At 40.4% G+C, this 72,089-nt stretch overlaps 1 long non-coding RNA gene across 1 annotated transcript; it reads right to left on the bottom strand.

Moving 5' to 3' along the window:
- Positions 1 to 23,751: 23,751 nt before the first annotated feature.
- Positions 23,752 to 65,872, bottom strand: LOC133127651 (uncharacterized). The gene is made up of 3 exons (XR_009708643.1): positions 65,744 to 65,872; positions 35,864 to 36,045; positions 23,752 to 26,413 (listed from the first exon to the last, which is right to left on the bottom strand). It is a non-coding gene; the product is annotated as an uncharacterized LOC133127651 (long non-coding RNA).
- Between the last annotated feature and the right edge of the window lie 6,217 nt (positions 65,873 to 72,089).

Raw genomic sequence — 72,089 nt, 5'->3', positions numbered from 1 at the left:
TACTTTTTAAGAAGATTTACTCGTTAGGCTTCAATGAGTCAGGTGAGTATAATTCCAGGGCTGAACTTTTTATTCTGAAGTAACTCTGTCTAGTGTTAACAACCACAGTTGTGATGTGCAAGCTGAAATCTGCAAGATGCAACAGATTGCTCTTGCACTTTTTGGAGCGTTTCACATAGAAATCGCAATTGCAAGCCTGAAACGCATGTCACATGCACATATGTAGGCAATCAGTAAATTTCCTACTGTTCTCACCTGCCTGCTACCTTTTGGTTTTCCATGGAACTTTTGCATTTGTGCACGAGCAGTGTTCGTCAGCAAAATGGGCTGGCCATGGGTGTTAGACGCCGATATTTCAAAGGGTGGAAATTAATCTTCCAGTGAAATGAGAAAAAAAAAAAACTAAGCTATGTTGCGAAATGTTATTTTAATAGTTTGTTTTATTCAAACTATTATGTCTACACCTAATGTCATAGCCATCACTTTATAGTAACGTTAAGTGTTTTGTTATTGTGATTAGTTGAAGTGGTGACCCAAATCACAGTTGCTTTAAATGTAACTGTTGTGTGTGCTCCCAGTGTATTTAAACACAGCATCTAATAGCATACTCTGTGGCATCACATAGGCTACGACTTTCTACACACAAAGATGTGTATGTTCTCAGCTTGTGCAATGATGGGAATTTGTCAACTACACAAGGGACTTTAGGGAGACCAAGTCGCACAAAATTTTACGTGACTACTGTGTTGGGCTCTGATAATTTAATTAAGTTTTTACATGGTGGCGCATGCAACTGGAGAGAAGGTGCTTACTCCATTGCCTGAAAACTCTCAGAGCTGTAAACCCTTACAATGAAGAAGTTTAGAAAATGATGCATGAAGTATTTTTTTCTGAATGAAATCCCAGAGAGTAGAGGCTATTTAAAATGCACTTTCTTTGTACTTTCCTGAAGTAAATGCTTTTAAAATAATTAAGTATAACCCACCACTTTAGGATGCAGATCTTTTAATAAATTCTTTCTGTAGTGTGTCCCTGCAGAGAAAATGGGTTTTGTGAGAGGTATGTAGTCATTGCCGGTGTATTTGCGATTTGCAAGTGGCACAATTTCCCCAGCTTACATATGGAAATTCCGGGTTTTACCTCTCTAGACAACGAGAGGGCGTGTCGGCCATGTTCATGATAAATTACTTTCTGCATGTGGAATATGGGTGTAATGATTGCTGATCGTGGTCAGCTGCATGGAGAGTTATTTAAGTCTCTTCCTGGCAGTGCTTTGGGGTTTCATTCTGAGATGTACACTGAGCTGGTAAAGATGTAGTTGGAGGACTGAATTGCTTTTAGTCTTGAAAGCCATTCAGGATTTAGAATTAATTAGAAGCATAGGGACTGGTAGTTCTGCTTTTCTTTGGTTGGGTGGTTCCCCGGGACCGACCTTATTTATGGTTTTTTAAGCCCTCTTCGCCTTAGAGGAGTGGGAGGCAGTGTTTGCCTCTGGGGTTTTATTCCAAGTTTCCGGAAGAACCCTGAGATGGCCTTATCGAGACTCTTCTGCTGAGGAATCTCGTTTTTCCTTGACCAACGTTATTTCTCTGGTCGGTTTTCTGTTGGAGAAAACCCGGGGAGTTTTGGTTTCCTTTTGGTTATTTTTTTTTAAACGAGAATCGCCCGTTTCTTTGGGAATTCCGTACTCTGCAGATTCCCTGTTCTACCGATTTTTGCGGTTTTGTTTCAGTTGGCATTTTGCCAGGGAGTTTCTTTCCCATTTTCTGTTTCTCCCCTCTCCTCTAGTGGCCCTGCACATTCGTGAGGGGTTCCTAGATTACATCAGTGGTTACCCAATTTATCGTGGGTAACTTTGATCCTGTCCTGGTCGCTCTTAGTCTCCTGCCCCCGCTCCCGTTTTGATAAGATTGCGATTTATGAGTGAAAATCCTCACACTATACTTATAGCAATTGCAGCATAGTTACTGGTCAGAGAAGCTCACACATGAACTCACAGCATTCAATAGCGGCAATATAAAATGTAGACAATCATATGTTAAAAGTGCTTTCGTAGAAGTATGAATACATTCCATCCACATTACAAAATAAGGTACTGCTATCGCTAAAACAATGGCATCTTAAAATTAGTTACAAAGACAGAACTGTGAGTTTAACACTTTCGAATGGTGTATTCAATAGTGATTGGAAATCGAGCTGTGGAAAAAGGAATGAATGTAAAAAAATAAATTAAAAAAAAAACCCCACACTGGCCCAGGCCTGGGGTTAAGGATGTGATGGTAAGATAATGACTTAAAAGTCCAAATGAATATGAATATGAAAATAAATACATGTTACACTTTAAGTTTGCAAAACAGGGTTCTGTCAGAGACAGGCTTCATTTTCATAAATGCAAAAGTATTTTTGTTCTGCCTTCTTGAAACGCATGAGCTCCAGGGGACCCTAGACTTTGATTGTGCATTTTGATAATTTGTGAGAATTATGTAGATTATATTTTCTCTCCCAACTTTCAGTGATTGTAGTTTATTCAACATTTTGAGGCAATATAAAAGGAAACCAGATGTAACCCAGTTGATATTTGGGCTTGAACCATAAAATTAACTGCTTCAGTAAAAAAGAAAAGTCTTGCAGTCATAGTCTAAGCACATGGTCTAATGTGCTGCATGCAAGTCCACTTAAGGTGCATTTGTTCATGTTCAGAGGTACTTTTGTTAGTTTCATGGCAGATGGTTCAAGCATAAAGTAAGGCGCAAGGTTCAAAAGGGCCACATTTACTATTTTTAGCGATGATTTTCACATATGACATTCTGCCCAGGAAACATGCTCTGTATGTATCAAACTGGCGCATGGGGCTGGAACTGCAGTATGCGTGTGATTTAGTCGAGCGCAAGTAAAGGGCGGAGAGATATTCTAAGTGTGGCTGATTGAATTTACTCAAGTTCACACACTTCGACTGACAATTTGTGTGTTGATTGTGCAAATTTATTCGCCTCTAAAGAGCAGGCGTGAATTGAGCTGTAAGCAAAACAGAGAGACAGGCTTTGAATCTTCAAATAACTTTTCACTGTGATTTTTGTTGCAAATATTATTTCAACTGCAAGAAATCATCGAAAAGATCATTACAAAGAAATATTAATTATTGCAGCCAAGCAATATTTAAGGCTGGGTAGTTGTCACAGAGAAAATATTTTGAAAATAATTAATTAAATTAACCAATATCTCATGCGAAGCAGGAGGAAATGACTTAAATAATGTGCTCAACTGTAGTGACAGTAAGAAGTGTAAAAAAAATAAAATAGTGTAGGCATTGATATGCTGCTTTTGTCCATTGCGGAAATACATGCGTTTTGCCTTTTAAGAGAACATTGTTCGAAACAGAGCATGCTCAACTGGCATTGCTAAAATGAATAAAATCAGGGTTGTGTGTTTTTTGATTAGTTATCCTTCTAAACAACCATGTAAAAGGAATGGGGAACGACTTCTGTGACAAACAACCAGCCATACAAATAATTGCACTTCTGGGAGAAATAAAATATGTCATGGAACCGACAATAGCTGCTACTGCTGGAATATGTAGACATTTTGTCCCTTGGCAGATTGCTAATATGATAAATTACCTGTAATGCTGTAGGTTAACACTAGAAAGGCTTGGCATATTTATACTTCCTAGAAGTTTTATTACCTAGAAGCCTGATGCCCATTTCATACATAATGTAACGTACCTGTTCTTTGTCTGTTTGTTTATTTTTATTCTTGATATTTATGATTATTTCATATCTGGTTTATTGTCATCCATTACAGTCAACCCCTGTTATGTCTGTGTCTGCATATTTCCGAGCCAGAGTCACTCCCCTGTCTGCGTGCTGCACTATTCGGGTGGTTTCGGTAATTTCCGTGTTTCGACGATTCCTTCCCAGTCTCGCATTTTCTTACTTCCTGTCTATTTGCTAGTTCATGTTGTATAGCACTAATCTTACTAATAACATAGATATTGTACAGTACTAATTATATTTACACACTAACTGTCAGTCTAACTAACAGTGACTTAGATTTAAGCACGTGTTCGCACCTGCTACTCGCTATCGCTACGTCTCCTAACTCCATGCAAATGTCCACTCCCTAATCCAGTGCATGTCTATGTGCATCCAGTCCGTTTTCGTTTCCACTTGTTATTATATCATTACCCTATTATGTTCTTCACCTGATGTCTATTTGTTAGCCCACCTCAGTCCTAGGCCCCGTCCAGTTTGTCACCTTCCCTCATGTATTTAAACCCCAGTCTCTGCCTTTGTCAGAACGTTGAGCGTTATTCAGAGCCAAGTTACCAGTATGCCTGTTTGAGATTCCTTATGACAAAACTTTACCTGTTTTTTCGAGTTTGTCTAGCCCCTTTGATTTGTTTGCACTTCTGTTTATTTGGTTTTGGATTTGATTCTTCTGCTTTCATCAACTTTGCCTAGCCCTTCTCTACCTCTGCCTTCTGATTTTCTGGATTGACCCCAGCTTGACTACTTTTGCACCTAATTTTGGCATTGTTGTCTTGCGATCTCTTGGCTTTGGACTTGGACTGTAATAAATACATTTTGGATAATCCTTGGTCTGCATTTGGGTCTTCGGAACCATACATGACAGATTATGAAAGTGAATGGTGAAAAATGATTTACTTTAAATAGTCTAAAGGACACAACTGAATCGATTTCAAAATTCATATTTCTAAATTGTACTGGTTTTGTTATCTATGCTAAGGAAAAATATGTCAAGGCATATTAGGCTGCAATTAAAAGCACAAAGATATGCAAAATAATTTGTTGCGATGAATTAATTTTGATTATGATTATATATGCAAAATCAGATAAAATTCCGCTTGATCAAGAAATTCTCATTAATAAAGCAGTCAATTCTATTGGTGAATTGCATATTGTTGGAGGAGAGGGTCACAGGATATAACATTTGAAAGCATTAAAAGTCATGGTTCGACAATATGTGTATAAACTTTTGCAATGCTATTGCTTTAGCGACAATGGTTATTTTTTAATGTGTGGTGGTAAAATAAGCTGGGGGGTCCTCACCTCAAGACCTTAAAATTATAAAGTTCTAACTGACATTTCTGACAAAAATACATTGTTTATAGGGCGCAAAATATGTGTGTAGTTTTACACAGGAATACTGTTTAACCCTCAATGAACATATTTATAGAAACCTTAGAATCTTGACTTCACAATGCACCTATTGGCACATAATATTATTAGTTTTAAAATGTTTTAAATTAGATGAATAAGACCACTGCAATTTCTTAATCTTTACTCATTAATATGAGTTTTGCCTTGCGCGAATTCCAGCCCATCTCATTCCAATTGAAACAAGTTTAATTATTCTCTGGCAGTGAATGCCATGCACGAGAACACCAACTGTAAAGCACGATACAATGACATACAGAAACATAGAACACGTTTCACTATGAAAAATGGCACAGAAGTCTGAATGTCATGAGTAAGTGCATTTATTTTGTTCTGAATTTATGAACGATTCTATTTGACATTGGGGGGGGGGAAAGAACACTCTGTGGAAGTGCAAAGAGTGTGATGCCCCTTGCATTTGCAGCTAAATATGAACTGTTTTTAAAAATGCCATGCAAAGCATTGAGGTGTTTGTGAATGGCATCTTCATTGTATATAGTTTGTGTGATTTCAATAAATTACTGAATCAAAAAATGTGAGAATTTCAGTCTTACCTGGGTTGAGCTTTAGATGCAGGTTGCCCATGGATGTCACTCAGGCAAGCAGAGATGCGGTGTGTCAGATGGTGGGAATGAGATGAAGAGCTTGGTATCATCAGCATAGCATAGCGAGAGGGTGGTTTCCGTCGAGTGGCCAGGTCTGATGCCAGACTGATGGGAGTCTAGCAGGTTGTTCTTGGAAAAGAAAGAAGAAAGTTGATTAGAAGCAACTTGTTTGATTGCTTTAGATAGAAAAGGAAGAAGAGATCATGCAGGCAGTAGTTCTGGATGATAGAGGGGTCCAGGGTAGGCTTTATTGGCAGCGGGGTGATGTGGGCCCTCTTGGAGGATGATGGAAAACAGCCAGAAGACAGGTAGGAGTTCACGAGGAAGGTGACAAATGGGAGGATGTCAGTTGTGATTGTCTGGAGGAGAGAAGAGGGGATCTGGTGAAGGGTTGTAGGGCGGTGGGAGAGCAGGAGTTGAGAAACATCAGTGTAAGGGGAGAGAAAGTGGAAAAGGAAGGGATGGGCCTAGGGGATGGAGGGGCACAGAGAGGGGGGCGGTGGTTGCAAAGGATCTGCGGATGTCTGTGACCTTCTCATTGAAAAAATCAGCAATGTCATCAGCAGCGAAGGAGGACTGAGGTGGAGGAGGAGGTGTGCTGAGGAGAGAGGAAATAATAGAGAACAGTTTCCGGGGGTTAGAAGTGGAGTTGTGAATTTGTATCAGCAATTGGATCATTATCTGTTTTTTCATTAGTTGCAGTAGCTGTATATCACTAACAAATATGTAATATAAACGTGATGGGCTAGTAATATTAAGTAGCCAACTTTACTGTTGAAATTAGACAGTGGCATGGTGCTGATCCGAATAAGGCGATGGTTCCCATACAACATTGCGCTTCAAAAAAATCAACAAAACCGAAACATCCTGAATACATTGCACAGTGAACAAACAAGTGTTGATTTTACTAATTAGTCACAGTGTGTCCCTTCAACTCATTTGAGCATACAAGGGGTGCGGGAGACTAATCTGATTTCTGCCATTTGGCTCGCAGATTGAAGTTGCAGTCACTCCCTTTTTGCCCTTTCCCTTGTGCATTGGTAAAAAGAAAACACTTCAGCTCCTTATCTCTTTTATTGAACCCAGGGATGAATGTTTTCTGTCTCAATGCAGTTTTCCTTAATATTTATCCTGTAGAAGCCATCTCTGAGATCACTGTACATTTTTAATAAAAAAACAAAAATCGTCTCACTCCACCCAGCACAAATCACCAGTACGTGTTTGTTTAATCGTGCGGGCAGTACGTGTTTGTTTAATCGTGCGGGCAGTACGTGTTTGTTTAATCGTGTTTAACAGGTCTATTGGACCTGCTGTTTTGACTAAGTTCTGCATTGAAGTTTTATTTTATTTGTGGGCGTTAGTCAGGTATGTTTCGGCATAGTGCATTGTGTCTATAGTTCATAACGCGTTTGAAACAACTCTGTCACATTTGCCATTTAGCTAGCTGCCAATAATGAATTTTAACCTATATTCATTTTACAATGTAACCTTATAATATTCAATGAGAGTGAATTACAGGAATACACCACATTTTGGGAAATATACCTTTTTTCTGACTTAGACGAGGTGTTCGATTTGATTTTCATTTTTGTGCATTCACTAATTCGGTTTCCATGTTAGCATAATGTGTTAGCTTAGCATAAAGACTTAAAGCCTATAGGAGTCAGTAGCCTTCTTCTTTCAAAGTTTAGAAATACACCTTGCAGCAACTCCAAAGCCGTGTTATTTGCACAAGGTATTGTGTATTTGAAATACACATGCAGAAAAAGAATTGTAAAAACGAGAGACGCTGTTTTCGGAGAAGTTAGACGGTTGGAACTATAACCACTGAACACATTTATCCTTCCATCTTCCGCTGTTTGAGCACAGTGATCCGCTCACCTTCTGAGGGTAGAGCTAGATCCGCATTGCGTTAAATCCGTACAGTGACAGATGGGTTCAGTGTGGGTAAACAAATCTTTAACCTATACTATTCCCTTCATATTGTGAACATGCAAAATTGATCACATAGGGTGTTTGTTAAGCAAGTTCTCCTACCTGAATTATGTATTGTGACCATAATTCACAATGACTGGAGCTGAGAATATATTCATATCCAGATGGAATATTCAAAGATGCAGACAGAACATGCATTTTTCACATGATCTTTGGCTTATGTATTGCTTGTAGAGCATACTATTATATCATTATATTTTCATTTTTCTCTTTGCTTTGGACAACCTTTCCAAAGCACTGCTATGCTTAAACAGTGACATGACTCCATGGTACAGTGGAAAACATGTTGTTCATTGCTGGCGGCCAAAGTTGGGAAGCTGAAATGACAATGCACTTCCTGTTAACCCCCTGCCGTGGGTGTCTGATCATAAAAGTTCAATTTCAATTTATCTATTTTTTGCATGCAACCACTCCCAAAATTACAGCCAACTTATTAAACTGACAAGCAATGAGGCTGTACCTCTCAATGAGAAAAACAGGAAATATGCACTCATTCTTTTATGAAAATTGTATTTCCACAGTTTCCACAGATGTTTGTTGACCCAGACCTGACCCTAAAGATCACAGATGGAGAACTGGAAAATTGCCTTAAGTTAGATCTCTATCCCACCATTCCTGGATAATAATGAAATAATAATTAGGATAAACAATTTTTTTTTTTAAGTGTTTGTAAATTATTTCCTGAATAAAAATATTTTTTCTGTATTCTATTCATTTATCTAGGATGGTGAAGAATGTTTTAATAATTGGGGGGATAGTATTTACTATACCAGATGTATTTTTTTATTGAAGGACACGTTTTCATCAGACGTAATGATTAGAATCACAGTGGGCCATATTCAGACTTACTGGAATTCCATTTGTACTGTTCATAGAATTTCTGACTGCTCTAAATACAGATTATTCTTCAATTATGAAAAGCTATTGGGACCAATGAAATATGAAACTTAGGCAGTTTATGTACTCATGCTGCAGAAATAAATATTCTTATAAGTTTCCATCATAAAGTTAAATTCTTTTTTTTTATCCCCAGTGACATTGGTGATTGGAACAGATGGGGAAAAAATGGGGGAGAATCAGCAACAGAAATGTATAAAACTGATGCAAAGCAATGAATGGCATATTACTTCCTCCAAAACGACACAAAAAAAACTTGTCTGTCTGTCTGTCTCAGAATATTTGCAAGCCAATAGGTGTGCATTCGAAAAGACAATCATGAAGGCAGGGCTGACAGCAGGAGACCGAAACACAGAGGTCTCAGCGTCCCCATCTGACGGTGAAGGTGCTTCCTTCTGGGCCCCCATTTTTTAAACCAGCGATTGCTCAGGCGGTAGCATGGCAGCACAGACCGAGGAAAGCGAGAGTAGGTATAAACCAACGTTTGATGATGAAAGGATCATCTTTCTACATAATGTCACAAACCTACAGTACACCCCTCAGACACTACCACCACGACCAATGCCCATAGAGATAGATATCATCTATTGAAGTACAGAAAGAGATACAGAAAGACTGCACACACACACACACACACACACAAACACACAGAAAAGGCGGATAAAGAAAATTGATGCTACGCTTCCTGCTTCCTTTTGCCATTGTGTTTTATTAAAATAAGAGGCTGTACTGCTGATGGCATAAGATCCTGTGGGCCCTGCTGTAATGGGAATCCCTGATGGCACCAGTGGGTTTCTGCCAGCCAGGGACAAGTTTTATAGCAACACACACCAAAAAAAGAACCTGTCCTGACATTTAACTTTGGCTGCTCTGTTTTTGATCGGACCCAGACCATCCCGGACTGCTCCTCGGGGAGCCCGAGACAGACTGAACTGCTTGTAAAAGCTTGTGTCAGCCTGGTACTTTTAATTAAAAAGGCTGCAGTGCTAAAGTGTTTATTAAGAGGAACCCACCAAGGGTTCTTTTTATTCCTGACACCACCCCCCCCACGCGCCCCCCACGCCCCACTCCCCCCACATTACCACCATCTACGAGTCCCTGGGCTATGTGCATTGCAGTTTCTCAAATACAATAAAATAACAGGCCATTAACGGATTCAAGTCTCAACACCCAGTGCTTTGCCACCACGACCCAAGTTGTTTTTCTCCGTAAGGCAGAAGAAGAGTTGCAAAGCAACATCCAGACAAGTTAACATCCACACAGCATTTGTGTGACAGCTTAATGCCAGCTGAATTTTCATCCTTGCATTGAAACTACTGCCTAAGAAAAGTAAGTTTGCCAGTCGGCTGTTTACAGGAAAGATGCCCTGCAGTGCGGAGGCTTTGTGGAGGTATTGCATTCATCCTGCAAGCATTTTCAGAACAACAATCTTAGAGACAGTGTCATTAGTTTGTTATTGCCACGCCATAAATATCAACATTTTCAACTGAATCTAGGGACAAGTGTATTTTAAAGATAAAGTTGTGGAATGCGTGAATGCAGGGATATATGTAAATGTGTGTGTCAAGATTTCAGGAAAGATGTGAGGAAAAATATAGAAAACCATGGTTTAGGCTGAGAAGGGAAAAAACTGGCACAGGAAGGAAGCAACTGCCGAGGTCTGGGCAACCCAGGCTGTGTCTGAAACTATTAGTTTCAGACACCCTATTTACTAATCCCCCACCATCTAAAGCTCAACCCAGGTAAGACTGAAATGATATTCATCCCTGCTAATACCTCTCCCCATCTGGATCTCTCCTTTTCCCATTACCACACTCACGCCATCACCCAGTGTAAGGAACCTCGGCGTGGTGATGGACAGCAGACTCTCCCTTTCCGAGAACATTGCGGCGGTGACCCGGTCATGCAGGTTCTTCCTATACAACATACGGAGAATCCGCCCCTTTCTCACCCCCTACTCGACCCAGCTCCTGGTCCAAGCGATGGTTCTGTCCCACCTGGACTACTGCAATTCGCTCTTGGCTGGCCTCCCAGCGTCCGCCATCAGACCCCTCCAACTTATCCAGAATGCAGCAGCTCGTCTGGTCTTCAGCCTTCCCAAATACTCACACGTCACCCCCCTGCTTACTTCCCTCCACTGGCTGCCTGTCATGGCTTGCATCAAATTCAAAACATTGGTGCTAGCCTTCCAAGCAGTTAAGGGGTCTTCCCCAGCTTACCTACAAAAAATCATCAGACCCTACACCCCTGCCAGACCTCTTCGTTCAGCCTCCACAGGCCGCTTGGCACCTCCCCCTCTCCGAACCTCCACCTCACGCTCACGACTACTGTCTGTTCTGGCTCCAGAATCTCTCCCCACCTTCAAGCGCAAACTGAAGACGCACCTCTTCAGGCAGCACCTCTCCCCATCCCTCCCTACTTCCCTGTGAACCTTAATTGTTTTCTTTGTGATTTGCTTTGTGTTTCGGTATTTTTAGTTGGCTAGGTAAGCAGTATTTGGATAGTTAAGTTTGGTCACTTTCGCGTAAAAAAAAATAAAATAAAAAAAATAGGCCCTGGTCCTTATCTTTGTTGTACGGGTAGCAATTGAAATTGTACTTCCCTCTAGGGTCTTTCAGCGCACTTATCCCTGGTTATGGGTATGCACTTTGTTGTACGTCGCTCTGGATAAGAGCGTCTGCCAAATGCCAATAATGTAATGTAATGGACTAAATAGTATACTACCAGCCACCTTGGTCTAATGTCAGAACTCCCATAATATCTAGTGAACAACCGCGGTCACTAAAATGCAGAAACGACCCAAAATGCTTTGCGAGCAGCTTTTTCTAACTTTATTATACACATTTCTTTTATTTTTATTTTAAGCTGTGAGAGATGATGGTGCTTACCAGGAGCTGTTCAAATCAAATAACTGTTCTTCTGGGTTTGCCACAGTGATCTCAATTAATTTCCCTTGAGCATTATCTTACTAAAGTGCAGCTAATGAGTTGAAGTTGGCATTATTTGTTTTTGGTTAATAGCATCAATAGCAATATTCTTATTAACCCATCTTCTGTAAAATTTTTGGACACAAATGTGTAGGTGTACTCAGAGAAAATGTGTTCTTTTACATGTTCCTCGCATAAAATAAGCCACGGCCATGGAGTTCCAGGTTAAAAAAATAATGTATTTTATCATTGTTGGGGAAGTGAGGATAAAGTAAAATATATTCACTCTGAAACCAGCTGTTTTAGCAGATCAATAGCCCTGTATATAATGTTCAGCACTCTGAACGCTGAACACAATGGTTATTGGGTGTTAAAAAAATCAGTGTCCACCCAAAGGCCAAACTGGAATCCCGTTATTATTTCAGTGATGAATTAAGCTAATAATTGGATTCAACAAGCTGAAAACTTTGGAACCAGGGTGTTATCCTTATATTGTGTTGTGCTCAGGCCCTATCGGATGTAGGAAAACACAAGTTACAAATTTACTTTCTGGATGAAATAGTTCAGAGGCAGTCTAAACCACTGGATATATTCCACCTCACACCTTGCACATGTACCAACAAAGTTACGTGTCGTGGGGTGACCTTGGCTACGTAACGTGCCCTACAAATGCCCAGGATGCCCTGCCTTCTGCTCCAATCTTCTCGGCCAAGATTCCGAGTGACAGAGAAATCTGGCGGTCATCCAGATAGTTACATCCGTAATTTGCATTCTCTTTCTTCCAGACTGCCAGAGGCAGTCAAGAGATAAGGCCCATGATGTGGATATAGTGATCCTTCTCAACCAAGATCCGCATAGCCGTTGGGCCCTTGAGCAAGGCCCTTAACCCTGCATTGCTCCAGGGGAGAATTGTCTCCTGCTTAGTCTAATCAATTGTACGTCGCTCTGGATAAGAGTGTCTGCCAAATGGCAATAATGTAATGTAATGTAATAACTGCAGCTGTATGTGGCTGGGGTGTGGGTACCACACTTGTAATGGAGCTGCCACGGCATTTCATTGAGGAGCCTGTGAAGCGGTTGAAACCTCGGTCTCCCCGGCCAGCTCGAAGCCACTAGGAGTCTGTGGGTGCTCTGGCAAATACGGTTAGTGTTGCTACTATTAATGGGGTTGGTGGGAATGCATAGAGGGTTTCTGGCAACATGTGTGCCAGTGTGCCCTGCTCTTTACCTGCTAAGAAGGAGGGATGGCCTTCATCCTGTAGGGATTCAGATGGATTCCAGTAATATTACTTTGATTGGGTGGGAGTGAATTACTGTCGTCGTGGCCCCTGTGGGGGCGCAGACTAGCCCATCATCCAAATATAGGAGAACTTCTTCTTTACCTTGTGATTATGAGGACAGGGCTGTTCCCATGCACCTTGTTTGTTTGCCGTAATTGTAGCCATGTGCCAACGGGCGGCCTGTAGCGCAGTGATTTAGGTAAATGACTGGGACACGCAAGGTCGGTGGTTCTAATCCCGGTATAGCCAAAATACGATCCGGACAGCCGTTGGGCCCTTGGTCAAGGCCCTTAACCCTGCATTGCTCCAGGGGAGGATTGTCTCCTGCTTAGTCTAATCAACTGTACGTCGCTCTGGATAAGAGCGTCTGCCAAATGCCAATAATGTAATAATGTAATGCACCTGGTGGACACCCAGGGGGCAAGGGAGAGCCTGAATGGCAGCACTGTGAACCAAGAGGTGAGGCCCTGAGGGGAGAATGTAGGAACAGCCGGTGCACTGGGATGTGAAAATCTGCATTCATTATGTGCATGGACATAGATCATTCCCCTTCTGAAACAGCCGGGAGAAAGCTTGATGTATTCAATGTGAGAAAAGTGAGAATTTTAAGGAAAAGGTTCAGCCATCTTAGATTCAGAACTGGGCAAAATAGCCATATTTCCTGGGTGAGGACCAAGGCTTCCACAGGGTCTTTGACTGACCCCTCGTAGGTGGGAACTGTGTAAGCCTGGTCTGCCGGCAAGTCGTTATGAGTGTGGACATGAGCTTACCATGCTCTCTGACATAAGGCGAAGGCCTGTCGTGAGGTATCACTAAGGCTCTGAGTCTCTGAGTCCACTGCACTAGAAGATGCAGCATCTGAGACAGAGCTAGCATCAAGAGGGAGATACAATTCCAATGGGGCCCATGCACGCAGCGGTGTCATTGGCACAGGAGATGAATACATCTGTATTCGCCACTGGCCTCGAAGAAGGCAGTTAGTTTCATGGTTTCCTCTGGTGAAAGCACCAGGGAGGCACTAGAAATTTTGATTGCAGGTATGCAGTTAACCTTTCTCTGCTATTTTCTGCTGTCAGTAGTGTGGTGGGTGATGGTTTTGGGTCTCCTGTAATATAGTCTCCTATACACTGAGGGAGACAGGTGTGCTTTATTTGTGTCTGCCACAAATTATCAAGGCCAAGTCCAGAGGAGCATTGATCATGCCATCATCAGTCATAATTGTAGCCATGTGCCAACTGCACACATGTATGATTAGCACCTTGTGAAATAACATTTAAGAGGCCGTAGGAGGACCGAACACTCTGACCGCAAAACTGGCACTAGAGCCAGCTAGGTCGCTGTCATATTCATACTGGGGTGGTGAGGGATGCCTGCCCTGCAGTTGGATTCATCAGAGTGCAGGAGTTCGTAGCCAGAGATGCAGCAGAAAGATTCTCTGGAACTGGAGGGGGAAAACCGGTGATGGGCTCACAGCTAATGGCGATAGAGCTAATGGTGATTAGCAATGAGTACACTACAAACTTGGGCCAAGAGAGCGCCAGCACTACTGGGCTTTAAATGGTTATAGCAAGGGACGCTGATAGCAGCTGAACACGTAATGGCAGGGCGCAAGTGGTACAATACAGATGCGGTCTGGCAGGGCGAAAGCCTCTTTCACTGTTGAAAGTTAGGCAGAACAAAAATAGGGAATACAAATACAAATACAAATATACATAAAATAAATAAAACCGTCAACTGCCCGACATCATTTTAAAATTCAAAATTGAAAACAGACTTTAACACGAACACTGCACAAGAGTTATGGTTGAACTTTGGGCATAGCAAGATAAAATTAGGTTTAATATCAAAAGTTGGACTTCGTCATGTTTTAATCATGTAAGAACTGGCTATATGGTATGTTAATGATCTTGTAGCTAAATTAACCACATTATATGCACATTCACTAGATAGGGATTAGGAATGAGTGAATAGTGAGCCATTTCAGACACAGCCCCAGTCTTTTAAATGCATGGCCCACATGACTCAAATCCCATAAATAGGGATGTACCAACTGGGTCTGGTGGGAAGAAGACAAAAAGACAGAAAAAGAGGGCAGACAGACACACAGTTGGGTTTCCAGTTATAGATGTTACATTTCCAAACTAATCAAACTGACAAGGAGAAACTAGCTAACTATGCTTTTGACAGTTACTTTTTGCTACTGTAATATGCTGCGTGCAATGTGCAATTTATATTTGAAAAAAAGTCCTGTTCATTTTCATTAGAACTCAAATCAACTGCTGCACAGCTTATGCACATCTGACACTGAAACCAATGCTTACAATGTCCTTTGGGGGTAAGCTTCACTATTAGGGCTTGGCAGTAGTCCACTCCTTCTATAAAGTAGTAATTGCTCAGAGTGCTGATGGATAGATGGGAGGCAATTTGCCAAAAGGGCACCTTTTTTTCATTGATCCCTCATTTTAAAACCAAAAAAGTAAAAAGGTGACATTCTCTTGCTCCTCTGGGATGCACAAGTACCTGGGAGATGTATTGACACATTTATAATATGGATAATTGAATTTTCTTGGCTGAAATACAAAATGTAAATGTGGGGTATTCTAAAATTGCCCCTCAATCCCCCCCCCCCCCCCCCCAATTCATTAATGTTAAAAGTGAGATGTGAATTACTTGTGTAATATTTATGATTATTATAGTACTAGTTGGGAACCTATAGGACTAGGTTGGAGTACCAAGACATTGGGATGTGAAACGACCTGATTTGGTGTTCAAGAAATATGCCTAAAACTTCTATCAGTTTTATTTTTTTTATTTTTTATTTGACCTTTATTTATACAGGGAAGTCCCTTGAGAGCAAGCTCTCATTTTCAAGGGTGCCCTGTTTACGAAAAACGTATATAAAAGATACAGGTTGCAACAGACAAGATAAGAGCAGACAAAAAATAAGTTATAAACAAACAGATAATAAGTGATAAGACACAAAAAATCTGGTAAAACACGAGCAGTTCTCAATCATGGTACCCACGAGGAGCACTCTAAAAGAGTCTAGAGAAACAAAACGATCCAATTTTAGAGTGTCCTGGAGCCTATTCCACTTATCCGGAGCATAGTGAGAAAAAGCAGACTTTCCATATTCTGTCCTCACGCGCGGAATGAGCAATCTGATGTGTGACTGCGAGCGTGTTCGGCAACTCATAGAGTTGTGAATGAGGAGCGAGGATAAATATGATGGGAGTTTACCAATTAGAGCTTTATAGATGAATAGAAGCGAATGTAGCTCTCTTCGTGCAGTTAGGGACGACCAACCCAATTTTTCGTACAAAACACATCGGTGAGTAAGAAAACCATCACCCGTTACAAAGCGCAGAGCACTATGATAAACAGCATCAAGCAGCTTCAAAATGGCTGGAGAAGCATGCATATACACAATATCACCATAATCAAAAACAGACATAATTTGGGACTGAACAATGGATTTCCTGGTTTGAAGAGAAAAACAGGATTTATTCCTGTAAAGAAAGCCAATTTTAACCCTCAGCTTCTTTATAAGATGTTCAATATGTGTGCGGAAAGAGAGCTTGGTGTCCAGCCAAATACCCAGATATTTAAATGAGTCGACACAATCAATTAGTTCTCCCTGCAGAGAGTGGAGAGAAAGGCTATTGTTAACAATTGACGATCGAGAGAAAAACATCCATTTAGTTTTGTTTGAGTTTAAGACTAATTTGAGATCATGCAGAGATCGTTGGAATGTGTCGAAGGCTGACTGCAGGCTTGCAGCTGCTTGAGCTGGGGTGGGACCAAAGCAATAAATTATTGTATCGTCCGCATAATAATGGACATTAGTGTGTACAGAAGGGAAAAGAATATTATTTATATAAAGAGTGAATAAAATTGGACCAGTAATGGACCCTTGTGGGACACCCTTAACAACAGATAAAGAGCTGGATCTAAGATTGCCAGCAACAACTGACTGCTTTCTCCCAGACAAGTAGTTAGAGAACCAACTAAGAGAAAGGTCATCCAGGCCAATGGAAGCTAACATACTTAACAAAATACCATGATCAACAGTGTCGAAGGCCTTAGACCGGTCGACAAAGAGGGCAGCACAATGTTGGCGATTATCAAGACCATTCACAATATCATTAATGACGAGGGAAGTGGCAGTAACAGTGCTATGACCGGGTCTGAATCCTGATTGGTGTGAGTGTAGGATATTGTATGCGTCTAAAAAAGCCCGCAGCTGTTCAATTGCCAGGGTTTCTAAAACCTTAGCTAGGCAGCACAGTCTAGAGATGGGACGATAATTGTTTAGGTCACTGGTGTCACCCCCTTTAAGCAGAGGCACGACCTGCGCGGACTTCCAGACCATTGGGATTTCACCAGAGATAAAAGTTAGATTAAAAATGTGAGCAAGCAGGGAGGCGACCAGGTGAGCACTGAGACGCAAAAGATAAGGGGCTATGTCATCCTCACCCTTAGACTTTTTAATATTCAGATGGGAGAGTGCCATGAAAACTTCATAGTCACTAACCGGTCTAAAAGAGAATCTATTAGCAGGAGGGGGGGGGGCTGAGAGGTTTTCGGCCAATGACGGGTCATGGACGTGTCCCGGCGAGACCGTATTGGCTGATAGCCTATCGAATAGAAGGCCAGAAGCTACAAAATGTTGGTTAAATGCGACATTATTGATTTGTCTGAAATTACATCATTCTCATAGCTAATTTGAGGTGGGAGAGTAGAGGTGGATCTAGATTTAAGTGATTTTACAGTTTTCCAAAAACTGGCTGAGTTTCCTTGGGCATTTGCAAATGAAGATAAATAGAAATCAGATTTGGCTTTCCTGACTATACTAGTACTTTTATTCCGCATTTTCCTGAAATGTAACCAGTCTGTCGGATTACCAGTAGATCTGGCAGTAGTCCAGGCGGAGTCTCTGAGTTGAAGGGTTTCGATGACTTCCTCAGAGATCCAGGGACTAGAGCGATTTTTTACTCTGAGATTTTTATAAGGAGCATGCTTATTAGTGATGGAATTAAAAATATGGGAGAAGTGGTCAGAAGCTAACTCGGGATCAGGGATTAAGCATAATTTATCTAAATCAGAGTGGGATAAATCATGTAGGAAGCCTTGTTCTATAAAATCTTTAAAATTACGTTTTGTGATGAGGTGACCATTGGATTTATTAGCTTTGACTAATCTAACACAAGCTATAGGGCAGTGGTCGCTAATGCCTGGTGCAAACACCCCGCACTGAGGATATTTAAATGGCCTATTAGTTAAAATAATATCAATTAGGGTGGATCTAGATGGAGATTTGGCATTTGGTCTTGTGGGGTGTAAAATAAGTTGAGATAGATCTAAATCTAAGCAGAGCTGTTTAAGACTAGTAGAGCTATCAGAGAGCCAGTCCATGTTTAAATCGCCCAGCACCACCAATTCGGAAGAGGCATACATAGATAACACCTTCCCCAACTCATCTAATGCTGATGTTGGCGCAGAGGGTGGGCGATAAACACCAGCAACCACAATATGGACGTCACCACCCAAACAAACATCTAAAACTAAACACTCAAAACATTTCGGAACGGTGGAGGACACAAGGACCCGTACGGCTAGGTGTTCCCTGACAAATATAGCCACTCCGCCTCCTTTAGCTCTCCTATCAGATCTAAACAAATTAAAACCGGCAATAGAAACATCCGAGTTGGAAATTTTCCCAGACAACCAAGATTCGGTAATAACAAGTATGTCGGGGGCGGCATCGACAATCATACAGTTAATGAAATCCAACTTGGGCAGCAAACTCCTCGAATTTAGATGCAGAAGCTTCAAACCATTTATGGCCCGCAGATCCTGCAGTGACCCCAAATCATTAGATCCCAAAGTAGCAGAAGGAGCAGAGCCGGGCAACGCAATACCAGTAGAAACAACCACCAGGTTTCCCTGCACAGCCCTGCTTGGCCTGGAAGCACGACGAGGAAGACGAACTGGCAGTTGATTACTGGTGAGTACATTTGCCTTTTTTCCATCTGAAAATTCTGTAAATATTGTTGCACATTAGTTATTTGACATGAACTTTGATAGTACACTTAGGCCTGCAGTACAGAGAAGCTTGATGCTAAATATTTGGTAGGCGAGGAGTTTGCCATCAATGCTGTTCATTCATATTTTTTGCCTAATTTATTTTCATTATCAAATGCATCTCATCCACAGTCTGTGTGCTGATAGATGTATTGCCACTATACTGTCTACTGATATCAATCATCAGTCGTATGTGTGCTACCTGAATAACCCTTTCAAATGAGACACTCATTAGAGCGGCAGTTTGAATTTTCATGAAATCCTTCAACAGTGACATGACAAGTCTTTTCAATTTGAGACGTTATGATGAGCTCCCTTCATGTTTTATGGATTCAGCAATTAAGATTCCATCATCTGAGTGAGAAATCAATACTGCTAAACATACATTATGCATGCTATTGAAGAGTTGAAATGTTACATAATGGCATTCTTGTTCTGACATTACATTTCAGAGCAAAGCGACAACACTTTCAGACCGAGGGTGATTTAGACTTTTCTTTTTTTTCTTTTTTTTTACAGATTAAACAGGTCTATCGAAAAGATAACCCCTCATGCAACACTTCAAGACTGGCCCCAATCAGTAAATGGCAAGAGTAGTCCTGGATATGATATAGTTTAGTTGATGAGCCCCATTATACAGTTGGGCACCCCTGGTTTAAATGTCTGTTACAATGAATCTGTATGTGATCGAAAGCAAACCAGAACTCTAAATGGTACAGCGTTAAACATGATACATTTCTCTTAATTCTTTATCTTAATTTTTTATTGTTTAGAAATTATAAAAAAAGGAAAAGAGCCCTGTGCAAAAGATTGGGAAGCCTTTTGGATTAGTCTTTGTTACTTTTAAAAAAGATTATTACTAAGGCCCAAACCCAACTGATTTACTCGTTAGGGCTTCAATGAGTCAGGTGAGTATAATTCCGGGGGGGGGGGGGGGGTTCTTGCAGTATCTACTGCGTATCTGGCAGTAGATAATTTACATTCACAAATAGACACATCCAAACATTAGCCAACATGCATCACAGCTGGAGAGCCTGAATGAAATATTAGCAAGCCATGATCTAGGTGTTGGCTGGGAATGGTGGTATAATCAATAGAGTTTCAGAGTTACAGAGATTAATCTACACGTGGGATAGTAGTACAATAATTTAAGGGTTGATAATTAAACGTTTGACAAACAAATGCTACAGAGACTCATCATCCAACTTTTTTTAGATAGAAATTCTCTCCTCTGGTACTATAGTTTTATTTACCAGACATTACTACCATAAATAATTCAGCTTTGTTTATGAGTAGCTGCATTGCGCTTTGCTATTACTCACTTTTTTTCCCCTTCCCCGGGTCTGTGTGATTTCTGGAAGTTGCCAGCTTCATAAATCTTCTCCTGCTTATTCACAACAGAGTCCCCTGACCTTTCTGTGGGCTAAAATAAGAAGGAAGCAAAGTTATGAGGAAAACCCTGGCACAAATCCCCTCGGTGTTAGTCAGAATCAGGCTTTTAAATTATATACGCCGTGGTACAGAAGTCACAGTTGTTCTTTCGGGGGTGGGCGTTCTGCTGTTTCCCTTGAAAAGTTAGGGCTTGTAATGGATTCCTCCTCCTACAAGGTCAAGCCAGACAAGTGCCTCTGAATATTTCAACAAGTCTAAATGGGTCATGATGTTCCAAGTTTGGGTTGAGGTGGGAGGGAATTGGGTAAGTGCCATGCTTTTTTTCTGTATATTCGCGTTGCTTGTTTTGGTTTGAACCCATGCCCTTCATTCGTCTGCCAGTATCCTCCTCAACCGCTGAGATGGTCCTGCCTGAGTCTCTGCCGATTTCAGTGAAATGTCCCTTCATTGACTCCGGCTTTCACGCCTCACACCGCTACCTCTTCTCCTCAGTCTCTGCCTCTTACAGACTCATCCCCAGACTCTCTCTTACAGTACAAATCCATCCCAATTCTCTCTCAATATCTCTCCCTCTCACACACTGCCTTAAACTCTTCATTTTTCACTCACTGTCTCCTCTTCTTTCCCATGTTGCTTCCAGTTTCACCCTTGCTATCTCTCACTTTACCCTTCCTCCACTCTCATTCTTCTCTCCATTCCACTGAGTTTCCACTAATTTTCCTGAATATGACTGTATGTACACACTCTGGCAATTTCTAGAGTAGGAGGAAGCTGTCCTGTCCTAATAGATTCCTTCCAAATATCAGTCAAGGGGGATCTATCACATTGGAATGTTATTTTAAGAAATTCAACTGGAAAAAGCCAGTCCAGAAGTAGCTTATTAGCAGCTTGTTTAATGTCATTGTCTTATTTCAGCCTTTACCTTTCCTGCCATTTCCTCTGAGTCCCCTTTTTTGTAATAGTGGTAATGAGTTCTATCTATATCAGCTTCTGCTTTAATTCTGACTAGACTGCTGTATTCCATTCTCTTCAATGTCAAGATATGACTTCACAGTTTCTTTTGTTTGTTTTGTTTTTTGATCTTTTAATAGCATGTTATTTGTCAAGTGTATACATTTATTTCTCGAATGAGTTCAGTAGCATTTTACTTTGCTTCTGTTTGTGTGCAAAAAATCAAATCTGTCCTTAGGTACACTTTCAAATAATTCCATGTACATTACTGACAAATCCTCATCAACCAAGAGGTATAGCTTTAATCTCAGTTTATATGATTTCTTAGTGTTACAATAATCTTTTCAAGCCATTTTAAGAGGACTAAGATCAGAGAGGCAAGCTGCCAAATATTTACAGTGAAACATTTATACAAAATAGTCTTGGAACCACCATCAAATCAGTCCTGGAACCATGAACTGTAGAGGTAAAATACATCCCTCTCTGTAGGATATAATGTCCTCCATGCATCATCTATCCCCAGTTCCTGCACTCAAGTCAGTGCCGTGGATGATAAGTTGAATGTAGTCTTTGTTAATTTGTCACTCAAGAGGTCTAGCACAAAGTTATCACCACCCTGTAATACAGTGAGCTAGATGTAGCAACATGTCTTTCATAAATTGTAATGACTTGAACCACATGCAGTATGCTAATCAAAGTAATTGGCTTGCTATTTACATATGCTACAGTTAACTTTATGCAAACTCCTCAGATTGTCTTTCTCCAGTGTGTAACCATTCAATAAAATTAAATGACAAAGGAGCCCCCCGTGTCTTGTGTTCCATGTTAATTAGATGTTTCTGGTAAAAACGCTATATCACATTGTTGATTCTTGGTTATTTTTTCTGTTTAATGGGCTTATTTATGCCTTTTTCACTTAGGCTGTTACTGTAGAGGTCTGTATCCTGAACCAAACTCCACAGGGCCCATAGGGATCAGATTGTTGATCCTAGGGGTACACTACAAAAATGATAAGTTAGTTTGGGCTATTGCTGTCTACTCTTTCGCGCATACCGTCAAAAACATATATAATCCAGAACTGGCCCATACAGGTTTGATCACAAATACGTATGTGATTAGAATGTGTCATTAAAACGCTCACTTGATAATGTCGTAACAATGGGTTTCTGCCATCTATCACGGCTTCTGAACAACGTCACAGTGGTGTGCACTAAACCCTGTCAGCATGATGATGCTTATGGGTTGACTGGTGTACTGAAATTTTGTTACAATACAGAAAAGTTCGTTGTCTATTTTCATTTGCACTAACATCGCTAGGTTACGCAGTCATATAAACACAACTGGATGGGTAAACATTTGCATAGCACCATGAGTCCAAGTAGCATACATATTTGCAAATGTAGTGTTTACATTTTCCAAAAAACATTGTACCAAATAAACTCTTTACAACGCAACTTCTGAATTGTATATTTTTGTTCTTATATTGGAACATGATTTTTTGACCTAGAAAAATGGTATCAAGGATTGTTAGAATATGCCTTTAATTGTCTGAGTCTGTGATGAGGTCAGGGTTGTAAAGTGTGGCATGGTGGAGCCTGCTGTTTTATTGCCCTGCATTGCAAGTAGGAGGCTGATAAGGATGTAAACTGCTGTTCTCACTAGCGGAGAGTCTTTTTAACAATCTGAGACATCGATGACTCAACCACAACAGGCAAACCTGTTATGGTTGTGTGCCACATTCTTCAATTATAAAAATCTGGTAAACGCATTCTCCCAGGTAGGGAAAATCCGATGGTTTTAAAAGTGAAGATACCAGCAAATGGGCAAACATGTTCGCCAAACAGATGAGTTACAGTAAATGGCAGGTACACTTACCTGCAGTATGTCTTCCACTGCACTGTGAAACAGAGGCTACTGTACCATTACTATAGATATAGAGGGGAGTCCTGTGCTCAGGAAATGGGAAAACCCATCTATTTGGTGTTACGGGGGGGTATAATAGTTTGCCTGCAAAAAGTATATGGTGATGTATAGTAGTTCATATGTATAGTATTTAGCAGCTGCACCATCTGCACTAGTGAAGAAGTTTCCATCTTTGGTGACTCGTCTATCCCAGGTTTCGGCATCAAAATGTCTGACACCGTGACACACCCTGAGATGTTCCTGGCAGATCATTCTTCTTCCTCTCAAGCTCTGTCAACATGGGCCTTCATCAGTTGATCACTCATTCAAATATAGAGAGATTCATTACACCAGTCTTTGAATGGATTATACTATTTATTATAAAGCAGGAAATTCAATGCAATGAGAATCAATAATCGCAGTCGTCCATACGTGTTAACACAATACATGGCAGAATGACTGACATTCATGAACTACAATGAGAACTAACTACATCAATTAAAAAAACAGGAATAATGTGTTAATAAAAATAAAGTGACAGAAGAAGATAGGTTTCGTACAAATTAAAGGAATAATCTGCTGATAAAGATGTTACGTTTACTAAGAACAGACACACTTAACCAGTACGTGAATTATTGTATGAAGGTTTAGCTACGTTGTTCATCCTACTTAACCAAGAAGATAGGAAGGAGGGTAATGAGAAGAAACAAAGGAAGCAGTTGGTCTAGCAAAACTCTGGGTGCCGAATTTAAAAAACTATCGCCGCATCTACCAAAAGGCTGAACTTATTCTATAATAAAGAGTCCCATTATTATCTTGGTGCTATATATTAAGCTGATAATTAGACAGGGTTCAATGAGCTGAAAACTTTGGAATACGGCTAGGAAGGACTTCCTGGGAGATTACCCCTCATTGTCATGTTTTTTGGTTAAAGAGAAACTACAAAGATATCACTAAAACCTAAAAAACAAAAACAAAAAAAGCCTCATATCGATCTATATATGAGTTATCCTTATATCATTGTTGGTCTTAGGTGTGTGCTCTGGTTGGCCCTATTGGTTGTAAGGAAAACCTTCCTCCTTTGGGGTCCTCGTAACACTTGGACTCAACTAATAGTGGGGCTTTCTGAAAAATATTATAAAGATCATTTGTTTTTTACTTTTGTTCGATGCGGAAATTATTTTCACAAAGCTTAATTTGTCTTGATCTACCAATTTGAGTACATATCAAGAATGGTTACTCCCAATTTATTTTGACTGAAATACACATCAATATCAGGTATGTTATTCACCGATAAGGATAATCATGTTACCCACGTATGCCAATAAAGATTTTAATGTTAGCTATTCCAATATTGTCAACGGAGGCCGTGGTTACTTTGTCTTACAAAAAGAGGACACTGTTGCTCCGTGAAGTTAGGCGGAATGGAAACTATTTATGGTCATCACTGGCCCTAAGGAGTGACATGTGGCAGGATTTGCTTACACAAGTAGGATTTGCGGTACGGGAGATGTCTGGCAAGGTGGTGTTAATAAGCAGGCCAGTACTGTTGCATTGATCTTGTGGGAGAATGACAGCATGGGGTGAGACTCATTTAGACCCAAAGTGGGGGTAGTGTGTGTTAATGGCTTAGATCTGGGTCTCAGCGTTCCAATGTAAGAATTTATTACCCTGAGAGGAGGTAGCAGTGAAATCAGGCAGAAAGCAGAGTAGGGAATACAATTATATATACATTTCTGGGATATACCAACACATGCATGATTTAAGTAGAATTATCAACTACCCGACAACAAATTTTAAAAAACCAGACTTGAAATAAAATAACTGTGGTCTCAGTAAAGCGGGCTTGAGTAACTTTAATGGTGAAACTGAAATAGGTGTACTGTACATTGCAAAAAAAATAAATAACACACTTTCTCAAGAGAAATAAGAGAATATCACGGTGGGGTGTGCTCATGTTCTTATTTGAGTGTAAAAAGACAAAGATTGGAAGTGCTTAATTTTACATTGGTCATAAATAACCAGAGAAGTCCCCTCTCCTTTATCTATTTTAGTTATCCCCCTGTTTGCTTAAGCATATGAACTTGCAATGCATTATTAATTTCTAATCAGGTGTCCTGTGGGTTTTTTTCCATTTAAAATGACTATTATGATTTCCAGTTAATGGCCTGCATCCATGTCTCAAAGGGGCCTGTTCTGCACCTTGTGAGAGCCAGTCAGTCAGAGAAACTTGGCATACATACAATGCACATGCCACCAACTTTCCCAGCCAAGAAAGAAGAACGATTAACTGTAACAGAAAAATTGGCAGAAACCAGTGGGACACAGGTACACCCATCTAGTCTGGTCATGGAAGAATTGTGGCCAAAAAGCCATACCTCCGATGTGGAAACAAGGCCAAGCGACTCAAAAACAAAAACATAGGAACTGGGGTGCAGAAAAGAGTGGTCCAAGAATGAGTGTCTGCAGGCAACAGTGAAGCATGGTGGAGGTTCCTTGCAAGTTTGGGGCTGCATTTCTGCAAATAGAGTTGGGGATTTGGTCAGAATTAATGGTCTCCTCAATGAAACTTTGTATGTATTTGTCTGACAAATTTTACTGAACATGAACAGGTGATTTTGTAGTGATACTACAAGTGATACTCATTTTTTTATTTTCATAAACCACAAAACACATAAAAAGATTCACTTTCTTCAAAATATCTTAATCATAATGTGAACAAAACATGAAAACCTCAAACTGAAAGGGAAAAGGGTATTGAATGTATTCCAGGTGAAAGACAATGCAAAATCACTGAACATTATAGCAAACAGCATTGAAACATTTAGTTTCAATACAGTTTCTTGAATTTGAAAATCAGAGTTTTCTCCTTGTGAAATAAGTAAGTTTGACTGAATAGGACAATAGGAAAACCCCACAAGGATTTCAGCTTGTGTAGTTATTTACATCCAGGCGTTGGTGTCCTTCATTCTGTGCAGCCAATGGAGCGGGGCATGATCCGAATAGAGGTCAAAGTGTTCCCCCAGGAGGTTGTACCGGAGAGTCAGCACAGAGCATTTTATGGCGAGGCATTCCTTCTCGATGGTACTGTACCAACTCTCCCTGGGGCTGAGCTTCTGCTGATGTAGAGTACTGACCGGTCGCTCCTCCCCCTCCACTTCCTGGGAAGACACCACTCCCAGTCCTTTATCCAAGGTATCAGTCTGCAGGAGGAAAGATTTCGAGAAGTCAGGGCTAATAAATAGAGGACCATCACACAAGCATGCTTTAATTCTCAGAAATGCCACCTGGCACTGCTCCGTCCACTGGACCCTTTTCAGTGAGATCAGTCAAGGGGCTAGCGAGACTAGAAAAACCTGGAATGAACTGCTGATAGTAATTCGCTAGCCCCAGGAATTGCCTCACTTTTTTTGGACTCGGGTTTGGGACACGCCGAAATGGCCGGGGTTTTATCGGCCAGGGGACTGCCTCACCCATGCCCCAAGAGGAACTACAGGTACTGCACTTCCATCTGTCCAATGTCCATCTGCTCACTTCCCTGGGTTTGCAGTTAGCCCTGCCCTTTGCAGCGTCTTCAGGATGGCTTGCAGATGCTGCATATGTCACGGTCATTACTGTGATAATATCATCCAGATAGGCGGTGGTGTAGGTAGCATGCAGTCTTAAGAGCCTGTCCATCAGATGCTGGAAGTTCACCAGAGCCCCATGTAACCCAAAAGGAAGTGTAACGAATTGGTGTGATCCAAACGGACTGGAAAAGGCCATTATCCCACCGACTCCAAGATAGTTGCTGCCAGTTGTGCCTCCTCTGACAGCAATGCTAAGAGGCACAATGCCCACTCCTCCACCAGCCAGTTGCACACCCTGACAGTCTGAACAGTTCCAGGAATGCCTCCGGTACATCCTCTGGCCCCATCTTCTGTAGTTTGATGTGGGCCAAGGGTGTGGTTAGAGTGGGACCCGCTGTTGTTTCCCTCAGCAGCTCCATTAGGATGGGTTGATCCACTGCCTGTGATCACCTGTTGTTGACTGTCCTGCAGGCTGCAGAGAGCTTGATGCTATGATTCTTGTATCTGGGCTAGCTGATTCACTAATTGAACCAGCAGAGAAGGTTCCATCCTCAGTTCTCTTCTGTCCCAGGTTTTGGCACCAAAATGGCACACGCCAAGACACACCCCTGGGCGGAGAGAAGAGACATTTTATTAAAAATGCTGGAGCGGGGAAGACAAATAATAAAGGCAAACTAAACCAAACTAACTTTTTCAGCTCTGTATCTTCTTCGGATGTTGGCGCACACTGCTCTACTTCCCTTTTTTTTATCTTAACCAGTCGGCATGATCCTCGGATTGCTCTGCCTCCTCCCTGCAAACAGTGCCCGTCTTGCCACATATAGGTAAAAGAGAATTTACAAATCCCTGTTTTCTGTTTTTATTTACATTTTACATACTTTCGCAACTTTTCAGGAATGGAGGTTTGTAAAATAAGTGTATTTTGCCTTCACTTTCTAGATTACAACCATTTTATAGTGCAACAGGTACATATCCTGTCTTCCTAAAGGGTTAACATCTCTGTTCTATGATGCACCCTCATTTTACATGTTTTGAGACACCCTTGGTGTAAATAAGAACAGAAAGCTGCCAGTGCAACAATTGTATAAATAAATAAATAATAACTATTTAAGGTTGTCAATATGCAATCTGCACATGTTATAAGAAGTTATTATTAATGAATTAACTTGCCTATTTTTTAATTATTTTCTATCCTTGCATAAGATACTTTACTTCAGTAAAATATCCAGCAGTATAAATGCAAAATATGTAGATGTAAGCATGTTTGTAAAGCAAATAAATAACATTATCCTCAAATGTCATTAAATCTAGCAACAAATATGATGTGCTTGCAACACCGCTATCAAGGACACAAGTCTATTGTAACTGACCCCACTTCATATTCTGGTGACACAACGCTTTCCTTGTGCATTTGCAAGTCATTATGCTGTATATATCCGTATGAGTAACATTTCAATAACACATTTGAACTCCTGCCTCATAAGAATGCGAGCACTGTCATCACAACAAATGACAAACAGTTATAATGTATCTGTCTTCATAAATGTCAGGAAATGAATTTTTTTTTTTTTTTTGACCCCAGGAACATACTCTGAGAGGTATTGGTACTCAAATAAGGTGTAATCGGGAAGCTGCGACTCAACATGTCATTCTTTTAAAACATGAAAGTTCTTAACCTCCATCTGAACTCTGTATGCCAATTTCACAGTGAAATTAGCATCTGTGCAATTAATTCCGTCACAGATCATTTATGGATATCACCGATGGAATTGGTCTGTCAATTCTGTCTCTTCATTCTGCGTGAGCTCCCAAATAGCTCCAGAGTAGTTATTTGAAAAGAGAAACCTATTTTCTGAAAGCAAAAAAAAGATAAATAGGGTTCCATTGAAAAGTGCTGTCAGCAAATACTGAAATGTCAATAGCTCTTCCATCCTACTTTACAGCCACATTTGTGACAGTGAGTGAAAAAAAACAAACACTTGCACTTCACTTTGATTGCAGCCCTTACTGAAATGGCTTCATCCTGTCACTTCACCCAGATCAATGTCCATTTTCCATCGCCTTATGAGTGGGCTGCATGTGACAATCGGGAACTGTCACAGTGCAGTTTTATTACTCTGCCATGTCTTCATTTAATTTTGATGATGGGTCAGATTAAGAGAGGATAAATTCAAAAGCTTTATTACATCTCAGATTTGGAAAGAAAATTGAGAGACAATTAAGAGACAGACTCAATAAGATTCATTACAATGAAACCATTAAGGAAATGTGAGGCAAGTATACACAGATGAAATTGGTACTAGAGGAGCAATGCTATTCACGAGCACAGTGACGTTTTTAAGTGTTACTGCAGGAATGGATTGCAGTGGGGTAGGAATTTAAATAGGGTTGTGCATTGGAACTCTAAGGGCCAGAGTTGCAATGATTTCAGGGGCACATTCTGCCCAGGAAACATGCACCTTATGTATGAAACTGGTGCACAGGGCTTGAGCTGCAGTATGCGGCCTGTAGCATAGTGGTTAAGGTAATTGACTGGGTCACGCAAGGTTGGTGGTTCTAATCCCGGTGTAGCCACAATATGATCTGCACAGCTGTTGAGCCCTTGAGCAAGGCCCTTAACCCTGCATTGCTCCAGGGGAGGACTGTCCCCTGCTTAGTCTAATCAACTGTACATCACTCTGGATAAGACCGTCTGCCAAATGCCAATAATGTAAGGTGAGTAATCGCAAGGCAGAGGTGTTACTAGGATGTTATCTTTGGTTGGGCATTTGGATTATATGGGTGAGCAACAACAAAAATGTTGCTTTTCCTAAACAGGGTATGTAAAAAAGGGGATAGGGGCTACAATTATAGCATCCCATTTTTTGTAGGGGAGTCCAGGGCCATTACCCTGTGAAAAAGAAAAAAAGAGAGTTTAGAAAGAGTTTAGATTTAGATTTTATGATGAGCATTTGTATGATGAACTAGAAAGGAGAAATTGTGAGCAAATTTTGGTTTGGATCTTCAGCAGGCTACAGTATAATAGAATACACAGGATCAGGCTGCAGTGCCTGTATGATGAACATTTGCATGATGAACAAATGGATAAGATGCCAAGGATAGAACAAAATGGTATGAGGTTGAGGAATGGCGGAGAGCCAGGCACGACTAAGGGTAATCCCTAGTAAGCGGGCACGCGAACTAAACCCCGGGAGGTCGAGGAAACAAAAAACAACTTGGAGACAGCTCCGATCAAATAAAGAAAATAGCCCCAAAAAACGGCTAATGAAAATAAAGCAACCCTTAAAAACCAGGGCGAATAACACAACCAAAATGAGGGCTAAAAAGCGAGCCCTGTAACCCCGGACCGGGGATCGCCAAAATAAAAGTACAACCTAGTATAAAAGACTAGGTAAACAAAATAAACAACCGTGAGTCGCAGCTCCGGAAAACGCACAAACCAAAAAACATACCGGGGACAACGTCCCTCACCCACAGACTCACACAAGCCGAAAACAAAAGAGAAAAAAAACTAAAGAACCTACAGGAAGGTGTTCGCAGTGTACACACAACGAGCAGAACACCTTCCTTACCTTTTTCTTTTATTTTTTCTTTTAAATTCAAAACCCACAACCAGCACAATACCTGACTCCTCTGGCAGTGAGTCTACCGTGTGCTTACCAGCTTGGTGGCAGAGCGAACAGTGACACCAAAGCGTCGACCGATGGTCAAAGAGGGCTTTAAATACCTTCTGGAGGCACTAATGAGCACCAGGTGAAAATAATAAACTGGTGGCCACAACCGGTACTACCTCCCAACCCTGACAAATGGTGATGCCAGATTGTTAAGTCTCATCATTTTCAGAGTTTACGTTTTATTAGAAGATTTTGGAATTTTTCAGGTTTTATTTTTCATTAAAAAAACTGCTGAAAATCGGATGGAAAATATGACATTTAAAAAAAAAACGGGTTAATTGGATTATAATAATGAAAATTTAGGGGAGAAATCTTTTAGAGATAAAAAATAAGATAAGAAAATTCTAACCATTCTTTTAACTGTAGGCTTTTTTAATGTAACTATGATAGTGCACATTCCAGGAGATTGTAAACATTTCACCTGCTATTTCAACTGCACATTTAATGACGTTCGCTCAGTGACATATACAGGTAATAGGCCTAAGATTGCCTTAATAAAGTCATTCTCATATAAAATACGAATAAATCCTGTTTAATCCCTTAAACGCATGGCCAGAGTATGTTTTTTTGTTTTTTTTCCCATTCAATCTTTTTTAACCACGAAAGCAATAAAACTAACGGTTCTATTTGTATAAACTATTTTACATTGTTTTAGCAACAATGGTTCCATACGGTGAACAAGCATGGGGGGACCTCAACTTCTATGCATTTTAGAACTTCACAGACGACATGAATCAGGCTAAAACTTTTCATGCAGTTACTTTTTCCTGCTTCTGTCTCCGAAACATAGTTTGGAGATACAGGGGAACCAAACCACTATTCCTTTTTGATTCCAGGACCGAAGCTGCACTATTCACTCATGAACAACCTCGGGGTTACTGACTTACTGGTTTCTGTTGCAAAAACGAGTCTTGAGGCATTTGCTTCCTTTATTCCACCGAAGAAAATTACATTAACGCCCTTGTAGCTTTTCTCTGCGACCCACATGACAACCAAAAAACTCCACTCACTCGCTCACCATTCCCAGTGCAATACACACACGAACCAATCGGAACACGCAAAACAGAAACAATACAACAACCCCATGAGTCCCACTCTTAAAGCTACGTATCCTTATTTACCAACAATGGCAATGGTCCAGAGAACCAAATCCATAACCAAAAACATTTCAAAGGTGGAGAATCACCAATCAGAAAATCAAAAACATCAGCAATTGCCCATAGGTGACTTAGTTTATGTTTTTTCAGGAAGTAGCTTCAATGTAGTTAACTACTTTAAATAAGTAGCTTTAGTTTAGTTTAGTAACTACATTTCTCATATTGGTAACTGTGCTTAACCTTTTCCAGTGCTGGGTATTTGGAAGCTTAGTTAACTACATTTTCCAGGTAGCTTCCCCTACAGTAGCCTTGTAGCCTGTCATGTAATTGTGACACACTATGTAGCTTTGCCCCAGAAACCCCCCAAATCAATTAACAGAGTTGTACAGTTGGCACAAGGCAAAGCTTATTGTCAACCACTGCACCCATGAGCAGTGTTACAAAAAGTACCACAGCACATAATCGCACTGAGAGCAACCATTTACTTATTTTCATTTGTTTTCTATAAAGGAATCAAATTCGCTGAAGTCCTGTGTTCCTCTGAAAATATTCTAATCAGTGCAGCAGAGGTCAAGATAATGTAGAAGGTGCTTGTGTGAATTTCAAAGCCACAGAGACACCATCAAGGTGTAATGAAAAACAAATACCACAATCTAATAATAAACTACAACAGGAAATCAGAGATAAATATATGTTAGGTGGCAAACATTTGGCACATTGAGGTGGTGTCTAATATCACATTTGCCATTTTTATCCACCCAAACTAGCTCTTTGGCTCATCCATGCACCACCACATCATTGTGCCTTAACCCAGCCAACCAGCAGCTGCCCTCCCAGACAACCTTTTAACACCAACACTGGGATATTGTGCTATTATGGTGATCTTATCCATGCACACATTTGAACTTAATGTGGCAAACAACTCATCATGTCATACTGATGGGTTCTGAGATCTATGCACATTTTCAGGGATGCCCAGTGGAAAGAGTTAAATAACACTAAAATATGAATTGTTTATGTTTTTACAGTTTAGCATTGAACATCTAAGTCAGTGACCAACCCAGAACTACTTTCTATTTGTGTGTAAACTTCATGTCAACTATGGTAAAGATATCGACAGGCATTCAAATTCAACATGAGTTTCCCCCAAACTGCACCCAGATGTCCTCAAGTGTTCCTAAATATCTCCAAACACAAGACATCTGCACATCTTTTTGTTCAGACACATGGATGATTAGAAAAGCTTATTTTTCTATTAAAACAGATTTTCTGATTCAAAATGTAAATAAAATTAAATTTCACTTGTGTTTTATTGCACTCAATGAGCACTTTATTATACTATTTATTATACTTTTGACTTATTGGTCTTCTGCTGCTGTAACCTATCCACTTAGAGGATTGACATGTGTTCAGTGATGCTCTTCTGCATACCACTGCTGTAATGGTTATTTGTGTTACTGCCACCTTCCTGCCAGCTTCAACCAGTCTGGCCCTTCTCATCTGACCCCTCTCATTAACATTGACATTTTTGATGCAGAACTGCTGCTCAAAGGATGTTTTGTTTTTCGCACAATTCTCTGCAATCACAGGAGATCAGCAGGTTCTGAGATACTCAAACCACCCAGTCTGGTACCAACAATCATTCCATGGTCAACGTCACTTAGATCACATTTCTTTCCCATTCTGACATTTGTTCTGAAAAACCATTGAATCTCTTGATCACATCTGCATGCTTTTATGCATTTAGTTGCTGACACATGATTGGCTGATTAAATATTTGCATTAACAAACTAGGGTACAGGTCTACCTAATAAATTGTATAGAAGAGTATGTTTTCATAAAACATGCCCAAAATGTCCACAAAGCTCTCCAAACAGGATTACTCAACCTAACACTTTCTAACAAATCTGCATCACATTTAAAATAGTTAGCTCTGTTAGCCAGTACAATTACAGGTTTACATCTATACCAAGTCCAAATCCTGTAATTACAGTCTATATATTCATTCTGCTATGCAAATGCAGTGATATTCCTAAACTGCCTGTCGCCTGAATATGACTCATACCTTGTTGGAAAGGTATGTTTTACATTAGTCCAGTACTGAAATTATGAAACAAATAGTTCAAGACTGCATTTGCTAAGGTATAGTCCAGGCAAAAACATCATATGTATGATATAAATATAAACGCAACAATATATTGTACGTTGACAACACAACCACAAGGGGGCAGATGGATGGGGTAGTAATTCAGTTGCGTAAATATGCATTTTTCTTTAACATCCAAAAACACTTGTGCTGTGTCCCAGCCCCATTTCCGCAGATGGGAGCATAATGGGCGAAGCTGGTATGGTATGGTATTACCATGGTAATCTTGAACCCAGCACTGCTGAAATTGTACATAATTTCTCCAGGCAGTCTTTGGCTATTTTAGGGCTTGGAAGCTACAGTATGAAGCAGTCTGAGCAGAGTTTCTTAGGGTAAATGAAGCAGATCCTTATTCAAGGACATTCGCAAAGGAACAACTCAAGTCCAATAGACATGGGTATGGATCCTGAAAAAAGCTGAAGAGCCTCACAGTCTCACCATTGAGCAGTTTGTCTGAAAAGTTTGTCTTTTAAAAAAATTCTAACTGGGCAAAGGCTGCATATGAATAAAATATGAATAAAGCAGTGTGGGTTTTCTTCCCTTATGCAGGCAATCCTCCTTATCCAGGAAGGCCTTATGGGTGAAGCATGTGAAGCATATTCCCGGCAATCTAAATTAAGGTGACATTGCATTATCTGTGTGCTTGTCACAACCGAGTAACAAATGCTCCTGATTTACACACTCTGCCATTTATTCAGCTGATGTGCTTTTTTGTTATTTTTTGTATGGAGAGTCTGAGGTAAAGCACCTTGCCAAAGGACGCAGCGGTGTCCTACCAACGTCCTACCGGCCATCCAGATCCTATGACCTTCAAGGCCAGAGTCCAGCACCCTGACCATTAATCCAGTTCTTGCTGACATGGCACTCTTTACTATTTTAAATATATGCCGTGATAGGAGAATTAAAACACCAAAAAATGCTTCAGATCAGGTAATACTTTTTTGGTGAGTGGAACAAAGGACTTTTCTTTCTGGCAAAACAGCGGGGCCTGTGTGCAAAGCTGAAATGCATATCAATGCACAGCCTGAAACTATTCAGGATGGGAGTGAGCTGATTCCTTAGTGGCTGGGTCCCCCACCAAATGCTTTCTAAGCTCTTTCTAAGGTGGCATGTCAGCGGGTATTTTAGTTAGTTCAGTGGCTGTTTGTTAGCTGATGGCATCCCATTTCCCATTTCAGAGTACATTTTGCAGTGACATTCTGTCAATGTGCTCATCCATGCAGGTGGATTACATTGTTCTTCCTTGCTAACAAACACTGCTAACAAATTTTCTTCAACTTAACGTGATCCATTATCTGACCTGAGCTTGCTCATTACATAGATACCTGCTGTAACTCCTTTCTTTAACCCCTCAAAACACCAGTCTCCTTAAAATGATGAAGGAATTTTGCAGTGTTGCATTGTGTCATCTGAACATTTCATTAGATTTTTCTGTGTATAAAAAATAAATCGCATATTTTTCTAATTCTGTCTCCATGTAATTGCGTTAATGATAGTTATGTGACCAGTCTGCAATTATAGTGTTATTCAACTGGTTTGACGTCCATGTTTTGACAGTTGTTATTGTTTCTTTTACACCAAACCATATTCATATTCTGGATGTTTTTTTCTTCTTCCGTGCACTCTGAAACTATATTGTCAGCACAGCCACTTAATTGGTAATTATATTTCATGAGTGAAATTAAGAGCACTTCTTTCCAACTCAATAAAATGATTCAGAGAAGTATATAATCAGCTCTCTCTACAGTGGCATGGTCTCATTAGACAGAGATAAAAATCCTTTACAGTATTTATTTTGCATTAGTTGGAAATGAGGGAGATTTAAGTAAACAATCAACAGCCTGCTCATCTTCCCCAGCTATAGACACTAGTTACCCATCTCTGTGTCTGTGAAATGCCAAAAAGCCAAATACTCTCCATCAGAAATTAATGCCATCGGACACTCTAGAATACATGTACACAGAATCTAACATACGTAGCCATGAATGCTGGAAACAGGTGCAGGTGAACTACAGAAAACTAAGGATCATAGTACTCTGGAGAGGTGGAGTGCTGAGTGACATTCCAACATTTGGCCTCCGCCTCAGCCTCATTGAGGAGCATGGAATGTGGGTACGAAACATCATTCAACTACAAAGGACCTTGATAGGTCACACAAATCACTCACCTTGATTTTTCGGGCAGTAGCTTTGAAGAAACCTCCCGGTTGGTCCTCTCCACCTGCCTGTATGCCTGTGGCTGGTATTCGGACATGAAGCTCACCGCAACCCACAGCTTCTCCATGAAGGCTATCCATACACGTGATGTGAATCGGGAGCCACGTTCAGACACAATGTCCTCTGGAAGGCCCTGCTCTCGGGTGGATGGTCAAATGAAGAGTGAAATAGCCGTGAACATAAGAACTGGTCACTGTCTCCCCTCTCACCCAGATGGCATTACCCCACTCCAAAGCCCTCCCAGTCAGGAGTGAGATGGCAGTAGCCACCTTGGATGCTTCAGACGTGGGTGATCCAGACTGGTAGACAAAGAACAGGGAGTATTGGAAGATAAACCCCCTGCACTTCAAAGGACTGCTGTCATACCTATCTAGGAGTGACAGTCGGGCATTAGAGACTTAATTATTACCTATACACTTAATGTATAACAGAGAACAGAGATCATTTCCCACACTCTTCTAACACCAAAAATGTCAATCTAAAATATTGGATGGGAAACAAAGTACGGCTGAACTGGTATTTAGTGAATGAAAAGTCAGTTAACAAGAAGCGAGAAACAAGAAAGAACGAAAAAAAGAAAGAAGTACCAAGATTCCATACACTGTAATAGGATATTGGCTTGACATTTGTAAATAAATCTGGAGATATTGACTCAACCTCAAGCGCGTGTTCATTGCAGCTGGTACACTGTAACACTTATGGATCCCGGGTGGTTGAGAGAAGCATCTGTTGCTATTTCACATCAACTCTCTCCTGTGCTCTACATATTCTCCCCACATCGCAGGACGATCGATACAAAGCCAGCACAATGTGAATTGCAAGTTTGTCGGGAGGGAAAAAAAAAGGGTCAATCTTTTTCCATCTTGTGAGCCTCCCGACTTCTTGATTGCCTTTAAAATGCCAATGTCGGAGTGAGCTACTCCATCATTTCGCTCGTATTGATCAACAGTGCGTACAGGTATGTCCATGCCATGCACAATATTACGCTTACATTTTTACACCCTGACCTAAAGCGCGAGACAAAAACTGCAAAGGGATGGCTGAAAAAGGTTAGCATTCTGGAATAACCCTGTCAAAGCCCAGACTGTTGTATGACCTGGAGATTGCTGTCCAGAGATGCTCTCCATCTAGGAGTTTAAGGCAAATCTTTGTGGAGGAATCAGAGTAATAGACATACAAGAGAAGTCTCTTGCTAGAAAGTATTAATTCTGTGAGTTTAATATATCTTTAAGTGAGAAATGTAAAGGTTTTATTTGTATTTGATCTTATTTTTTGAATAAAAATAATTATGTTTTGCGTCATACGTGTATTGAGTCTGTGTGGGTGAAAGAACAAAAATATTTGAATTCATTAAAATTTGGACACAACAAAATGTTTGGGGAGTATATTTCGGGGTGGTATAATTAGCATTTACCTAGCTATTTAGCCGTTCATATTTTCTGCTAAATAATATACATACAACAATTTTACATGTATTTTTTGTAAAATTGTTGTCCTTCCTGTCAATCTGAACCAATGGAAAAGGTTTATCTTTGTGTATACACATCTATATGTGTGTACATACATCTATATGAACGGGCTGTACGTAAAACACTCTCTGAAGTGTCAGATAAATGCCAAAATGTAAAGAAAGAAAGTATTCTCTCTTGGCACTTGAGGGCACAGAGAATTCATTTCAGCTGAAGATGCGCTTATTTACAAACACAACATAGCACTTGCCATATTTTGTGTACATTGTCCCTGATGACAGATCACATCGTTGATCCTCTTGCGCTCTGGTGCAGGCAGCTGCTCATGAATATTCTTTCTTATTTTTTTCAAAAGCACCTTCTCCCCCTGCCAGTTCTATATTGGTGTTGAACATTGTTAGAATCTTCTAGTAGATGTCTGACCAAAATATAAATATAGCATTTCCTACATTACATTACATTCAGCAGAAGCTCTTTTCTGGGGATGGGCATTTTCCAGGAGCAGTAGTCGTGGGGTTGAGAGGGGAAACTATACATAATCGAAAGGGGTGGGTTCATGACAGCATCATGACTGAGAGGAGTGACTACGGAAGGTTGCAGCGTGGAAAGATATGGCTATGGTGTAGTATTTGAAGATTGATTGGATTTTTGGTCCATTAACTGCCCTGTAAACTTGTACCAAGGCTTTACATTTTATGCAAGCTGTAACAGGCAGTTGACTGGAGAGGAAAGGTGTGACTGGCTTGCCAACAAGAATGGATGGCTTACCAACAAAAAAGCATAATTGCAATGAAAACATGTGGTTCAATAAACTATTAATCACAAAAAACTATGTTATAAGTTAAATGTTTGCAATTTGTGAAATTAAATTGATCAGCCCTAACGTTATCATCAGCCTGCTCTCCATCAAGGTATCAGCACAGGTATCAGCACAGATCTCTTGACAACTGCGTACTGTACACCAAACAAAATGTGCTCACCACTGGGCAAATTGTTTAAGATTCAAACGTCTCAAAGATTTCACAATCTTAGAGTAGTTCAATATAAAGTGTATTGGCAATTTTGCATATTAAAGTTTGTGGCAATATACTTATTTTGCACTTAGTCATTAAAACATACTTAAAACATAGTTTTCTGTGATTAAGTTTTTACACCTGGAACTTCAATATGTCATTGTAAATATGCATTCAAAATTTAAATCCTTGGCTGAGAACTTACATGAAAGAATCTATTCGGCCCACTAACATAGACTCATTGTGTTCCGAACACTGCAAATTGAATTATGTATAAATAAGAAATTGTTAAAACTTGGTACGAGACACATACGCGATCTCAGCACACAGTGACAAGGTAATGATGCTCCCCTGAGACAGTGTGGTGGGCAAGGTGTTGCTAACGAAGGACTACTAACCTGGCAGGCTTATACTGCTGGGCCAAAAGTGTTCCTTGTTAAATTGTTCATGCATGTATACACACCATTTTATACAGACGCTATCAGTTTTTAATTTATTTAAGATTAACCTCATAAAATTTTTTATAGAGATTTGCCTGCATAACAGAGTGCAGAACTGGAGTAGTTTTATGGCCTTCCAAACAGAGGCTTGGGTTGGTTTTTTTAGCATTTACTCTAGAATTATTGGTCCAATCCACAAAAATCAATTTTATGGGTATCCATATGAAACAGAAATGATGGAACGTAGCAATGCCAAAATCAGTACTTGGTGAGCCCGTTGGCATTGTAGTAAACCTTTGAAATGGCATTGATATTGGTTTTGTGAAAAATCCTCTATTTTATTGTCTAGTATTTTGTCTTTTTGACATATTACTTGATGAATTCATACAGTATATGTCTCCAAGTTCCAACCTATTGTTGCACATGCGCAGCTTTTATGAGAAAATAGAAAACGATTGAGTAGGCACATATCCAATGAGTAATCGATCAATCCACTACTAATACCCATCCCTATCATCAATTCTTCTCGTAACCTGACTCCAAACCTTGATTGCTCTATCAATGGTAAAGGGTGTAAACTGTGTAACACACTGCTCTGTGTAAGATCTGCTCACTGGCTAAAATGTAATGTAAAAAGTAATGAACTCCCTGAGATTGACTTGTTGGCGCTTCCTTTCACAGTAGGTCCAAGCAGCTGTGTAATAATATATATATATATATATATATATATATATATATATATATATATATATAATTATTTTTTTCCTGTTCTGCCAAGTCTTGCATCAAAGATCATTATGAATCATGAATCTGATATGAATAATAAGGTCATTTACATAAAATGATGTTTTTGGTGGTCATGAAAACCCAGCTCTAAAGCTGTTTTCTAAAGCAGTATGCAGACCTGCCTTGAACACATCCTTGTATTTGATATTGGGACATTGTTCAGGGAAAGAAAAAAAATACATATACAGTATATATAAAATATGTTGAGACAGGCTGTTTCTCAAACATTAAAAAAGAAACCATACCATACTGACAGAAGGGGAGCAATCTTTTATGTGTATATATATATCATTGGTATCCATTTATCAAATTCTGCAAAGCATAGAATCACTCACTTGAGTAGTGTACACAACAGACAGAATAAATAATACATAATGAAAGGTTAGACACGAAGTATTGTACACAATAATGTATTTTGACAGATTTGGGTTGTGTTTCAATCAATGTTTGTCCTTCCATTTTTGTCCTTTTCATCACAGAGTTTGGCAAGTTCAGCAATCACTAAAACAAACTTGATGAAGAGAGTGCACTTACTTGTAAATCAAATTTATTGACACATACTGATAGAGCACAAGACATTGTCAACTTCAGGAATTGAGATGATGTCCTTTAAATGTCTACTCCACAGAAAGGGATTAATGTGAGAAATGGGTGTCATATAAGATTATTTTTATTTGTGAGCAAACGGCTCCCTCCTCTAGGTAGTGGCCCATTTGCCCAACTGAAAGACAATAACAGTTGGGCATATAATGTTCCTTGACTTTCATGGAAGTGACCAACAAATACTGAAGTGTTAAACATACACTCACCAGGCACTTTATTAGGAACATTTTAACTTTATTACACCTACTTATTCATGTGATTATCTAATCAGCCAATTGTGTGGCAGCAGTGCGATGCATACAATCATATAGATATGGGTCAGGAGCTTCAGTTAATGTTCACATAAACCATCAGAATGGAGAAAAAATGTGATCTAAGTGACTTTGACCGTGGAATGATTGTTGGTGGCAGACAGGGTGGTTTGAGTATCTCAGAAACTGCTGATCTCCTGGAATTTTCACACACACTAGTCTCTAGATTTTGCAAAGAATGGTGCAAAAAACTAAACAAAAATCCAGTGAGCAGCAGTTCTGCAGACAGAAACACCTTGTTAATGAGAGACATCAGAGGAGAATGGCCAGACTGCTCAAAGCTGACAGGAAGGTGACAGTAACACAAATTACCAAACAGTGGTATGCAGTCGAGCATCTCTGAACACACGATGCGTAATAACTCCAAGTGGATAGGCTACAGCAGTAGAAGTGAATAAAATAAGTCAAATACCTAATAAAGTGCTTGGTGAGTGTACATGACTCCCATTTATAGGCTACATCCTATGCTAGGTGCTGGAAAAAAGGGGTCGGCAGAACACCGGTCTTTCCATAGATGTATTTGTGATAATTGATCACATGCCAATGTATATCTTCGTATCTTCCATTGACATTGTAGCTGTCTGTGTGCTTATATATTAATTGATTGCACCAAACTCTATGAATAGATAACAAAACTGGTTTTTCGCCTGCCTCATGTTACCTATTGATCTGATCAAATCAGAACCTGTACCATGTTGGAAGATCATGATTGTTCAATATAAAATGAAACATTCAATATAAAATGCACATAATATTTATCGCAACAACAACGGCAGTCTTGTTGTTTCAAGGAACAAATGTAGGTAGGTATTTCCCTCGTGCCAAACCTAGGTGGTAGCCAACGATGCTACCCAGTTTAACTGAAAAAGCTAGGTAACATGAAATCCAAACTAGAAAACTGTAGAAGATAACGATTTGCTACTGTTACAGTATATTAAATGAAAAGACTGGGAAAAAGCTACAGTCCTTACCAGGCAAAATAGGGAATGACTACAAACACCCCCCCCCCAATTGGGGGTCTTGAAAAGCAGAGTTCACAGGTGAATTTTGTGGTAGTGGTAGGAGTGCAAAAGATTTCTCAAGGCATAATTAGGAATATTCAGGATAATTCAAGCAAATGCAGCAATTGCTTGCAAGATGAGCAACGGAAGCAGATCATTCATTACCTGTCATTCCTTTCACCTGTGTCCCACTTCCTGATTGTTTCACACAACTGATTGTTATTCCTTCTTGTTATCTGTGTATTTATACCCCTCTGTTTGTTCCACTTGTTGTCAGATTGTCATGTGCTTTAGCCATACTCTCAAGCATTTATTTCTGTCTGATCTCCTGGATTTTGACCCGCTGTTTTTGGACTTTCTTATAGTGTCTAGCATAGGCTTGAGCTAGACCTGCTTTCTTCTAGCGTCTAGCTTAAGCCAATTTGGACTTTGCATACCTGTGTGTGCTGCCATGTTATTACAATTAATGCCAGAACCTACATCATACGTACTGCCTAAGCCTGCTCCTGTAATTTCCAACAAGGTTAGTCAGTCAGTCAGTCAGGGCCACTGATTCTGGGCAGGGTAAATAAGGCACTTTATCAGAATTGCCTTGTTTGTATTCAAACAGACTTGATTTATTCAGAACTCATCCATATGCAGGTCATGTCTCTATCAGATGCCAATATGGTGGACCACACCAGCTAACCCACTGTCACGATGAAAGACCATTTCTGAGCAAATACCATAGGTGATACCGTTAACCTCAAATGTATGAGTGCATGACCTGATTTCATCAGAATGAGCATAAAAAAATGTTAAAAGAAAAAAATGTATACATATTGTGTGTGTATATACATTGGGTCAAATTCATTTTGTAAATATGTCTTTTTTGTAAAAATAGGTTTTTTAATAATTGTGGACAGCCATGCTTATAATTGTTGGAAATGTAATTATTTTGCTCTTATATTATTTTAATGTACAGTGAGCTCCATAATATTTGGGACAAATCCATTTTTTATTTAGATCTGTCCTCCACAATTTTAGATTTAGAATCATCAGTAAAATTAAAAATGTATATTCGTACTGATCATTTCAATCCATTGTGGAGCTTGTCCTGACTTGAGACAAGTTGCACAAAATCAGCATAATTCCAACATTCTGCATCTTGGCAGTTTAAACAAATTGAGAGTTTGAAGGCTTTTCCTATGAAAGACCAAGATGAGCACATCCAAGCTCAAACTAAAGTGGAATATATAGATACAACAGCAAAAGGTTATTTAAAATGTTAGTGTTTCTTTGTCATCTCAGTGCATTGTTACATGCTTCAGTAAATGAGGGATACAATGTATGCTGAAAGCAGATGCTTCCATACAAGTGTGTTAAACCGTTAATATCCTAGCTTGTTCACGGGTGTCACAGTTTCTGAGCAGTTCCACTTGGCAATTAATTTGGCTACTACTGCTGGAAAAGATTTTAGTGAGTTCCAAAGTGAAATGTTTGTTGGGACATACTTAGCAAGTGCTTCAGTGACTGGTCAAGTGTATAATCCTTGACCATGATGTCCATGTTTTGGTTCAAGATGTTAGGCAAAACAGATGAGCATCAGTAGACTGTAAATATCAGTCTTGTGAACAGGCAGTTTCAATAGGAACAGCCATTCAAGAACTTTGCACAGAGGGATACAGTGGTTGCTGTTTCCTCACTTACCTGTACCTACATATAAATAATAACTAATTCCTCAAATGAAAGATTCCTGCAGCAGCACTGAACATGTACTGCAAGCATTTTCTTGACAGCAAGAATGCTGGACTAGTGAGCAGTTGACTGCAATGGCAGGCATTTGCCCTATGGCTTTGCATGCACCAGGGGTCCATCTTGCCCTTTTCACTCATGCCTTGCATGTAGGGGAAAAAATCTAACCACATCAAGCACATTTAAACATTGCTAATCATTACCAATCGTCAGTTGTTTGCTAAGGTGGACAGACATTATTTAATTTGTTTGAGAAATCATCTAAGACTAGCTATTGAATTGCTGAGATGTTGGATAAGACAAAAAAAGCCATACCCAATTACTAAATCCATAAACACATTAATACGTACACCATTACTCCAATCTTATTCGGGAAATTCAAGTACTGTGGCTACAGCCCATATATCTGGGTTCCACAAGTAAGTTGATTTCCCTTTTTGTTCTCTAGCTCCAAGCAACTAGCTAAAGCCACTGCCCTTTCAGGCAGGTGACTCACTGCATACATCTCCGAAAGGGACCAAACTCCATCAGCAGCTGTACATTTCCCCTATGCCGGGCATCAGGAACTCACTGTCCTCATGAGCTGAGAACTGCTGGTTTTCTACCTTCCTTTATTATCTTGGAGTCAGGTGTGAAGACAGTCAGTAGCACTAATTACCCAGGAGAAAAGAAAAGCAGAGCTGGATTTGGATTTGCGAACCCTACCCGAGGCCTCCACACATATGTGACACAGACAAAATTAAGGTGCCGAGTTCAGTAGAACCGCTGAACAAATTAGACACAGGTGGAAAACCCTGAAAGCAATGTATTTAAATAAGACTGTCGATGTTAATGTGTTAACTCATGCAATTAATTTTCATTACAATTATTACAGTAGTTAAAGATAGGATGATAGATGGGAAATTAGAGGTTATAGAGGACCGCCATTACAAAAATAAGGAAATGCTATTAATTGCATTAAAATGTTTGCTCTTTAACAGTGACAGCCATAATTTTAAGGTAAGGAAAGAAAACGATACAAGTTCATTAAAGTGAATTTTAAATGCTTCATGCACATGGACTAATTATTAAGACACTATGTTTGGTACCAACTGAAGGATGTAACAGGGATATACAGTATGTGTCCATTTTCTTTGATTCTGTCATCATAACATCATTTTCACTGGGGGTACACTTTATATGATGGTGACATTCATTAAATACTCTTCCCTGACTTGCTAGAGCCCCTTGAGAGATACGCCAATTAAACATTGCACTTACTGTACCTGGATGATTAGATGGAAAGTAAGCCATATAAACTAATTGCAATTCAAAATATGTCATGCGTGCACAAGCAGCTGTCCCCAATTTTGCCAGTGTCAACAATGACTGTCATTATTAATATCTATACACATTTATTCCACAATGATGGTAAGACTTTGCTCACTGTGTTGTGCTTACCATTTCATTTTAACACATATTTTAAATGAAGTTATTGTAGCATTACTGCAGTTATTTCAGATTATGTCACATAAATTCTGACAGGACCAAGGTTTGAGCTATTCGCTTACAGTTAATTCATTTTACATTCATTTTACACTCTTTTTTTCACTAGTTCTTTAAATTTAACAGATTTGTAGCTGTCATATGTTGTCTGGACTCCCTGTTATGCCATAATGAATACAATATATTAATTATGCAGTGTGCTTATTTGCCTCACCTGCAGGCTATCTGTTGATTATGAGCAGGTAATGCTGTTATGTTGATGGAATCAAAGAGAACGGACTCATACTGTTTATGTCAAGTTGCATATATACCCAGTGTGCAAATAGTTTTTCTCCGTTAAAGGTTATTGACTTTTTTTTTTTTGGTTTTAGAAAGCTGTCTCAGTTCAGAATTGGCAGATTTACACACTTGTCTGCACTTGTCAAGTCAAAATGACGTGTATGATTTCTGCCCCCTCGTTTATGAGCTCAGGAGCGCCACTGATCAATTCTGCTCAGCAAAGACTATGGGCATTTTAGCTAATGACATTGAAGAGTTTATTTGCCTGCGTAATGAAACCATAGCATTTTCAATATGTAAAGTGAGACTGTTGCGCTTTGGCAAAAACTGTTCCTGAGATTTTCTGCCAAAGAAGGTTGGCATTTTACAACAAACAATGCACAAATGGCGTGGGATGTGTATTGTACTGTTTTTATGATCTTCTCGACCTGCAGCTGTCTGAGGAGAGCGCGAGAAGAGGTTGGTTGAGGTTGAGAAGTGCAAACAAGTGTTGCATAGTTTAATAAGCAAAATACAGTATTTTACACCTCACGAAACCCATAATAGGCGGCACGGATGGTGCAGTGGGTAGCACTGCTGCCTCACAGCAAGGAGGTCCTGGGTTCGAATCCCCGTCGGCCAGGGCCTCTCTGTGCGGAGTTTGCATGTTCTCCCCGTGTCTGCGTGGGTTTCCTCCCACAGTCCAAAGACATGCAGGTTAGGCTGATTGGAGAGACTCTTTCTACTTTAAAATTTTTTCCTGATTTTTCCCTTTTTCTCCCAATTTGGTAGCCAATTGTACCTCGTCTGATTCAATTGGAGGTAGTCGTATTAGATCCCCGTCCCTTGGCGGCCCGAATGAGAGCGACACGCCTTCTTCAAGCCGTCTCGTCTCGTGCCCGTTGCCGTGATTCCGAGACTCCCAAGGTTCTTATTGAGCGGCGATCTAATAACCCTGCCAAGTCCCTCCCTCTGGAGCAGCGAGCCAATTATTGCTGCCCCACGTGAGCCGGCCAAACCCCGGCCAAACCCCGGCCAAACCCCGGCCAAACCCCAGTCCCCGGTGTGCAACTGCAGCAAACTGCAACCGCAAGTCTGCTGCGTCTTAGCCTGTTGCGCCACCGCGGTTTATGCCTGTATTCAAAAGGGATTAAGAATAACCATTTTATTTTGGGTATGTCATTTTCAAGCTTGTGTCAAGAAAAGGGGTGATGCAATCATGGCAAACATCTACAACACCAGTGTGGTGCAAAAAGTGAAGGGGTCTGAATAATTTCTAAAGCCACTCAGTTTGTTTGCTCAGGATAAGATAGCTGGGAGCAGACATTGGCAGTGATATGTTGCCCTCTCTTTTATTCCAGAAGTTGCAGATTTGATTCCCAATTGTAGCAGAGCTGTTTTGCCCTTGAGTGTATGGACCTTTCCTGAATTGCTTAAGAATAATGTCTGACAATATAAATAGATAATGTCACAATTTTCTACTGCACTGGCTGCCCGGGACATTACTGTCAAAGCAAATGAATACATTGATGTATAAATTTACTCCAGGGGGTGTGAGGCCACCGTGCCCATGCTGTCCATTCACAAAACCAGGAAAGGGAATGCTGAAAATTGGACACACTTGGAAAACAATTGGAATATTATTGAAGCCTTCTACCTTCTACCTTCTACCTTCTTTGAGTAGTCCCTGTTTTATTGGACGAATGCTCATCATGGGGATGTGGTCTTCACCCCTGTAATGGGTGTACACAAGTCACATCTATATTGCCCTGTGAGGAAAGAGTGAGATTTTCCTCCTTTGACTCTGCCTCAAAGCAGACAGGCAGAATGGGCTGTCAGCCCCCTCTATCTGTCTGTCTTCTTGTGTTCCTCTGATTATTAGCACTGAAGAATCTGCTTGCGGTGCCATAATGAAATCAATAGGGAAACAGCAACAATAATCACAATGCAATCCCAGTAATGTCGCAGTTGATAATTGCTGTTCTGCATTTGAATAGAACTAAGCGCAATCCAATCACTGAAAGCCATGTAAGAGTCGCTGATGAATGATCCTAGAGCATTGGTGTGGATATCTGTGCGTGCTTGCAAGTGTGTGTGTGTGTGTGTGTGTATGTATGCGTATATGTACGTGTGTTTGCTAGTGTAACAGACCATTATGTAACTGATATTCCCTTTGCCAAAGAAAATAAATAAAAAAGGTTTGGTTCTGATCCATCATCCAATAACAGTCCTTAGAGCACAGCTTTCAGCTTTGGATCATAATTCCTAAATTGTACAATAAGATGGCACAGGGCACACACATCGTGCCACATGCAGCTCTATGATAAGGGCCCGCACGAGCAGCCAAGCTGGGAGAAAGTGCACATACATATCCAACCTGCACTGTCTCTCATCAAAGGCATGTTTCACAGGCCTCACCTCGGTGGGAGGATTAATCCTCTTTCAGACATTCAGACACTCAACTGTGTTATGACAACAGCTCAACATAAGCACGATATCATTGTACTGTAACACCAGAATAATTTTCTTGTGGGAAACTAAAAACATAGTACACAGTAAACTGCACATATTCCCATTTGTGTGTGTGTGTGTGTGTGTGGGTCATGGCGTAGGCGACTGGCTACAGAAACACCCGAGCGCAGTATGATAACATCTATCACCTTTTTAAAGATCCAGGCGCACATCATAGAACCGTTGTAACTACCGGCATTAATGTGGTAGATGCACATTATAATGTCATGGAAACTGTCTGGATTGTTTGCATATGTTGCCTAAATTGCACTCTCCTTTTTTGTGATCATAAATAATGGAGATGACTGATGACTGTCTGGACATATGAACTGCTTGATCACAGCTCCTGTTGTCCTTCTACTGCATGTGTTACATTACCAAATCGCATGCTAATCTACTCCAGTTACACTGCTAACATAATCACTACCACCGAATTCTGCTTATGCAGGCTGGACACTGAGGGACATTTCTCCCTTGTGAGGAGAGGGGCCATTATCTTACAATGTCATGACTGTGTACATAAATAAACACACACACACACACACACACACACACACACACACACATACAAATCTGTATATCTTAATAAGAACCTTGAATAAAATTCCAAGAGGATGTCATGTGCATGGCAAGTAAATATCTCCTCCTCTTTCTTCTTCTTCTTAAAAACACAATGTGATGTTCCAGAGACTTGAGACGGGTGATAAATGCCAATGTCTGGAGACTTTGGCGAGCACAAGCACATCTCACAGTCATCTGTGAGACTCGACACAAAGGCTGAATAATTACATCTTGGTCTGGAAGATGATAAACTGATGCTACTCGAAGAAGATGCTGCTTGCTGGTAAAAGTGACAACACCTGGTGGTATATTGGACATGGCTGATGTTGGGACTAACAAGTCGGTCGACGCAGGGAGACTTGTCAGATTGAGGCCATAAGCAGAACTGATTGACAACAATGTCGGCATAAATCACTTTATCCCTCGTGGAGGTGAAGCTTTGTTTGCCCTGTGCCCCAATTGGATGGAGCTGACAGCCTTATATAGTCAAATGCTCAGTGTTAATCACCTCTAAGAGGCCAACTGGATAAAATGTACTCTTATCAAGGATTATTTAATACGTTCTGTGTAGATATGCCACTGTCCCTTGCTCTCACCTGCTCAATCACCATCAGTAACTAGCTTGGCCAAACATAACAGCAGTACCATTCTTTTGGCCAAAGAGATGGCCAAACCAACGAGGGCAACCCTCTAAAAAAATATTTCAGCTTCTGTTTAAAGTGACTGTAAAGGTAAATCTATGTATTAAGCATCAGCAAAATTAGATAAATCAAATGTATTGTAATATCAACATATCAGTGTATTTCCATCTATTCCTATGTGGGGATTGAATAGCTAATCTCCATGCAAGGAGATCCCGACAAGGGATTTTTTTTCTGTGTGCATCTTGCTGTTTTTCCGATCTTAATCCCGCTTAATCCCTCTCCCAGTCTCCCTCCTTCTCCAATACAATTTACTTGTCGGACGAGTTGAGGAGGGAGGTGGAATGGTGAGGCAGTTCATACAGAATTTATGTCTGACTTGAAATGTGTGTTATTATAGTTTTACTATCCACTTTACAGTCACTTTAAAGATGTGATGGAAGTAGACAGACGGGAAAATCATGGGAGAGGAGTCGCAAGATGCTCCTATTTCGACTCTCCATACACAGCTGTGGAGATCTTGATAATATTGATTGCTGGTGGAGACTAGTGTGAAGGGAGGTATAAGCTGTCCCTTATAGGCCACCAATTCAACAGATGTCCATAAAAGGACAAATAGGAAGATGAGGTGATTTAAAAAAAAATCTTTGAATCAGAGAGGTTCCCTTGTGCCATGGGAAGATGTCTATCGACTGCAAAATGGCAGGATTAAAAGCCAGTCTATTCCACAGGTCTTTTGATCACTCATGTAGGCCTTAATTGTGCAGTGGACGTGAAACTGAGAATCACTGTTAGATAAGAACCAGTATAAATATCTATGAGATGAAATGATTTGACAGGTTCAAAGCAGTTGATTCTTTGAAGAAGTTCTTAATTTACCTTCGCCTCATGACCCAAGTCAACCAAAATGGATTTGACTGAAATAAACACCACAAATCAATTCCCCCGACAAGTGCATGATGGATAATGAACTCACCATCTGTAAGTGCTTCGAAAGATAGATTGATCGACAAAGATATCACATAGACTTTAAAAATAATGACTTGAGATGACAGTAATATTGACTGATCGCTAATCTCCTCTCTGTTTTTCACACAATTGCCAGGGTTCATTTTTCATTTAATAATTTATTATGAACATAGATACAACAATATTAAACTAAGATGGTAGATTTATGTCATTATTGCTCGCTCAGATTTCTGCCTTGCAATAGGACAGGGTGAGCCAAAATGTATTTAATAATGTTTAGGCCAATGCTCAGAATCTTATATATTCTCGTAACTCTTTCCACTTTGTACTTATTTTGTACTAGTCCTAGAAAAGTGTCAATATCTCAAACTATTTACTGCACACACATGGTTGAAGACTTAAATGAAAGAAGAGGCTTGTACCATTAGGCAGAACACATTTATGTCAGAGCATGTACATACAGTGTAGACAAAAGATACATTAAAATAGAAATAAATTACAAAACTATTTCCGTTTTTATAGTTTAGCACTGAATATATCCCTTTCAAGTCAAGGACCAACCCAGAACTACTTTATATTTGTGCACAAACTTAATGTCAATTTGTGTACGAAATTAAACACAACGTGTATGGGGCTAAGACATTTTTTTCCCATGCACAGACTTTTGGCGGGACAGGTGCTCAAATACGAAAAAGGGCTAACAAAGCAGCCTCAATCGCAGAAAACTACATGCTACAAAAAAGGAACCTTGGCATGTTACAATACTTTATGCTGATAGAAGTGTGAGTTTTTCAGCTTTCAGATGATATCACCATGGAAAAAAAAAGAATGAATGCAAATAAACCCGCTCTGCTTATGAGCATTTCACAAATCCTATGTGAAAAGGCTTTGTGCAAATCAAGAAAGCAATTTGCCTCTTCTGTCATACTCCATTCCTGTTCTGTTTTGCCGTTTTCCATTTTGTATCTCATGTCCGCGTTTTATGTCCACCTCGCTCTCTGTAGTCTGTTCATTCATTTACTCACTCATTCATTTCACCTGTGCCTCGTTTACCTGTTCCTCACACACACTCCTGCTTGTCATTTCAGTTTTACATGACTATACTGCGTATTTATACCCGTATATTGTTGTCACTTCTCTGCCAGATTGTTATGTACTTACTTGTCTCTGACTCTCCAGTGTTTGGTGGATTGTCTAATCTGTGTATCAACCTTCTTTGTGTATCCCCACTGATGCTGCTGCTGGTGTCAAATTTGGACAGAAAATTTGGATTAAATTTTCTGGATTTCCCTTTGTACTTTTGCCTGGTTGGACTGTATATTTGTGTATGAACTCTTGCTTGAAGCATCCTCTGTTTTGGGTTACCTGTATTGCATCTGTCTGCTGGCTATCGACCCCTGCCCGTTTTACAACTCTCAAAGTCAATAAAGACTTCTATTCTATCCATTATCTGGTTGCGATTGGTTCTTCAGCCCTGGTGTCTGATATATTTACAATTACGTACAAAAAAAAATCCCAGTGACAATTCTCATGGTTTTTTAATACTCCTTTCTCACAAAATCTACCAATGCTAAAAGTTATATGTGTGTGTGCACGTGTATGTGTGTGTGCATACTGTATTTACCATGGTAGGTATGCCTGAAAAAATATAAACATATACATGACACAGACCAGATGCCTCAGACTCTTGTGGCAACAAATTATAATGTCTGAAGGTAAATCCCACATTTAAGCTTTTGGGGGTGTTAATAGGAGTAGGGCTAGTAGTATGCAGGGCTCCAGGTTAACTTTTATAACTGGTGGAGCAATCACAAAATTTAGTGGCGCAACATTTTGACGTGGTATTGCACATTTCAGTTGTATATCTCAACCGTTCTGCCCCCCTCTCCCCAAGCCCCACCCACCCACACTGCAATGCAGACTGCATTGCAGTTAGTCAACTCCATAAAAGCATAACACAAGACTGTGACATCTGCAGACTATAAAGATGTTATTATATTTTATCTATTATGCATGTATTTATTTTTATTATTATTATTATTATTATTATTATTATTATTATTATTATTATTTATTTAGCTGAATACAGTAATTTAGACAAATAAATTGAAAAACAAAGATGCTATTACACATGTACATTGAAAGTATGGCATTTGTATTTATCCAAATAAATTGCACAATAAACACAGTGAATAGACTGGACCATTCAAAACAAATTACACTCATAAAATAATATAGCATCATCATTTATTTTTGGTCTATTAAGCTTTATTCTTCATTGTTCCTTTGACTTTTTTGTGTGGATTCTCTTTTGATTATAGAGCCCATAATATGGCTAATTCTACATCCTATGCATAAATACAATGTAATTTAATTTATGATATAGCCAATGGTAATAGCCTGTCAAGCGAGGCTATAAACTCAGTTTAAAAACTTGCCCACTGATTGATTCATTAATTCATTTATTAATCTTTTAGGACATTTATTTGTATCATTTTGTCATCAGATGAGAACTGTATTTGTTCCTTGACAGTGCTGCGTACATCATGCGGAAGTAAAGTTTATTTGTGCATTATCATGTAACAAATTGATGAACTGAGGAACAGAGCAAATAATTTCCGAACTTTTAGTTGCACCATAAAAACGACCATTTAGTTGCTGTCTGGAGCCCTGCCCTGGTACCCCGCATTTTGGCTCAGTGACAACTTAAACATCCACATATTTTTACTTTTATACTTGCCTAGGTGAAATTTAGCAATAGGGCCTGTTATTTTTACTTTTCCTAAATTTTCAACTGAACAAAGCAGTAGGTCTACAAGATAATCTCAAAATTCAGCCTTAGAGGGCTGCAGCATTTCCAAGTGTGATTTTTTCCCTTTCTACAAAGTAGCCAATTTAGGCCTTAAAAACAAGGTCTGTAGGCTCTTTAGACAATCAATGACTCTAATTAAGTCCTGCAAGTACTGCAGCCCTTCAGGACTTGAGTCTGAAATTCCTGGTCAAGAAGGTCTAGAATTGTTAATGAAGTGAACAAACTTAATTTGTATGCACACAATGTAATCTTCCATTACGCAAATTTTGGGAACCAACATTCTTGCTGGGCATAAATGAGATTATTATTTTTTTAAATCCCACGTTGTGGCTTCACCAACTTACACCATTGGTTATTACTAAAATTATTGCCTTTCTCACAACCTTTTTTCATGTTCACGTGTAAGCAATAAACCTGTCAAAAAGTACAGATCAAGGCCACTTTTGGTTGAGGAAAAGTATGCGAGTGGAAGCTATTGGCATTGACAATCCAATTATTTAATTTATATTTCACTTGGGCTACCCTGAATATCTGTAAATTTATGATATCAGTACAGGAAATGGAAGAGATACAGAGAGGTCCCATTGTTGCTATTGATATCATTTGTATTGTACATAAATGGTTTGACACTTGATTAAATATACTACAGTCTGGGGCAAGTTGAAACTGCATCGGAAAACGGACTGAATGCTTTGTTTTAATACAAGTCAAAGGTTGGTGAATCCAGCATTTCTCATTTGATACTTGTCCTGTAGAAATGGTCTATATTTTGTGTAGACTAACCGGATACTGCATGTATACTGATATGTAATGAATGTGTGGGAAGAAATTGATACGAGTAAGTGCTAAATAGGACCAAATAAGTGCACGGTATACACGGAATATACAATGTTACATTAAAGGTTATTGTGGCTGATGCATTTATAATAGGCGGGGGCAGGTTGGAACACAGCATTCCCCCGGCTGTGCTAGTTGTACTCCTAGTTGTGGCTCATAGGCTCTGCTTGATAGTGAAATGTGCCAAACCTATACTGCTTTATAACCCACAAGACAGTGTTATTATTACAGACATATATTTGGAGTCTGTGTCTGTGCCACACAGGAGAAGCGGGTTGCTATAATACAAAAGTGAAAACTAACCCATCATTTTTGCGCATGTGCAAAATACTCATGGGATCAATTCATTAAAGTTTATTTAACTCAATGACTTTAACTGTGCCTTTTAAGAATATTCATTCATTCATTCATTATCCTAACCCACTTATCCTGAACAGGGTCGCAGGAGGGCTGGAGCCTATCCCAGCATACATTGGGTGAAAGGCAGGAATATACCCTGGACAGGTCACCAGTCCATCGCACTCACACACTCATACCTATGGGCAATTTAGACTCTCCAATCAGCCTAACCTGCATGTCTTTGGACTGTGGGAGGAAACCGGAGTACCCAGAGGAAACCCACGCAAACACGGGGAGAACATGGAAACTCCACACAGAGAGGCCCTGGCCGACGAGGATTCGAACCCAGGAGCTCCTTGCTGTGAGGCGGCAGTGCTACCCACTGCACCATCCGTGCCGCCCCTTTTAAGAATATGATCATTTTAATTAATATTATATAATTGATACTACATTGCGATTATCAGCTTTGCCATAAAAACTAGGTCTGCTTGGCATGACGTAACTATGGGTTTCAAAAAACAAAAAGTTTGGACCTGTGTATGTGAAAGGGGATGGGATGTGCTGATGGCCATAGTTCTGTGCTCTTACAACCATAAGTGCTTTGTTCCACTTCCTATTAGGGATGTGTGAGAAAGCATCAGTTTTTGTAAACGGATACCATTCCATTTTTTAAACGGGTAACCAGGGGCGTCATAAGGTTTGAATTAATTTGGGGCTGAGCTGGGAAGGGGCGTTCAATGCATTTTACCTTTACAGGTTAAATTGCTGTAATGTTTATCAGTCTGTATGGATACATATAATAAACAAGGATAACATGATAACAGTCGATTGGATTGAAAGACTTAATTGTACAACCATTTAAGCAGTAGGTCTTTTATTCATCTCACTTTTCTCCAAACTCCCACAGTATCATATATCCATAGATAACTCATGACATCTATGCATACATCAAATAATAACACGTAATAATTAATTTTACACTTTTCTCATATTCAGAAATTTGCCAGATGAAGATTTTAAGGGGGCGAAATACTTGGGTGCATACATAGCCAACTAGTGGGTGGACACAAACCAATTTAAGATTGCTCATTCTTAGCCTCATTCTGTCTTTGTTATGTAACGTTAATTAACTTGGTCCCTCACACATACTTTTATTAATTGTCTTATCATATACGTTTTTAAAACATACCTTTGGTACATACAACTTTACGGTGTAATGAAGTACCTGCTTTGATCATCACGCGGTGTCAAGATCACAATAACATAGCTAATTCTGCTAATGTTGGGCAAATCCATACATCCCGACTTCACTAGAAGTAGTTGTCTGACGTCACACAACAATGACAGTACCCATGGAGGTACACATTGTAAATAGTAAACCATCAACTAAAAGACAACGCAAAGTATTTGTTCCTGCATGACATTAAAACAAGGCACACTGTCATATAGTTAAGCCTGCATGCCAACTGATGTGAAACAATGTTGCCAATGTTATTAGTTAGCTGGTTAGGGTAAGTAAGTGATAGTTATCTTCTCTGCACAAACGTTTTTTAGGAAAATGTAAAAAAAAATCAAACAAAAAAAACATGTGAAATATACCATTTAATGACTTTTGCAGATTAGCTACCAATGTAACTAGACCGGAGCACAGTTAATGAGTGGTATAATTTCTGCCATTGGGTCAGTGCAGAATGCTATAAACTTGGCACATAAACACCACTAGTTCACGGTCACCCATGTCTTTTGTTTATGTTTGGCGTTGTGAGTTGGGAATTTAAACTGGGAAATTCTGATCCCTGATGGAAAATGGAACGCAGCATAACTTCCCAAATTGAGTCTGCTTGAATCTGAGGGAAACCATAGGGAGAAAGGCTGGAGTAGGCTCAGACAATATCAATCACAGGGGTGCGGGTGAAATCGGTGCTTATGTTTTTATCAGTCAGTCGAGAAGTTAGCAAATAACTCTGAACACAGCAAGAACACTCGAAAAGATTCGGGGCTAGTCAAAAAAGATTCCTCACTGAAGCCCCGGAAGCCAGATGCTGGTGACGCCACTGTGGTTAAGCGTGTAACCAATATGATCGCTCCAGTGAGTTCTGCGTACGGAAATGCCTTGTTGATGAGAGAGGTCAATGGATGGCCAGACTAGTTTGAGCTGACAGGAAGGCTACGGCGACTCAGATAACCACTCTGTACAATTGAGGTGAGCAGAACAGCACCTCAGAATGCACAACACATTGAACCCTGAGGTAGATGGGTCACAACTGCAGAAAACCACATTGAGTTCCACTTCTGTCAGCCAAGAACAGAAAGCTGAGGCTGCACTGGGCGCAGAACCAAAACTGGACAGTTGAAGACTGGACAGTTGAAGACTGGACAGTTTTTCACTCGCAGATCGCAATATTTTATCAAAACGCGTTTCAGAAAATGTGTCACTTTCGAATTGCAAATAAACCTCCGACGACTACATACCTCTGGCAAAACCAATTTTCTCCCTCTTAAGTATGCAATTTCCTCAGATAGGCTGCATATACTAAGATGCATCCTAAAGTGGTAGGCTACACTTTAATTATTTTAAACCATTTACTTCTGGAAAGTACAAAGAAAGTGTATTTTAAATAGCCTCTACACTCTGGGACTTTTTTGTAAGGGTTGACAGCTCCGAGCAACCGTTTTCTTGAGGGTTTTGAGCAATGGAGTAAGCACATTCCATCCAGATACTTCCGTAAAGCGCCAACGTGTGTAAACTTAATCCAGTTATCCAACAGTAGTCAAGAGAAATTCTGCAATACTTGGTCTCCCAAAAGACCTTTGTGCGATTGTTAGTTTAAAAATTCCCATCAATGCACTGAACCCGCACATGTTTGTGTGTAGAAATGGGAAGGCTACCACTCGCTTAAAATCGCTATCACAAAAGTCGTAGCCTATGTGATGCCATTTACAGAGTATGATATTACATGCTGCGGTAAAATAAATCCGGAGCACACACAACAGTTACATTCGAAGCAACTGTGATTTGGGTCATCGCTTCGTCACAGGTGATATTACTAATGGATGGTGTCTAGATGACAGTGTTACATTTAATTTGTTTGGAAAGGTTTTTTTTTGGCCCACTTTGGGCTCGTTAATACCGATGAATCATCACTTGAATGCCACAGCCTATTGGAGTATTGCTGCTGACCATGTGCATCCCTTCATGGCCACCATGTACCCATCTTCTAATGGCTGCTTCCAGTATGACAATGCACTATTTCACAAAGCAAAAGTAATCTTAAACTGGTTTCATGAACATGACAATGAGTTCAATGTTCTTCAGTGGCCTTCCCAGTGACCGGATCTGAATCCAATAGAACACCTTTGGGATGTGGTAGAACGGGAGATATATAGAATGAATGTGCAGCTGACAAATCTGCAGAAATTGTGTGATGCAATCATGTCAACATGGAACATAATCTCAAAGGAATGTTTTCAACATCTTGTGGAATCCATGGCAAACATAATTCCCAGCAGGACTCTGCATATCAGAAAATAATACCAACACAAAATGAATTAGCCTGCCACAATAGATCATTGAATAGATTATACATTATAGCCTTGTTTCTGTAAAATAGACACATGGTATAAATTTAGCATGATCACATATTGTACAAAGAAAGTGTAATAACCATGACTGAGACAAGTTTGCTTATTTAAGGATATATAAACCCACACCACTGTTAAAGCAAATGTAGTCTTCGTGTTATTTTCCGTGAGTGGTTAAAATATAAAGAGCTATAAAAGAAACGGCCGTACTGATATAAGACATGGAGAACATGGGCCTTCCTAAACCATGGGCCCCAGAGCCATTGCACCTGCTGCACTGCCTATATGATTGCCACTGCAATGTTGGCAGTTTTCTGTCAAAAAAAATGGAACAATATATATATATATATATATATATATATATATATATATATATATATATATATTTTTTTTTTTTACCAGTGTAGAAATGGGCGAATGTTACAAAAAACATTGTCGTAAGAGAAGGTACTGTGTTTGTTTCTTATTTGATGCATTGTCAATGGCTGTTCTACTGCTTGCTTAGGTGAACAAAAGGTTATGCTTCATTGATCCCATGGGTACATTTTTACTCCTCATTTTATCTATCCTCGCTAGTGGGCAGCCAAAGTGCAGCACCCAGAGACCAACTCCAGTTCTGACACCAGTGCCTTGGTTAAGGGATATGGCAGGAGGATACCTAACCAAGCATGTACTTTGGTGTGGGAGAAACCCAATACAAACACAGGCAGAGGCCATGCAAAATCCTCATGGAGAGGAGATTGTATGTTAGCCTGTTGCTCATAAAGCTTAGTGGGGGGATTCATACTGTCCCCATGATATGGCTACAGAGGTCATATTACTCCCCATCCACTGTTACTATGTTGGGAAGAGGAAACTGCAATTACAGCCAGCAGCAAGGATAGGCCTAATATGACAACTAAGGCAAGAGACCCTATAGCCTATTTGTCAAAGATGAACACTACCATTTTTCAGATCACTTCACCATCAACAAACAGGTACCAGGGCAATTGTAGCGCCTCAGCCCAAACAACATGTCTTGTCTCTCGCCCCGCTCACCCTCAGTTATTTTCATCTACAAAATTTTTGACATGGAAGAAATAGAAGGTAGGTGATGTTTCAGGAAGCCAGAATTGGAGGCATGCAATTCAGCCTTTTTGCTCTTCGGGTGTCTTGCTATTGCAGTACTTGGTTTTTATGCCCAAAGACCATTCAGAACATCATTTGTTTAACTGTTTCAGTTGTGCCTGTGATTCCATAGCTGCATCATAAAATGTGTTTTTCCTCAGATGTGGATTTCATACCGCAATACCACAATGAGTCCATTGTCCAATGAGACCACTCATTGTCCAGTATTGCCTTAATTCAGTTAACAATTAGCTAAATTTTTTGGCAAAGTTAATTAAAACCGCCAACACCTCTTACTGGAGTCAGTTGCTCATCTGGGCGGAGTACGCCCACAACACCATCCAGAGCTGTCCCATTAATCTGTTCCCCTTTGAGTGCCAGTATGCCTACTAGCATATCCTGTTCCCTGAGCTGGAGGACAAGGTGCGAGTGCCTCCTGGCCAGGCGTTTGTTCAGCACTGCTGCCGGACATGGAGGAGGGGTTCATGCAGCGTTCCAGCAGGCCTCAGCAAATCAGTGCCTGGCCAACTGCTGATGTCATCAGGTTCTCCTCTTCCTGCCTAGGCAAAAGCTAAGGTTGTCTACCATTGATCTGCCCCTCCAGGTGAAGTCCAAGCAGCTGACCCCTTGGTTCTTCTGTCCCATCAAGGTTCAGCAACAGATTAACCTAACCTTCTCCCACAGTCCATGCAGGTGCGCCCCATATTCCATGAGTCTTGACTCAAGCCTGTTGTCTCCAGTCCCCAGGGCGTTCACATCCCAGGTTTATGTTTTTACAACAAAAGAATGTAGTTTGCGATGACTGGGTTTCTGAAACTATTGACTGTGTACCACATCTGAAGAAAGACCAGTAGCTTTTGAGCTTTTAACATGAAGCCACAACCCAATGGCAGAGGACTGAGTGGGTGATAAGAAGTGTCTCTTAATAGGATTTTTTAATGGTTGGGGGAAGATCATATTACACTTAATGGCATTTTCAGTATGAATCCAGCAGGATAAATGGTCTTGAAATGTCTAATGTTTTAAAAGACACTGGATATCTTTTTCCCTGTAGATTTAAACTGCTGATTAAGATTTACATGTTTACCTGCATATCCAGTTATCTGGGGATCCAAGACATATCCTCTTCTTGATTTTGCTCTGTAGTCAATAATTTTAGGTTTATAATCAAACAATTGATGTGTGGTTAAAGCACAGATTTTTACTTCTTATTTTATACATACAATATGTACTCAGTCACCACTTTATTAGGTAGACCTGTACACCAGCTTGTCAATGCAAATATTTAATCAGCCAATCATCTGGCAGCAGCAAAATGCATACAATCATGCAGACATGGTCAAGAGGTTCAGCAGTTTTTCAGGCAAAATCAGAATAGGGAAGAAATGTGACCTAAATTACTTTGCCCGTGGAATGATTGTTTGTGCCAAACTGGGTGGTTTGAGTATCTCAGAAATAGCTGATCTCCTGGGATTTTCATGCACAGTCTCTAGAGTTTTGCAGAGAATGGTGCAAAATAAAAAAAAAAACCTCCAGTGAGCAGCAGTTCTGCGGGCAGAGGAGAAGGGCCAGACTGGTCAAAGCTGACAGAGCGTGGAAGTTAAAGGTACTGCACAATAAACAAAGTACCCCCACTCATCTGTGAAACATGGTGGTGGGGGTGTTATAGTTTAGGCATGTATAGCTGCTACAGGTGCTGGCTCAATTACCTTCATTGATAATGTAACTGTTGATAGTAGCAACAGAATGTACAAGCTCACGAAAACTCATTTTCCTCCCTTATTCAGCCAAGGTCGCTTATCTCCAGAGGAAGTCCATACAGGAGGAAATAAGCTACCACTGTGAACTAACCATCCAAACTTGTCTGACTGCTCCTAGGCCGCTGGTTTTCATCTGCTTATACATCATACATACAAACCAACATGTCAATAATAATCAACACTCAACAATCCATGGCTTCATCTTAGGTGGAACCTGGTGGTGGTTGAATATGCTTGCATGTGGCTCATATTTGAATTCAAATGGTGGTGTTACAGGTATAAATTTGGCTTTGCTTTAACCTTGGAAGTATACAGCAGTTTATATCAGCCTAACCTTCCTCCCCCAGGTACCTCACGTCTACAGCCAGTGGCTCACTACCATTTTAAGTAAAACGGCCCCACAGTGCTAAGCAAGTGTTATGGTTAAAGGCACATACTGCCTAGCTGGCAAGCTTCCACAGATACTTTGAAAGTCTGAACTTTGACTGTGCCCCAAGCTACACTGCCATTGGTTCTGCTGAAGTCCTCTTGCCATAATGGGGTCCACAAGACCTTTTTTCATTATATTTTGTTCACATCAAAAGTGCAGATGTGAACAGCATGCCAAAAGGCTAATAAAGGCTAATAAAGGCTACTAAGGAAAATAAAATACTTGTTAAACAAAATCTTATTCTGAACCGTTATTTCTAGAACATGCAATGTGCTGTAGATTATTGCCTGTCTTGTCTATTTTATAGATTCCTTCTTTAATTTGCAATAATTATGGAGGGCACTATACACGCATAAATGTGTATAAAAGTGTATGGCCGTTTACAGTTCCTCCACCCAGTAATCCACTGTACAATTTATGTATGCAATATTACAATGGTAAAAAGAAAGCACAAAAATGTGCTTCTCACTTCCACACACTGCACTTTATTAGACAGACCTGTTCACCACCTTGTTAATGCAAATATCGAATCAGCCAGTTATGTGGCAGCAACTCATTGCATAAAAGCATGCAGACATGGTCAAGAGGTGCAGTTGTTGTTCAGACCAAATGTCAGAATTGGGAAAAATGTTACCATTCCAAATCTGCTAAGAAATCAGTATAATAATAATAATAATAATAATAATAATAATAATAATAATAATAATATTATTATTATTATTATTATTATTATTATTATTATTATATTTTACTTCAGACCTCTTCCTGACTAAAAAATGAATAATATAAATAATACCTACTGTATATATTATTTTTTGTACTTTGAAACCTGTTTTCAAAGGGTTTTGATCCTCTTGTACAGTGCAGCAGTAAATACTGAATTATGGAGTTACAGCAGATGCAGGTGCTGGCAGGGCAGCCCGGACAGTGGGGAAGAGAAAGGGCCTAGAGAGCAGACCTTGCTTTGGCTAAGAGGAGCTGGGTCTCTTTCACTGCTTAATCCATGCAGGCACTAGAGCCTTTGTTGCCCTGCTATCTCCTCCAAGTTATCAGCAGTCACAGCTAGCACTTGTGTGCACAGTGGATCGGCTGTACAGCTCTGCAATCAGAGATAAAGAGGCCAATGGGGGGACAGAATTTAATTCTCTGCTAAGAGTGCCAGTGGGCCCCTTGACCTTTGGGTGACAGGGATTAAGACCAGAAGAGAACATGCTAGGTGTGGGTGTGTGTGTGAGCACATGCAGTATGTGCCTACATGCTTTATATGCATGTGTGTGCATTTGTACGTTATGTGTGTGTGTGTGTGTGCCCAGTCGAGGGATGAAGGTGTGACAGAGAGGAGGAGACAGAATAGTTTTTGCTCAATATCTACTAGCAATATCTAACCAGCTATGTCCTGCCAAAAAAATATATGCTCCTTGCTCTTGTAGCTCCCTGATAAAAGAATTTTTTTAAAATTTAGTTCAGTGGTTAAATAGTGGGAGGGTGGTGTCTGTGTTAGTGTGTATGTACGTGTGCCTGTCTATCTGTCTGTCTCTGCCTGAGTTTGAGTAAGGGGTCAGCGAAGTTAGGCTAGGCCAGCTGTCTGCAGAAATAAAAATAGGGGAGAGACATGAGTAGCATATGAAAACCTTCCTATGCAACCCTCATATATTTTTATTTTAGTTTTCTTCACAGGTATATTTCTTTTCAGTTGGTAGACTGTATATCTGTGAAATTTGATTGAGGTTTGACACATTTTACAGCATTGGTCATTCTTACAGGATGTATCTACTTCAATTTACTATCCATTTCAGCATACTTTCATTTGAGGTAAACTGAAATATTCAGAGAAAATACTTAATGCAAGGATCTTTATGCAATCACCTTCTCGATACTCACATATTGTAAATTGTTTGCTTGCTGAAAGACACAGGACAGTATGCGGAGAGAAAATTATATTGTGACCTGCATACCTTTTGTTTTTCATTGCAGATTTTCTGCCATTTACTATGCTTTTAAGTTGAGAAAATGTGGAAGTATCCAATAACAAACACATCCATGTGTATATGCAGGTACACAGATGTTTACATAAGATAAACAGATCATTACATTAATATAGAACTTAGGCATAAGTTCATAGGCACTCAAAGTGATGAGGGGGAAATTCGCCTCAACCACAACCCCCAATGTGTAGCACCCACCTGGGTGATGCACGGCTGCCATTTTGCGTCAGCACGCTCACCACACACCACACACCAGCTGAGGTAGAGAGGAAGAGAGCAATGTTTTTGCCAATTGAATTAGGGGGTGATTAGGTGACAGGGTGAAAGAGCCACGGTTGGGAATTCAGGCAAGACACTGAGGAACCCTCTACTCTTTGTGAAGAGTGTCATGGGATCCTTAATGACCACGGTGAATCAGAACCTCGGTTTAACATCTCGAAAGACGGCTTCTCCTACAGCACTGTGCCCCCATCAGCACAGTGTCCCATGGAGCATTGGGGATATTTTGACCTAGGAGAAGATCGTTCCCTACTGGCCCACCAACACGACTTCCAGGAGCAACTCAGTTTTCCCAGGAGGTCACGCATCCAAGTATTAACCAAGCCCACACCTGCTTAGCTTCAGCCATTTGGTATGGAAGCTGGCTGGTGGATCACAAAGGTGTCCTGATAAAAGTGGGAAATTATTAGAAAATCAGTGGAGGTGAAAAGTAGTCCTGTGGACCATATTATCTCATCTTTTTTGTTAAACCTCAATGCTTTTCTAATGAGATTTCTGAACGCGGTTGACATAAAATTAAATTGAATGTTTATTGATCAGAAATTCTACAGCCAATGCGACCAAACAAAGTACACCTACCATTATTGATATTGTTTATTTATTTCTTTTTGCTTTTTATTTCTAAAAATGAAGCATCATGATGAATGTACTGGAAGGATAGAAAGGGTTCTACCATTCATTCTTGAGAGTCGAGAGGCAAGGGCAGTGGATAAATTAGCATTTTTGACAGGCAGGCAGTGTATTCAGAGCACGGCAGGGTCCGGAGGGCCCACTCTCGTGGACTCTGTCTCACATCAGCCCTAAAATGGCTTGAATCCCTTGAGCACTGTAGCAACTCATAGCCCCAGTGAAGTGTTCCTATTGCCATTCTGTAAGTGTCGAGCTGTGCTTATCTGGTGAACTTCTCTGCTGTGAATTACTCAAAACAATATTTTTTTAGAGCTATGAAAGAGAGAGCTATAGTAGAAATTTGGATAATGGACACACATTATTTTTGATTTGTAAAAAAGGACTGTGCGTATTAGGATTGTCATCTTACATCCTTCCAGGAGTGTTTAGAGCACTTTCGCTCTCTGACAGTTAAAGGTACAATAGGTAATTTCGGACTTCTAATGGTCAAGAGGGGAATAGCAGCAGCAAACACCTTCAAACCACAACATTGCTTATCTTTTCCCCTTCTCTGTAAACACGCTGACAATGAAACGCAATTGGCTGCGGCAATTATAACCAATTTTCAACCAATGAGCTTGAATTATTGTATAGTTATACAATGTTTTGGTATAGGGTGTCGGGCCATCAACTGTATATTTTGAAACCCAAATTAAGGACTATAAACACGGGCAGAGGGTACATGTCAGTGAGCCTTTTTCAATGATAGGAAGGGATTTACAATGGCCTTGTAACAATGTTTTAACACAAAAATCTTACCTATTGTACCTTGCCTTATCTTACCTATCTTACCTACTGCTGGAAGGTTTTGTCTTGCTTTCTGACCCAAATCCTTTCCTCAAATTTCCTTTTGGGGACAATGTTATAGGTATAGTTATGTCTACCTATATCGGTCTAGTGGTATTTTCTGTTGTTACAATACAAGCTGTTGTTTGCTTGCTTACACTTATTAAGAAAACACTTCTTTGCCACCTTGGTGATATCATACCTTTGTTTTCCTAAAAATAATGCTGAAGTTCTCCAATCCTGTAAATCACTCTGGATAAGAGCATTTTTAGTGATTGTTAGCTAGGTTAAGTTACAGAAGTGATTGTGATATAATGTAAAAATTAGGGGTATCCATACACAATTACTCGTATCCATATCTGTTACTCGTACTCGGAAGTTGGTGTAATGTAACCCAGAAGTGGTGTTGTATAAACAGTCCCCCCTACTACATCGCAATTTGCAGTACATTGAAACCAAGTCCTTAACCTGAAGCACAACTACTGCAGTTTTCCACTGTTAAGTACACAGGTAAATCTCTATTTAAAACGATGTGCCTGCGTGAACCATTTTGCAAGGAATACTTTTGGCTATCCATGTTGCCGTCACACTCGCCCTTTAAACACACACCCACGTTGTCCTAAAACACTATACTATTAAGCAAGACATCCATCACAGTTTGCTACATAAATAAAATAATGCAGATAAAAATCACTGAAATGAAATACCGTAAATCGCAATGTGACCAGCGACCACACTCCCTTCCAGATTTTCAGACCACTAACTCATGGCAGTCTGTGACAGAGGCAATACAACTCATTCAATACACTGGGCTCACATGGATTATCGGTACTTTTCAAAATAAGTAATGTCAGAACTAAACTGCCCCATACCTTGCTATTGGGTGACGTGTGATATACACTACAGTCAGCCTAAAGTAGCCGGCTTACCAACCACCACCTAAGTGGTGTACTTAAGTACAATTGATTTCTTTAACAACCCTGACCGGAGAATGCAGTAAGTCTGACCCAGGTAGAAAGCTCACTCCATACAAAGTGCCACCATTTTTGCTTTGAAATGTTTGGGGCGTTATGGGTTTATTAAGAGCAGTAATCCTGCTTTGTCAATTACCACCAGTTCAGATTGCTATCTAGCTAGTTACAGCAGATACTGTAGTTAAAATGTCATACATGCATGTAGCAACAACAGCAATAAGCCAATAGCTTCCACCAAGATAAGCGTTTAACATTATAGTACACCAACTGTTAGATTAACTAACATGATGGACCAGAAACAGAGGCGTTGAGTAGTTAAACGTAATTTGACCATAAATATCGGTAGGACATAACTAGCTAGCTAGCTACATTAACATTACAGCAATCTAAAAAAAACAAAAGTACAGTACCTAGCCAGCTGGCTAGTAAAAGTTAATAATTAAATAACAAGAATCACCACCAGAAAAAGAAAAATTGACACTACCTTACCTCTAGCTGAAATAATGTCCACAAAATCGTACAATTAACGTGTCCTTACTTTTTAAAATCCTGGATCATATATATCTAAAGTTAGCTATGTACCATAGCTTGTTTGAAGCACATGACTGTGTGTTAACAACGTTGTTGTATACTGATGACGTCACTGACATGAGACGTATAGTGCAGGAGATACATGTGTGGAGGAGCACGAGAATAAAGGTGTGTTATTGAAGTTCGCTCTCAGCCTGATTGATTAGATTCGCACGATATACAGTAGGTATCGAACAATGGCGACGAGGTAAATAATTAACACGTGTAGTTAAATCTGAAAAGTGAAGTTACGTCGAGAAAAATGGACAACTCTATGACGAAGTTTGACTGCTACAATGAACCTGCCACGCTGGGACCGCGGTGGACAAGGTGGCTCACTGCGTTTGAGCTGTACGCGGATGGAAAAGGCTTGATTCTGTCTACCGACGTGATAGATTCGGTGAAAAAAGAAGACGGGCTTTACTTCTACATCACGCAGGTACAGATGTACAGGATGTTTTTTTTTACTCTTCCCAACACCGGCGAACCAGTGGATTATGATAAGGCTGTCAAGGCACTGAATGACTACTTCGTACCGCAAGTAAATACTGCGTTTGCGCGCCAAGCTTTCTACCACGTAACCGGGGGAAACTGTGCAGCAATTTGTAACCAGATTACGCCAGGCTGCCAGAGACTGTGCTTTTGCTGCTGATACTGACAATCAGATACGGGATGCAGTGTTGAACAGATGCACGTCGGATTATGTACGGAGAAAGTTGTTGGAGGAAGCGAGACTGACATTGGCTCATGCGCTGGAGATTGCATCACAGTGCGAGAGAGTGGAGACGCAGATGGCGGCGATGAGAGTGAGTGACAACAGCGTTACTGAGGGGAAAGAGACAGTAAACCGTGTTTACAGGAAAGATGGAAAATTCCAGAAAAATAAACCCAACTTTCATGGGGAAGGGAAGGAGAAGTCTGATAAAGTATGCTTCAGGTGTGGACATGGAGATCACTTCGCCAAAGACCCAGCCTGCCCAGCAAGAGGACAAGCATGCAGAAAATGCAATGAGAAAGACCACTTTGCTAAGATGTGCAAGTCGAAAGGTAACAGCAGGCAGTCAGTAAAATGTGTGAGGTCAGAGAGTCAAGACATAGACTATGCTTTTGTGATTGAAGATGACTCTAACACAGATAGGGTTACATTTAATGTAGGAGGAGTAGATTTGCTTATGTTAATCGACTCAGGAGCATCAAGCAACATAGTGGATGAGGACACATGGGAAATGCTTAAATATAAAAAGATAAAATGTGTTTCCTCCAAGGCAGCTAGCAAGCCACTGTACCCCTACTCTTCCAAAGTAGCCCTCCCACAGGTGTGTTCAAGTGCCAGATAAGTGTAGGAAAACGTGGCACTGAGGCCCAGTTCACTGTAATACAGGGATGTGGAGATTCACTGCTGGGTAGAGAGACTGCTATCAAGCTAGGTGTGCTAAGAGTAGGTACAAATATATACACAGTAACGGATGTTAAATGCGAGATACAGAGACTATACCCTAAACTGTTCCAGGGGGTGGGTAAGCTAAACACCAAGCAAGTGAGTTTACACATAGATGAGAGTGTAGCACCCGTGGCACAACCCCTGAGACGTGTGCCGTTCCATCTAAGAGAAGCAGTGGAGAAGAAAATAAACCAGCTGCTAGAAATGGACATTATAGAAAAAGTGGGTGGACCTACACCGTGGGTGAACCCTGTCGTAGTCGCTCCGAAAGCAGCAGAGGACGACATAAGAATGTACCTCGACATGAGAATGGCAAATGCAGCCATTATCAGAGGGAGATATCCAATTCCCACAGTGGACGAGCCGCTACAAGGGATGAACGGATCAGTCATATTCAGCAAACTGGACTTAAAGTGGGGCTACCACCAACTGGAGCTCACACCAGAATCGAGAGGTATCACCACGTTTGCTGTGCACACTGGTACCTACAGGTACAAGAGACTCATATTTGGAGTTTCGTCGGCGAGTGAACAATATCAATATGAGATCGCAACGGCACTGGCTGGCATCGAGGGAGTGGAAAATATCTCCGATGACATCATCATTCATGCCCCAGACCAGGAGACCCATGATCAACGGCTCCATGCAGTACTGAAAAGACTAGAGAGTTGCGAGCTGACCCTGAATGGAGAGAAATGTCAATTCAACATGGACAAGCTAATCTTTATGGGCATGCTACTCTCAGAAAAGGGCATCGGCCCTACCGCCGAAAGAGTGAGAGCTGTAGCTGAGGCGCGGGAGCCTGAGAACACATCAGAAGTGCGCAGCTTTCTGGGCTTAGCTGGCTACAGTAGCCGGTTCATACCTCAGTTTGCAAGTGTCTCAGAGCCTCTGAGGAGATTGACTAGGAAAGACACGCCCTTCCACTTCGGGCCGGAGCAGAAACAAGCATTTGTAGTGCTTAAAGAGAAACTGGCAGAGGCTGGCACTCTGGCATATTTCGACAAAAACGCTCCCACCAAAGTTATAGCGGATGCAGGGCCGGTTGGCATAGGAGCAGTTCTAGTACAAGAACAACAACGTGAAATGGTGCCGATATGCTATGTAAGCAGAAGCCTAACAGACTGTGAACAGAGATATTCACAAACAGAGCGAGAAGCACTTGCTCTAGTCTGGGCCTGTGAGAGACTACACCCATATGTATATGGTAAAAGATTTGACTTAGTGACAGACCACAAGGCTCTAGAGGCTATCTACAGTCCCACGTCAAAACCAAGTGCCCGTGTTGAGCGATGGGTGCTAAGGCTCCAACCATATGATTTCAGAGTGGTTCACATCCCAGGCAAAGATAATATTGCAGACCCCCTATCACGTCTGCTTGGAAAAAGTGCGACAGATGAGACTCATAAACATGGAACAGAGGAATATGTGAGGTTTGTTGCCACAAATGCAACACCAAAAGCACTGACCACGAGAGAAGTCGAGGAGGCTTCAGCAGCAGATGAGGAGCTGCGAGAACTGAGAAATGCTATACAAAGAGGCTGCTTTGACAAGTGCCAGGCATATGCGCCCATAGCATATGAACTGTGTGTGATTGGACAGTTAGTGTTGAGGGGGACGCGTACTGTTTTACCACACACACTGAGAGCCAGGGCCTTAACATTGGCCCATGAGGGACATTTAGGCATAGTGGGCACAAAACAACACCTCAGGAGTAAGGTATGGTGGCCGGGGATGGACAGGGCTGCAGAGAAACATGTAAAGTCATGTCATGGTTGCCAGATAGTTGCAAGACCCGATGTACCCGAACCACTACGACCTACGGCGTTACCAGTTGGGCCGTGGCAAGATCTCGCCACTGACCTACTGGGCCCACTGCCAACAGGACATTCGATATTGGTAGTTATAGATTATTACAGCCGATATTATGAATATGAGATACTGCAGTCAACTACCACAGACAATGTGATCAATAGTCTGGAGAACATTTTCAGTCGACATGGTCTTCCTATCACCATCAGATCGGATTGTGGCCCACAGTTTATGTCCTCCCAGTTCCAGACGTTCTGTCAGGACAACGCAATGCAACATGTGAAAACAACACCGAAATGGGCACAAGCCAACGGGGAAGTGGAGAGACAAAACGCTTCACTGATGAAAAGGATACGGATCGCCCAGTCGGAAGGACTGGACTGGAAGAAGGAACTCCGCAAGTACGTCACAGTCTACCGGTCTATCGACCACTCCACCACGGGAAAGAGTCCCGCGGAGCTGCTCTTCAAAAGAAAGATCAGAGGGAAGCTCCCTGACATAACAACACCACAAAGAGATCTGGAGACAAGAGACACTGACGCTGAACGAAAAGGCAAGTCAAAGATCTACACAGACAACAGGAGCAGAGCAAAGTACTCAGATGTGACGGTCGGAGATCAGGTTCTACTGAAGCAAGACAAGACAGACAAGTTCTCCGCTACATTCAACAAGACACCACACAAGGTAATCAGTAAGGATTGTAATAATGTGGTTGTTAGGTCACCAAGTGGAGCTACATACTCCAGGAACACTACGTTCGTCAAAAAGTACTTCTGATTTATCCACGGCATAGGGTTCAGCACTGCCAGTGAGGTGAATATTTCATTTGCATCTTCTCTTTGCTGTCCCTGTTATATTTGCTTTTACTTTTCTCAACTTTGGCCATTCAATGACTGTGGCTAAGTCAGTACACGTTTTTTTCTATGTGAACAAAATGGCCACGGTTGTCTACTTCCGGGTTTTGCGGAATACTATGCAAGTCTCAAGCTGAGGTAGACTAACTGTTTTGTGCAGCCTACTGCCAGATGTCTCCAAAAGCCAGCTGGTGAAATTAGCGGGGCTGCTGACAAATGATAACTGTCGCCAACTGATAAACAATGCACGAAATAAAATAATGAATAATTTGTAGCTACAGCCTTAATCTACGATCAGAACAACTTCACACAACAGTCTCTTGACGTGCAAGAGAGGAGTGAGGAAAATGGCAGCCAGGTAGTCATTTTTACTCATCAAAGGGGGAGGAACCAGGGAGGAACTGATTGTACATTTGCCTTTAATGCAGCTTCTAAACCTAAAATATCCTCCATCACAAACAATATAAGCGGTGTTGGCAAAACTACTCCGAAAGCACACACACTACCAATTACTTCAAAGCTACCCTAATAAACGTAAATGCAAAACTACATTTACTCAAAAATATACAGTAGTTAAAATCATGTTCCCCAGATATGATGCAATATATGAGCAATGCCTTATTTTCCACACATGGAGAGAACCTCTACACAGCTCAGTGGGGGGAACCAGCAAATGTGTGGCAATTGCCGGCTGACTGTTGGCAACTACAGTATAGTGGAATGGAGTGCTTATCACCAACCAGGATTAGAAGGAAAACAGAGAGGATGCAGAAATTGTTGAAAGGGGTTTTATATAGTTTAGGGCCAAAAGTAGTTGATAGTTTCAGAACACTTCTCTAACTCTTTAGTTGCAGCACTAGAGTCACCTCATAGTCAGTTACAACATTTATGCAATACCTCACAGAAAATAAAATATACAGTTTGTGAACAAGAGATACTAATGTAATCCACAGCATGCTCTACAGATAAAAATAATAACAGGAAAAGTGAGGTAAAACAAGCATGTATTTATTCTTCTGACTGCCATGCACCCCATAATCCCTAATGGCTTGTGCCCAATTGGCAGTGTATTGACCAATACATATAAAGGTCCCTGGGATATAATCAGTGGCGTGGAGTATAGTGTTAAGATTAAACCACCTGTTACATCTGAAGTTCCCCAACCACAACCACAACCAGCAACATCAATATCATGAACATTATGGATAGTATATTATTCCCATTTCCTCAAGAATTCACTGATGCAGTATGTTCCCATCAATTACCCCGTGAATGCAGAGGCATGTTCAGTGAAGAGCATCTAGAATTCATGGAAGTGGCATCTATGCAGGTTAATTTAGCTTTATTTGACTTTTGGTAAAAAGTGAATAACTATCAACTGAACCACAATTTAAGGGACTGGAACACCACTTCCAAGGCTATAGAAGTTTTTAGTGCACAATCAATAGACCATAATGGTGGAATATCCTGGTGAGTTTACTAAGAGTGACTTAAAGGTACAAAAGGTAAGATTTTTGTGTTAAAACAATGTTACAAGACCATTGTAAATCTCTGCTTATCATTGAAAAAGGCTCACTGACTGTGTTTATAGTCCTTAAAGGAGCACGCTTGTTTCAGTTGAGATTTTAAATGCTTCGGCTGCCTCTGCTGATTGTCTCTTTTGCTCACGCAATTCTTCCTCTGTAAATTCCTACAACTAAGGTTGTAGTTCTTCGTCAAAATCGGAAAGCTCGTCCTGTAACTCAGCAAAGTCAGAGCTGTCCGTCATATCACTCAGGCTAGCCAAATTAGGTTACGTGATATTTGTATGCTAACAGTTCCATATTTTTGTGGAAGTGTCATGTGATCGCCTGGATGGGTGGCAGTCTCTGTGTTCAAAGGTGGAGTTTCAGCACCCGTTACCTTCTGGGAAACGTGTTTGCCCTTAGAAGTTCTACCCCATATTTAGGAAACAGCTACACTGACAGTGATTTTAAAAAGGCCTACACACATAATTTAAGCATTTAATCCAAATAATCTCAACTGAAACTAGCGTGACAGTGCTCATTGTCAGCATAATTCAAGCTTATTGGTTAAAAATTAGTTTTCCACAGCCAATGGCGTAGGGGGGTTTCAATGTCAGCACATTTACAGAGATCGGGGAGGGATAACCAGTGTT

The sequence above is a fragment of the Conger conger genome, chromosome 4 (assembly GCF_963514075.1).
Source record: "Conger conger chromosome 4, fConCon1.1, whole genome shotgun sequence".
Taxonomy (NCBI): domain Eukaryota; kingdom Metazoa; phylum Chordata; class Actinopteri; order Anguilliformes; family Congridae; genus Conger; species Conger conger.
This window is presented reverse-complemented; position numbering and strand designations above follow the sequence as displayed.